The 62,638-nt window shown below is 51.6% G+C and overlaps 2 protein-coding genes, 1 long non-coding RNA gene and 1 other non-coding gene across 7 annotated transcripts in view; 2 read left to right on the top strand and 2 right to left on the bottom strand.

The window, feature by feature from the left end:
- The first annotated feature begins 8,112 nt into the window (after positions 1–8,112).
- Positions 8,113–8,215, top strand: LOC116472038 (U6 spliceosomal RNA). The gene has a single exon (XR_004248956.1). It is a non-coding gene; the product is annotated as a U6 spliceosomal RNA (small nuclear RNA).
- A 4,789-nt stretch (positions 8,216–13,004) lies between these two features.
- On the bottom strand, positions 13,005–25,390 carry FBRS (fibrosin). The gene is given in 19 exon segments (XM_032155717.2): positions 13,005–14,739; positions 14,830–15,037; positions 15,169–15,252; positions 16,193–16,273; positions 16,378–16,495; positions 16,825–16,896; positions 17,277–17,306; positions 18,110–18,178; positions 18,415–18,510; positions 18,738–18,782; positions 18,897–19,102; positions 19,301–19,418; positions 19,420–19,603; positions 20,960–21,260; positions 21,351–21,399; positions 22,489–22,518; positions 22,607–22,642; positions 23,380–23,559; positions 23,849–25,390. Coding segments are annotated over 19 exon segments (2,937 nt in total). The 5' UTR covers positions 24,299–25,390; the 3' UTR covers positions 13,005–14,159.
- A 2,123-nt stretch (positions 25,391–27,513) lies between these two features.
- Positions 27,514–33,301, bottom strand: PRR14 (proline rich 14). 4 transcript variants are annotated; one of them, XM_058440915.1, is made up of 13 exons: positions 33,128–33,301; positions 32,270–32,341; positions 31,981–32,149; positions 31,590–31,679; positions 31,084–31,205; positions 30,823–31,012; positions 30,511–30,554; positions 29,589–29,698; positions 28,711–29,299; positions 28,505–28,574; positions 28,332–28,423; positions 27,986–28,057; positions 27,524–27,895 (listed from the first exon to the last, which is right to left on the bottom strand). In XM_058440915.1, exons 2-13 carry the CDS (start codon positions 32,290–32,292, stop codon positions 27,616–27,618), a joined length of 1,851 nt encoding a protein of 616 aa, XP_058296898.1. In that variant the 5' UTR covers positions 32,293–32,341; positions 33,128–33,301; the 3' UTR covers positions 27,524–27,615. The 4 variants fall into 4 exon arrangements, with proteins under 4 accessions (XP_032011625.1, XP_032011626.1, XP_058296898.1 ...); XM_058440916.1 differs by lacking the exon at positions 33,128–33,301 and adding an exon at positions 32,807–32,941; XM_032155734.2 differs by lacking the exon at positions 31,590–31,679 and having other exon boundaries at positions 27,514–27,895.
- A 17,986-nt stretch (positions 33,302–51,287) lies between these two features.
- Positions 51,288–62,638, top strand: part of LOC131383825 (uncharacterized) — a 13,281-nt gene continuing 1,930 nt past the window's right edge. Inside the window, exon 1 of the long non-coding RNA XR_009214178.1 lies at positions 51,288–51,430. This is a non-coding gene — a long non-coding RNA (uncharacterized LOC131383825). The remainder of the gene's footprint in view (positions 51,431–62,638) is intronic.

Below are 62,638 nucleotides of genomic sequence, written 5' to 3'. Positions count from 1 at the left end.
TAAAAAAAAAAAAAAAAAAAAAAAAGAAATTCCCTTACTTTTCTCCTTAAAGTTTTAGTTTTGCTTTTGATAATTAAGTCCTTATATATTGAGTTGACTTTTGTATATAGTGTGGGTCACTGATTTTTTCACTGATTTTCTTTTTTTGAGACAGAGTCTTGCTCTGTTGCCCAGGCTAGAGTGCAGTGGCATGATCTCGGCTCACTGAAACCTCTGCCTCCCGGGTTCAAGCAATTCTCCTGCCTCAGCCTCCAAAGTAGCTGGGATTACAGGTGCCCATCACTGTGCCTTGCTAATTTTTGTATTTTTAGTAGAGACAGGGTTTCACCATCTTGGCCAGGCTGGTCTTGAACTCCTGACCTCGTGATCCAACTGTCTCGGCCTCCCAAAGTGCTGGGGGATTATAGGCATGAGCCACTGTGCCCGGCAGGTCACTGATTTGATTTCATCTTCTCCCATATGGATGACCTTTCTTTCCACCTCCATTTTTTTTTTAAACAGAATCTTGCTCTGTCACCCAGGCTGGAGTGCAGTGGCGTGATCTCTGCTCACTGCAGTGTCCGCCCCCCAGATTCAAGCAATTCTCCTGCCTCAGCCTCCCGAGTATCTGGGATTATAGGCATGTGCCACCACGCCGAGATAATTTTTGCATTTTTAGTAGAGATGGGATTTCACCATGTTGGCCAGGCTGGTCTCAAACTCCTAACCTAAGGTGATCTGCCTGACTCGGTCTCCCAAAGTGTTGGGATTACAGGCATGAGCCACCACGCCCAGCCCACCTCCATTTATTGATAAGCACCTCCTTTGATTGGCGTACCACCCTGTCATTATCAAAGTTTCATATATTCATGAGTTAATTTTGGTGACTTCCTACCCCTAGCAACACTATCTCATCTTTTTTGCCACAGCTCTATAACAATTCTGGTAGAGCAAATCTCCTCTCCCTTTTTCTTCAGGAGTATCTTTCTGTTCTGAGCCCTTCCTATACTTTTTTCTTTTTTTTTTTTTTTGAGACGGAGTCTCGCTCTGTCACCCAGGCTGGGGTGCAGTGGCGTGATTTCGGCTCACTGCAACCTCCGCCTCCTGGGTTCAAGCGATTCTCCTGCCTCAGCCTCCCGAGTAGGTGGGACTACAGGCACCTGTCACCATGCCTAGCTAATTTTTTGTATTTTTAGTAGAGATGGGGTTTCACCGTGTTAGCCAGGATGGTCTCGATCTCCTGATCTCGTGATCTGCCCGCCTAGGCCTCCCAAAGTGCTAGGATTACAGGCCTGAGCCACCGCGCCTGGCCTCCTATACGTATTTTTGTTGTTGTTGTTTTTGCTTTTGTTTTTGAGACAGAGTCTCACTCTATCCCCCAGGCTGGAGTGCAGTGGCGCAATCTCGGCTCACTGCAAGCTCTGCCTCCCGGGTTCCCGCCATTCTCCTGCCTCAGCCTCCCAATTAGCTGGGACTACGGGCACCTGCCACCATGCCCGGCTAATTTTTTGTATTTTTAGTAGAGACGGGGTTTCACTGTATTAGCCAGGATGGTCTCAATCTCCTGACCTCGTGATCCGCCCGCCTCGGCCTCCCAAAGTGCTGGGATTACAGGCGTGAGCCACCACGCCTGGCCCTATACATATTTTTTAATTGGCTTGGCAAGTTTCATGAAAATCCCTGTTGTGATTTTAGTTAGCATTGCATTGCCTTGTATGGAACAAATTGAAGAAAATTTACATCTTTACAATACTGAGTCTTCCTATCCATGAATACAAGATAATATCGATATTTACTAATTAATTATAAATATTGAAGATTATTTCAGATCTACACATTGGGATCAACCTCATAGGATTTATTTAATCAATCTCCTACTTTGAACACTTGAATTGTTTCCCTTCTCTACCTCTAGAAACAATATTTTATTTTATTTTTTCATTTTATTTTACACATATATTTTGAGCCGGAGTCTCACTCTGTTGCCCAGACAAAGCGTAGGTTGAGGTATGGGGGAAGGAGCCTGTTTAGCTATTCAGAAGCTCGCTGAACCTTGTCCTTTTGGGTCTTTTTGCTTTTTTTTTTTTTTTCTCTCCTGAGCTGCAGTCTCACTCAAACCTTGTCCTTTTGGATCTTTCCTCTTCTTCTTCTTTTTTTTTTTTTTTCTCCTGAGACGAAGTCTCATTCTGTGGCTGAGGCTGGAGTGCAGTGGCGTGATCTCAGCTCAATGCAACGTCCACCTACTGGGTTCAAATGATTTTCGTGCCTCAGCCTCCCCAGTAGCTGGGACTACAGGCACGCGCCACCACACGAGGCTATTTTTGTATTTTTAGTAGAGATGAGGTTTCGCCATGTTGGCCAGGCTTGTCTCGAACTCCTGACCTCACGTGATCCTCCCACCTTGGCCGCCCAAAGTGCTGGGATTACAGGTGTGAGCCACAGCTCCTGGCCTTTTTATCTTTCTGTTCTTTTTTTGAGGCAGGATCTCCCTCTGTCACCCAGGCTGGAGTGCAGTGGCATGATCATGGTTCACTGGAGCCTTGACCTCTTGGGACAAGCGATTCTCCCACCTCAGCCTCCTGAGTAGCTGGGACTAAAGGCGTGCGCCACCACACCTGCCTACTTTTTTGTAGAGATGGGGTCTCCCTATGTTGTCCAGGCTGGTCTGGAACTCCTGGGCTCAAACAATCCTCTCACCTAGGCCTCCCAGTGTGCTGGGATTACAGGTGTGAGCCATGAATTTCTTGAGTTTTTATGGAAGCTTCATGGCATCAGCATTCCTGCCCTCAGGGTGTAGGGTGTGACCCTTTTCTGGGAGAGTTTTAAAACCCATAATCGGAAAGACAGGAGTAGATTAGAGTCTTGCCTTGGAGCAGGTGAAGGTGAAAGGAGGGCAGGAGAGAGACTCTGTTTCCTGAGGCCTAACACACCCCACATTATAACAAAGGAGTATAATAAGGGATACAGGAGTCAGGAGCCAGGAACCATGGGTGAGAGCCAGTACATATCATAACAGCCCGTACTCTTGTAGTGAATATCTTCACGCATAAGGAAACACTGTAAGGTTTTTGTTTTTGTTTTTCTGTATCTCTCCAGGCGAGGCGAGGTAGCTCATGCCTGTAATCCCAGCATTTTGAGAGGCCAAGGTGCATGGATCACTCGGTCAGAGTTCCAGACCAGCCTGGCCAACATGGTTAAACCTCATCTCTACTAAAAATAAAAAATTAGCTGGGCGTTGTGGCCCACACCTGTAATCTCAGTTACTCCGGAGGCTGAGACAGGAGAACCGCTTGAACCCGGGAAGTGGAGGCTGAGGTAAGCCGCGATCACGCCACTGCACTCCAGCCTGGGTGACAGAGCAAGACAACGTCTCAAAAAATAAAAATTAAAATTAAATAAATAAATAAATATCTCTCCATGGCCAGGCTCAGTGGCTCAAGCCTGTAATCCCAGCACTTTGTGAGGCCAAGGCAGGCGAATTGGTTGAACCCGGGAAGTGGAGGCTGCAGTGAGCCCAGATCGCACCACTGCACTCCAGCCTGGGCAACAGAGCGAGACTCTGTCTCAAAAATAAAATTAATTGGCTGGGTGCGGTGGCTCACGCCTGTAATCCCAGCACTTTGGGAGGCCGAGGGGGGCAGATCACGAGGTCAGGAGATCGAGTCCATCCTGGCTAATACGGTGAAACCCCGTCTCTACTAAAAATAAAATTTTTAAAAATTAGCCGGGTGTGGTGTCAGGCACCTGTAGTCCCAGCTACTAGGGAGGCTGAGGCAGGAGAATGGCATGAACCTGGGAGGCGTAGGTTGCAGTGAGCCGAGATCACACCACTGCACTCCAGCCTGGGTGACAGCAAGACTCTGAGATTAAATAAATAAATAAATAAATAAAATATAAAAGTATCTCTCCACCAGGCATGGAGGCTGACTCCTGTAATCCCATCAGTTTGAGAGTCCAAGGTGGGAGAATTGCTTGAGGCCAGGAGTTCAAGACTAGCCTGGGCAACATAGGGAGACTCTGCCTCTATTTAAAAAATATTTATACATATATATTTAGGTATCTCTCTGTCACTTGCTTAACTAGCCTGTTCTGCACCTAACACAGTGGCTCTAGGCATCCTCAGTCTTTTTTAAATTTATTTTTTATTTTTTGAGATGGAGTCTTGCTCTGTTGCCCAGGCTGGAGTACAGTGGCGAGATCTCGGCTCACTGCAACCTCCTCCTCCTGGGTTCAAGCAATTCTCCTGCCTCAGCCTCCATAGTAGCTGGGATTACAGGCATGCGCCTACTGCATAGCCACGCCTGGCTAATTTTTGTATTTTTAGTAGAGACTGAGTTTCACTGGGTTTCACCATGTTGGCCAGGCTGGTCTCAAACTCCTGATTTCAGGTGATCTGCCCGCCTCGGCCTCAGAAAGTGATGGGATTACAGGCATGAACCACCACACCAGGCCAGCATCCTCAGTATTGATTCCACACATTATTCCTCTCTCCTGTCTTCCCCCAGGAAACTGAAAGTGGCTCTGTGATGTCAGAATTAAGGCTCAGAATCTAGGGGAGCCTCCTACACTTCTGAAGTAGGAGTGAGGTGGGGAGGGTTGGGGTAAAATGATTTCCTTAGATAAGAAAAATTGCTTCGTTTCTAGTAAGTGTCAAGCTCTTCATGCACATTTCACCAAAGACCCAACAGGTCAGCCTCATTACTTCCCTGTTTTCCTGCATTAACCTGAAACACAGTGACCTCAAGTAACACGCCCCAGTTCACACAGCCTTTAGGGCCCTCTCCTGGATTCCAATATGCAGGCTTTGGGAAATGTTTATTGACAAGTAGAGCTGGGTGTGAGTGTATCAGTAAGCACTTGTTAACTGATTTCTCTCTTTTCAACGTTCTAAACATTTCCATTGTATACTTCTAAGGGCTCATTGTTTTGTTAATTAAAAAAAAGTCAACACTCATTTGCATCACCGAGAGCCCCTGCTCCTCATTCCCAGTGGGGCTTGGCGAGCAGAAGCTGGTTTTAGGGAAAGAGTTAGGGACTAGAAGATCTCCCCTGATGTGGGTGCCTAACAGAGCTTGACACCTAGTTCTATAAATGTTAGTGGTATTATTATTCAGAGCATTTACATAAGAATCACCCTGATAGCTACTGTTTTGTGGACCTCGACCGTGCTCCCAGCGCTGTGGGAGGCCTTTTTCATTTGCAGCAGCTTTTACTCATCACCGCCCAGTGGAGTCCAAGGCTCTTTCCCTTTGTGATAGGTGTGCTTCACTCTCAGGCTCCGAGAGTTTAGGCAACTAGCCTGAACATCACAAAGCAAACAGTTAGCAAAGTGCGGGTTTGGGGGCCGGGTATGGTGGCTTACGCCATTCATAAGTCACTGAATGGCCATCACTGCCCACCACCTTGGGGCCTAACAAAGTGCCCAGCACGGGCTGGGCGTGGTGGCTCACACCTGTAATCCCAGCACTTTGGGAGACCGAGGCAGACGGATCACCTGAGGTCAGGAGTTAAAGACCGGCCTGGCCAACATGGCAAAACCCTGTCTCTGCTAAAAATACAAAAATTAGCCGGGCGTGGTGGTGCACACCTGTAATCCCAGCTACTTGGGAGGCTGAGTCAGAAGAATCTCTTGAGCCCAGGAAACGGAGGTTGCAGTGAGCCAAGATCGTGCCACTACACTCCAGCCTGGATGACAGAGCAGGGAAGTGAAGTGAGGCCGGAACTGTGCAGGAATCTGTTAGGCAGATGAAAGAGCACTGTGAAGTCCTCATGGTGGGCATGTGCTGGGTGAGCTGGACGCCCCACCAGGAGGCCAGAGGGGTTGGAACAGAGTCAGTGAGAGGGCGAGGGCTGGGAAAGGGGGGCTGGGAGGTAGGCAGGAACCAGATTGTGTCAGGCTTTGCAGGCCTTTGTATGGACTTGGCTTCTACTGTGAGTGAGATGCTAGCCATTGCAGAATTTGTTTATTTTGGCTGTACTTTTTCTTTCTTTCTCTTTCTTTCTTTCTCTCTCTCTCTCTTTCTTTCTTTCCTTCCTTCTCTTTCTTTCTTTTTCTTTCTTCCATTCTTTCTTTCTTCTCTCTCTCTCTCCTTTCTTTCTTTCTTTTTTTGTTGTTGTTGTTGAGACAGAGTCTCACTCTGTTGCCCAGGCTGGAGTTCAGTGGCGCCATCTCGACTCACTGCAAACCCCACCTCCTGGGTTCAAGTGGTTCTTCTGCCTCAGCCTCCAGAATAGCTGGGACTACAGGCGCCCGCCACAATACCTGGCTAATTTTTTTTTTTTTTTTTTTTTAGTAGACACGGGGTTTCACCATATTGGCCAGGCTGGTCTCGAACTTCTGACCTTGTAATCTGCCCTCCTCAGCCTCCCAAAGTGTTGGGATTATAGGCGTAAGCCACTGCGCCTGGCCACTTTTTTCTGTTTTTTGAGAGTTTTGAAAACAGAGGAATGACATCACCTGACTTAGGTTTTAAAAGGACCACACAACTGCAAGGTCTGTGAATTGAGATACTACAACTCCCATGTTACTGGGGCATTTCCCATCATTAGCCTGTTCTAACTGGAATATTTAAGGGCCTAGCCTGCTTGAAGGAAATCCAATGTGCAAAAATCCGGATAGAACTAACTTTTCCTGAGGGACTGGCAGTCATTGCGAATTGCTCAGTGCAGCAGGGGTAATGTGGTGATCCCAAGCCTCTGGGCCCTGCTTTCTTTCCGTTGGAAGGACTCATCGCCCAAAACCCATCAGCTGCATCTCCACAGGTGCCTTCTGCTCACACAGGCACACACAGCCATACAAAATAGGTGTTTCTGAATGTCTCCATGATTAGATAATGGCAATGGTTGTACAACCCATCAGCTGCACCTCCAAGAAGAGTGCCTTCTGCTGATACATGCACACATGGCCATAAAAAAATGGGTGTTTCTGAATGGCTCCAGAATTAGATAATGGCAATGGTTGTATGACTTTGTGAATATACGAAAACCACCAAATGGCACACTTTAAAAGGTACATTTTATGGTATGTGAATTTTATGTCAGCAATAATAATAAAATAATAAAAATACTTCCAGAAATCCTGTTTGTCATAACAGAAATGCTGGAAACAACTTAAATGTCTATCCACAGAGATCTGTGTTGTTTTTGTTTTTGTTTTTGTTTTTGAGAGGAAGTCTCACTCTGTCGCCCAGGCTAGAGTGCAGTGGCGCGATCTCGGCTCACTGCAACCTCCACCTCCCATTTTCAAGCGACTCATGCATCAGCCTCCCAAGAAGCTGGGATTACAGACGTGCACCACCATGCCCAGCTAATTTTTATATTTTTGTAGAGTCGGGGTTTCGTCATGTTGACCAGACTTGTCTTAAATTCCTGATCTCAGGTGATCCGCCTTCCTCGGCCTCCCAAAGTCCTGGGATTACAGGCATGAGCCACTGCACCTGGCCATGTGTTTGGTTTTGTTTTTACATAAAGACAGGTCTTGAACTCCTGAGCTCAAGTGATCGTCCTGCCTCAGTTACTGAAGCGCTGGGATTAGAGGCAAGAGCCATTGTGCTCAGCTCCCATCTCCACTTTTAAATAACAAACATGTATAACTTTCCTCTTCCTTTCTCTCTCTCTTTCCTCCTTTCCTTTTCTTTCTTTTTTCTTTTCTTTCTTTCTTTTTCTTTTTCTTTCTCTCTCTCTCTCTCCCTCCCTCCCTCTCTCTCTTTCTCTTTCTTTCTTTCCTTCCTTCTTTTCTTTTCTTTTCGTTTTTCTCTTCTCTTCTCCTCTCTTCTCTTTTTTCTTTTCTTTTCCTTCCAAGGTCTTGCTCTGTCTCCCAGGCTGGAGTGCAGTGGTGCCATCATTGCTTACTGTAGCCTCAACCTCCTGGGCTCAAGTGATCCTCTTGCCTCAGTCTCCCAAGTAGCTGGGACTACAGGCGCGCGGCCAACACATCCTAATTTTTGTATTTTTCGTAGAGATGGGGTTTTACCATGTTGCTCAGGCTGGTCTCAAACTCCTGGGCTCAAGGGCCTGCCTCTGCCTGAGTGAGGAAGGGACTGCGGGGTTTTACCGTGTTGCCCAGGCTGGTCTCAAGCTCCTGTCTCAGGCAATCCGCCCACCTCGGCCTCCCAAAGTGCTAGGATTATAGGCGTGGGCCACCACACCCAGCCACATATACTAAAACATTATACAGAGGTCAGCATGGCCCCTTAGCAAGGATGACATGCAAATTCGCGAAGCTTTCCATATTTTTGTGATTATTATACATTGCATGACTGTATCAAAATATCTTGTAACACATAAATATATACACTTACTATGTACCCAGAAAAATTAAAAATGAATTTTTTTTGAGATGGAGTCTGGCTCTGTCGCCCAGGCTGGAGTGCAATGGCGCAATCCTGGCTCACTGCAACCTCCACCTCCCAGGTTCAAGTGATTCTCCTGCCTCAGCCTCCTGAGTAGCTGGGATTACAGGTGTGTGCCACCACACCTGGCTAATTTTTTTTTTTTTTTTTTTTTGAGATGGAGTCTCTCACTCTTGCCCAGGCTAGAGTGCAGTGGCACCATCACGGCTCACTGCAAGCTCCGCCTCCCGGGTTCACGCCATTCTTCTGCCTCAGCCTCCCGAGTAGCTGGGACTACAGGCACCCGCCACCATGCCCGGCTAATTTTTTGTATTTTTAGTAGAGATGGGGTTTCACCGTGTTAGCCAGGATGGTCTTGATCTCCTGACCTTGTGATCTGCCTGCCTCAGCCTCCCAAAATGCTGGGATTACAGGCGTGAGCCACCGCACCTGGCAATTTTTGTATTTTTATAATAGAGACAGGGTTTCACCATGTTGGCCAGGCTGGTCTCGAACTCCTGACTTCAGGTGATCTGCCTACTTCAGCCTCCCAAAGTGCTGAGATTACAGGCAAGAGACACCACGCCCGGCCCTTGGAATTCTTCATTAGCTTCTGTAATTGTCCTCTTTCATAGTCCAATGTAAGCTCCAGGATGGCTGGGGTTTGTTTTGTGTACCTCTGTATCCCCAGCCACTAAGTGCAGTGCCTGGCACTGTGGATGAAGTCAACAGTGGTTGAAAGAATCAAAGGCAGCTCAGAAACTGCATCAAGTGAGGGAAGAGGGAGGTTTCCCACTTGAGTGCTGATGATACAGAGATGGAAACCTTGGGGGAAGTGGGGCATCAGATCTCGAAGATGACTTAATTTGGGATATCTGAGGTGCTTGGGGAGAGATCTAGGAGAGGTGGGATACTCATGTCTAGAAAATATTTAACTCTACTGGGCGCGGTGGCTCACGCCTGTAATCCTGGCATTTTGGGAGGCTGAGGCAGGCAGATCACCTGAGGTCAGGAGTTCGAGACGAGGCTGGCCAACATTTAGTGTGACCCCTGTCTCTACTAAAAATACAAAAAATTAGCCAGGCATGGTGGTGCATGCCTGTAATCCCAGCTACTTTCGAGGCTGAGACCGAATTGCTTGAATCCGGGAGGTGCAGGTTGCAGTGACCTGAGATTATGCCATTGCACTCCAGCCTGGGCAACAGAGTAAGACTCTGTCTAAAAAAAAGAGAGAGAGAGAGAAAGAAAGAAAATATTTTACTGAGAATCACTCTCAAATGCCTATAGGGGCCAGAGAGGTAGCATGAATAGTGACTGTGGTCTACTCCAAGACCACAGAGTGGAGGGGACAGTGGCAATCTGGTGAGATTATGCCCCATTTCAAAGGAAAGCCACGGGGGTAAGCAGGTCTAGTGACCACAGATTTTTGGATTTTTCAAGAGAAGCTGAAAACAAGGACTTCCATGTGAAATCTTGTCTGCAAGCCAACTTTCACCTTCTGGTCACCTGTTTCTGACTTCTGTTGGAGCAATCTAGGCTTGAGCCTTCTCTAGACATCCTGGATATGTGTGGTGGTGTCAGGGAATGTTGGCTGCATCTTTCCTAAGGCAACAGGTACATTTATGGGCCAGGCACAGTGGCTCACGCCTGTAATTCCAGTGCTTTCAGAAGTTGAGGCAGGAGGATTGCTTGGGGCCAGGAGTTTGAGACCAGCTTGGACAACAAGACAAGAACCCTGTCTCTACAAAAATTTAAAACTAGCCAAATGTAGTGGCACAGGCTTGTAGTTCCAGCTACTCAGGAGGCTGAGGCAGGAGGATCACTTGGGAATAGGAGTTCGAGGCTGAAGTGATCTGTGATTGCACCACTGTACTCCAGCCTGGGCAACAGACTGGCTGTTGTTTTGCTCCAAAGCCGCCTCAAAAGCAAAACAAGTCTGGATGTGGTGGCACACACCTATAATCCCAGGACTTTAGGAGGCTGAGGGGGTAGATGGCTTGAGTCTAGGAGTTTGAGACCAGCCTGGGCAACATGGCAAAATCCTGTTTCTACAAAAAAATACAAAAATTAGCTGGGCGTGGCCGGGCGTGGTGGCTCACGCTTGTAATCCCAGCACTTTGGGAGGCCGAGGCGGGCGAATCACGAGGTCAGGAGATCGAGACCACGGTGAAACCCCGTCTCTACTAAAAATACAAAAAATTAGCCGGGCGTGGTGGCGGGCGCCTGTAGTCCCAGCTACTCGGAGAGGCTGAGGCAGGAGAATGGCGTGAACCCAGGAGGCGGAGCTTGCAGTGAGCTGAGATTGCGCCACTGCACTCCAGCCTGGGCGACAGAGCGAGACTCTGTCTCAAAAAAAAAGAAAAAGAAAAAAAAAAATTAGCTGGGCGTGGTGGTGCATGCTTATAGTCGTAGCTACTCGGGAGGCTGAGGCGGGAGGACTGCTTGAGCCCAGGAGGTGGAGGTTGCAGTGAGGTGAAATCATACTACTACACTCTAGTGGGCGATAGAGTGAGACTCTGTCTCAAAAAAGAAAAAAAGCAGGCATACTTAGAATAAGGCCACTCAGTTAATTCTATAGGAGTTTGGGTAGGCACCAGCCCTGGCAGCCCAGTTTAGTAGTGACTTGCTTTTTTTTTTTTAGACAGAGTCTCGCCCTGTCACCCAGGCTGGAGTGCAGTGGCACGATCTCAGCTCACTGCAACCTCCGCCTCCCGGATTCAAGTGAGTCTCCCGCCTCAGCCTCCTGAGTAGCTGGAACTACAGGAGTCAGCCACCATGCCCAGCTTTTTGTATTCTGTAGTAGAGAGGGGGTTTCACCATGTTGACCAGGCTGATTTTGAACTCCTGACCTCAGGGATGTACCCACCTTGGCTTCCCAAAGTTCTGAGATTACAGGTGTGAACCACCACACCTGGCCTTCGTGTTTGTGTCATTTTGTTAATTCTCACATTATCTCAAACTTTCCCATTATTGTATCTGTTATAGTGATCTGTGATCTTTGATGTTACTACTGTGATTGCTTTGGGGTGCCACAAACAGTGCCCATGTAAGAGGGTGAACTCAATCAATAAACGTGTGTTAACTGTTCTCTCTCTCTGCTTGGGCCTCCCTCTTCCTAGAGACAATATTCAAACTAGGCCAATTAATAATACCCTACAATGGCCTCTAAGTGTTCAAGGAAGAGGCAATCAAGGAGGCAAAGTTCCTTGTTGTCAAGAAACTGCCATCATCCCAGCCTTCAGCCGACCACCACCTCAGTCAGTCAGCAGCCATCACCAATGCGGCAACACCTTCCACCAGCAAAAAGATTACGACTTGCAAAAGCTCAGATGATTGTTAGCATTTAAAAAATTAAGGGATGTACCTTGTTCTCGTAGACAGAACACTATTGCTCACTTAGACTGCAGTATTGTGGAACAGTAACTTTTTTATTTTTTATTTTTGGAAACGGAGTCTTGCTTTGTCGCCCAGGCTGGAGTGCAGTGGCATGATCTCAGCTCACGGCAACCTCCACCTCCTGGGTTCAAGCGATTCTCCTGCTTCAGCCTCCTGAGTAGCTGGGACTACAGGCGCACGCTATCATGCCTGGCTAATTTTTGTATTTTTAGTGGAGACGGAATTTCACCATGTTGGCCAGGATGGTCTACGATCTCCTGACCTCATGATCCATCCGCCTCAGCCTCCCAAAGTGCTGGGATTACAGGCGTGAGCCACCATGCCCAGCCAGAACCATAACGTTTATGTGCACCAGGAAATGAAAAAATTCATGTGCCTCGCTTTGTTGCAGTGACCTGTAGTAGCTAGAAAAATAACTGGAGGAATTTCCCTGACAATTAACAGTGGTTGCCAGGTGCGGTGGCTCATGCCTGTAATCCCAGCACTTTGTGAGGCCCAGGCGGGCATATCACCTGAGGTTGGGAGTTCGAGAACAGCCTGACCAACATAGAGAAACCCTGTCTCTATTAAAAAAAAAAAAAAAAGACAAAATTAGCCAGGCGTGGTGGCGCATGCCTGTAATCCCAGCTACTCGGGAGGTTGAGGCAGGAGAGTCACTTGAACCCGGGAGGCAGAGGTTGCGGTGAGCCGAGATGACGCCATTGCACTCCAGCCTGGGCAACAAGAGTGAAACTCTGTCTCAAAAAAGCAAAACAAAACAAAACAAAAAACGGTGGTTATCCTCAAGAGGTGGGATGATGGGGCACTTTCCCTCTGTGCTCTGTATTTGTGTTTGAATGGTTTTATAATGACTACGTATTACTCAACAAAAACCAGAAAAATTTTAAATTATAGATCTTTTTTAGCATACTCTGCCTGTGCAGACATGTGCGTGAACACATAGAAAGGACCTGAAGAATATACACCTAATGATTTACAGCGGTTACCTGGGGGAAGGGGATGGGGCTTGGGAAGGTTGGCAGGTGAAGGAGAAATTTAATGTTTTGCTCAGTGTCTTGCTGGGTTGCTTGAATCCTACATACTATGTATTCCTGGGTTACAGAAAAACAATGTGAAAAACTTCAGTGCCCAACCCTCGAACCCATCCCTCCAGAAGTGGCAGACCAACTCGCCCAGTGGATGGCAGGAAAACCTTGGCAGGATATGGACAGTACTGTCCTCATCCCTCCCTTACCCCAGGACCCACACACCCCACCCTGGTCCAACCCACCCCACACACACTCAAAGAGGAGCCAGGGGTCTCATTGTAACACTCATTTTTATATAAATATTCGCAAGTCATGTTACAGAATATGCCCCACCGGGGAAAAAAGTCAACGTTAGGGTTTTGTTAGATTGACCCCTGCCTTCTAGGTTGGGCCCCAGCCTGGAGGCGCCTGCTGCTTTGGGAAGGCTGGGGTTGCTGCCGTGAGGCTGCCGAAGAAGCTGCCTGTGTCGCCCACCCCTGGGCCGACCCCCTTCTTTGGTGTGTGGTACATGGTGACCTTCTCTGGCCACCCTTAGCCTGGGGCAGGGTTTTGGAGAACAGGGTTCAGGGAAGCAGGGCCCAGGAGTCCTGGGGGCACTTGGAAATGGGGTGAGGGGGACTGAGCCATTAAGAGGTGGTCTGAGATTTAGAGGCTGAGCCTTTGGGGGTGGGGGCAGAGTGAACGGGAACATGTTGGGGGAACCAGGGCTGTCAGCCAAGCAGGAAGCTTCTGCCCTTCCCTCCAGCCCAGGTCCCCAGGTCCCGCCCCCTGTTGGTCATCTCCTGCTGGCCCCACCTTCCCAGGGAGAAGCCTGACTGTCCCTTCCCGGCTCTTCCCCCTGCAGTCCCCCTCCCCCACAGAGGCCAGAGGCTAGGAACACAGCACCAGTCTGAGGGTTTAATTAACCAGGAAGGGGACTGTTGGGAGGGGCACCCCTGTAAAAATGTACAAAAGGTCTTGGGGCTATGTGAAAGGGGTGATAAATATGTACATGGAACCCCCCTTCCTTGAGCCCCTCCTCCCCCAGCCCTCGGAGGGCATGAGGACTTGGGTGGTAGGTGAAGGGGAGGGGGCACTTTGGCCTCTGGCTTAGTGAGCCCTTGGGGAGGCAGGCCCAGGGCCTAGAGGCCCTTAGAGGGGCAAAGGTGTACCTCAGGAGGCCCCACGGCCCCTGATATGAGCCACACTCCCATGCACATGCCTCTCTCCCTCTCTAGAGGCTGTGACCTCTGCTCTCCCAGTGACCCTACACTCCATGTGATGCTTGGTCTCATGGGGGTTGAGGCTTCTGTTCCCAGGTTCCATGACCTCAGAGGCGGCTGGTAAGGTTATGACCTTTGCCCTCCAGCCCTGGCTTAAAACCTCAGCCCTAGGACCTGGTTAAAGGAAGGGGAGATGGAGCTTTGCCCCGACCCCCCCCTTCCCCTCACCTGTCAGCCCGAGCTGGGCCAGGGCCCCTAGGTGGGGAACTGGGCCGGGGGGCGGGCACAAGCGGAGGTGGTGCCCCCAAAAGGGCTCCCGGCGGGGTCTTGCTGAGAAGGTGAGGGGTTCCCGGGGCCGCAGCAGGTGGTGGTGGAGGAGCCAAGCGGCTGTAGAGCAAGGGGTGAGCAGGTTCCAGACCATACAGGCGGGCAGCGGCCACGGCCCCGGGTCCAGTTAGCTCCTCACCCGCCTCATAGAAGCGGGGTGGCCTTGCCAGGCGTGGGGGTGCTGCCAACCAAGTTGGCTCCAGGAAGCTAGCACAGCGATCTGGTGGGCTAGGGCCCAGAAACGGGGGCGGCCGGGGCCTCTCAAACAGCACGTGAAGGCCCTGGGGCCCAGTGGCTGCTGCGGCAGCGGCGGCGGCGGCGGCGGCGGCAGCGGCGGCGGCGGCGGCGGCAGCCTCCTCCTTCCGCTCTTCCTTTACCCGCACGGATTCCTTGGTTGGCCGAGGCCCCTCCTCACCAGCCCGGGCCTTGGGAGTAGCAGGAGAAACTCGGAGCTGGGGCCGTGAGAAGGGGAGGTCCCTGGAGGGCAGGCATGGGGGAGAGAATGAAGTTCTCTAGGGGCAGCAGGAGCTGAGGGCGGGGCAGGGGCGGGGTGGGCGGGAGGCATACCTGTCCTTCTCCTCCTTGGTGATGGAGGGCTCCCTCCGCTCCACAGGCCGCTCCTTGTCTGAGCCTGGAGTCCGGGCGGCCTCAGGGGGCCGGACCCAGGCAGGAAAGGTCAGAGGACTGCGGTGCAGGCGGCCCCATGGGTCCGGTGGGGAGGCGAAGGCTGGTGGGGCCCCTGGGCTTTCTTTCTGGGCAAAGACGGCGCCGGAGTCTGGGCAGAGGGTGAAGCAGAGAGTGACAGGGGCCAGGAGTGGGAGGCCCCATTCAGGCCTCCTCCCAGACCCCCGCCTGAGCTCTCACCCCGTGGCCGCAGCCCCCCGACCCCACCGCACCCGCACTCACTGAATGTGGGGCTGCCCAGGCCTCCAAAGGCCCCGTTGGAGAGGGCAGCCAAGGAGGCGAAGCTTGTGGGACGCCCAAAGGGATCTGTGGGAGGAAAGGGGGGTGGTCAGAGCACTGGGCAGCCGGTGCTGAGCAGGCACCAGGCCTGGCTGGGCAGAGGCAGGAGCGGCACCTGGAGTCCTCAGCTGCCTGCTTTCAGCAGCCGTGTGCTGAGCACTTCCTTGGGCCAGGAAGGTGTTGAGCTTTGACAAGCACCCTGTTGGTTAACCTCACAAAAAGCCCAAGAGATGGTTAGGATCATGCCCACTTGAAGATGATGAAACAGGCTCAGAGAGGTGAAATGACTTGCCAGTGGTCATCTAACCAGGGAGCGGTACCAGCCCAGGGCTTCCTTGACATGAAGTCATGCTCTTCTCCCCCACTCCCCAACACCAGCCGCCTGGACCCATCACAGCAAATCTCCACTCCGCAGCAAGCCACTCGCCTGAAGACCTTGTTGGTTTCCCCCCACCTGACATGCAGGGCCCTTCCCGACCTGACCCTAACTTCATGCATGCGTCACACAGCCAGACAGAACAACTAACCTATCCCACCACTGGAATGTCACCATGTCCCCAGCCAGGAACACCTTTCTCCAAGCCACCAGGCTCAACTCCTCCTTGTCCACCCAAACCCAGGTGAAACCTCCCCAAGAAGCCTGCCAAGATCCTAGGAGTCAGTGGCCAAGCTCTCCCCTGAGCCAGCACGGCCTCCCCACCTTCCCCTTCCAGGTGGCGTATTGCCCCTGCCACTGGCTACTGGGAGACAGGGCTCCAGCTGGCAGAGACTGAAGTCGCCCTGCCCTTCCCTACTCATTTTACAGATGAGGAAATCAAGGCTCAGAGGGGGTAGAGTAACCTGCCCAAGGTCACTAAGCAAGTGGAACCAGGTCTATCCTGCATTCCAGCTGCCTGCTGGGTCTGATTTCCATCTCTTGGAAGTCAGGGACAAAGCCTGGGTTGCCCAATACGCCCTTGGCTCTTACCAATGTGGGTGCTGGGGCTCAGGAAGGGTCCGTGGGCCCCGGGAGCTGCCGTGAAAGGGTTGGCTGCAGCGTGGACGGCACCTGGGGCAGAGAGGTGGGAGATTCTGATAAGGCTGAGTGGGCACAAGCTGGGCCTCAGGCTATAGACAGGGAACCTCAGGTCCGAGGGGGCTGGCCAGACTCACCAGTCGCAGTGAAGAGGGAGGCCGGGTGGGAGAGCTCCTGCCCAGGGGGCAGGGCCCCATAGGGCCCCGGAAGGCAGGGCAGGAGGTCGTTCCGAAAGTCAAGCTTGTGGGAGTCACCCTGTGTGGGACACAGGGAGAGGGGCAGTACATGAGGAGCCGGTCTGGTCCCCCTCTTGCTCTCTCACCCGTGGTTCCCCTCCAAAGGCTGGCCGGCACCCAGATGGGGCCTGGATGCCTATCTTCTGCCTCTCTCAGAGCCTTCTCTGAGCAGTCCCCTAATGAGCCAGAGAACTAAGGTGCCAGCCATAGAACTGTTCAGCAGTGATGAAGGACAGGAGAGAATGTTTCTGGCCAAGATTCTGCTGAGCTTTGTTGAGGGCCAATGCCCAGAGCTCAGTCCTCCCCTAACTCTGAGACCCACTCTCCCCAGCCCTCCGACCCCAGTACCTTCATTTTCTCCTGGTGTCTCAGGATCATGTAAGCCACACGCACGTGCATGGCACACCACTTCCCTGGTTTCTGCCGCCCCAGAAGGATGACCAGAGGGAAAGGGAAGGAAAGAATGTTCACTCATCATCCACTCCAGGCCTGGCTCTGGGCCCAGCCTCGCCACAGAATATCCCTACTCATCATTCCTACAACCAAGGGATGACTAGGTTCATTTTACAGCCTAGGAAACTGAGGCTCAGAGAGATCAACTGCCTTGCCCAAGGTCCCATGGCCAGTTCCATCTGAGCCCAGGTCTGCAACTTGAAAGCCCTCACTCTCTGCTGTTCCACATCTGGCCGCCTCCACCATGTTCTGGGCTTCTCACTTATTCCCAAGCAAACCCCCCCTTAGCCAAACATGCTAACACCAGCCCCCAGACTCATGCAGCCTGAAGTCCTCACATAACTCACCCTCAAAGGTGGCCGGAAATGGTCGGGGATCTGGGGATGGCAAAGGAGAGATGGGAGGCGACTCAGACCTGAGTCCTGGGCCAGGCGCCTCCCATCTCCACAGCATCCACTCACCCCCAACATGCCTGAGACACTGGGACTCCCTCAAACCCTTCCTGCTCAGGCCCAAACTCCTTTCCCCATCTCTCCCAGTCTAGGCATCTCTCCTCCAGCACAAGGTTTCTGAACCAAGCCCCAGGGAGGTGCCCTGCTGGAAGGCTGCAGGTGGTGAGGGGGCAGGCAGGACAGGTTTCTCAGAGAAGCTATCCTATTGCCAACTTTAGAGTATAGCGGTCTGTTTAAGATTTCTTTAGGAAAAATGCCTTTGAAGGAAGTTGGAAAACCTCTGGCCTAGTCTTCCCTGTAGGAAACTGGTCCTGTGCGTTTCACAATGTTCCCGCAGCCCTGGGGTCTACGCTGCTGCAAGTGCTAAGGGGAGGGAGGCTCTGGCTCTCCTCACTTCACCAAGGGGCAGCTTATCTTTTGTTTTCCAAACAGGGCTTCCTGGTATGATGTCATTTGGAAAAAAAGTGTTTTGTGACTTTATTAAAAAGTTTGAAAACCACTACAAAAACCACTGTCCTAATCATCTTATGCCTGGGACAAGCTCATGAAACTCTCATTCCTCATGCCTGGGAATGCCAGCTATTTACAGAAATTCCCTCTATTAGACACCTAGGAACACCCGATTGTGAACCCGAGGGAGGAATCAGCAGTTCACTCTCCTCAAGTCAGTTCTGTTCTCCCCGCAACACACCTTCCAGCTCCCCCAGGACCTGCCCTGGCCCCCTCACCTGTGTCCCCTTCTGGGAGAGCCCGCTCGGCACCGGCCCCAGTCGTGGTGGCAGCTCAGGGTTCGTGCTCTGGGAAAGGGCAGTGGAGGGATCAGACAGGAGAGCTGGCACCAAGCACAAAGGGGTCCAGAACCAAGCTGGGACACCGGGCAGGGAGGGATCATGGCTTTGGAGAAAACTGGGTGCAGCAGGGCAGGGCAGGAGGATGGGCACGACTTTGGGGAACGGGAGGAGGGTGCTCGGACCCGGCGTGTCTGGGTTTGTCAAGATGGTAGGCGGTGGTGGTGTCTGGATTGGGAGCTCACCTTGGGCTGGAAGGCCCCCTGCAGGGAGCCAAAGGAGACGGCCGGTGGGAGGCCCGGAGGCAGCCCGGGCACTGCGGGAGGGAAGGCCGTGTACGGCTGTGGAGAGAAGGGGCACTAGTCCAGGTGGGGGTGGAGGCGCAGCCCAAGTCCAGCCTGCCCGTCAGTCCACGGGCCTCCACCCTAAAGCCCCCCGGAGGAGCTGTCCCAGGCTCAAGGCTCTTGCTTTTGTGCTGAAGACTGGACCCCAGCAGTCAGGGTCACACGCATGGACGCATCCACGCCCACACCACACACCCCACATGCACACGCACACACACACTCACATTATGTCGGAAAAGGCCTTCCATCTTTCCTGGATATTTCTCAAACTAGGGAAGAGAAGGGAAGAGTAAGCTGCCAGCCAGGGACCCGGGCCTTCCCCCAGAAGCCATGCCCTCCCCTGAGGCCTCCGAGCCTCATCGCCGGCCCAATAAGGAGCTCACCATGTGGGGGCCGTGGGGTGGCAGCAGGCCCGGGGGATAAGGGGTGAAGTGCTGGTGGGTGTGCTGGTGGGTGTGCTGGTGCTGGTGGTTGTGCTGGTGGAACTGGAAGGCCAGGGGCCGGGCCGAGCCCCCTGCCCCCACCACCTCAGGGCCACCCTGGGCATTCAGGTAGCGAGAGTTCAGGTCCTGGCCGATCAGGTCCTGCTCTGTGGGAGGGGACGGGAGAAGGCCTTAATGCTATCGCCACATCAGCCTCCTTGGGCCCAGGTGACTGCCTTCCCTCTGGCCTCGAGCCGCTCCCTCCTCAAGCCCTGCTGTCTGCTGAGGCCCAGGTGCCCCAAAGCCAACTGGGCCCGAGCCCGGGGCAATGGCCCCCCACCCCCCGGCCAGGACCCCAAACTCACCAGAAAGGGCGTTAGCGGCTGAGGCCCCAGGGTGCCCTGGCACCTGCAGCAGGGGTGGGGGTGGGGGCAGGGTGGGACCAGGGGAGAACAAGGAGGGGTGGTGGGGTGGTGGGGGGGGGCCGCAGCCCGGGAGGGGGAAAGCTGTGGGTGGACAAAGGCAGGGGCAGTGAGGGCGTTGGGGGCCGGTGGGTGAGCTGCGCGGACGAGGAGGAGGCAGATGAGGAGGAGGAGGACGAAGAGGATGATGAGGGGGGAGGCTGAGCCACGGGAGGGGCCGGGGCCTTGGGGGGCGGCCGTGAAGAGCTGGGGAGAGAAGTGGGGAGATGAGTGAGGGGTTGGGAGGTGCCAGCTCTGACGGGAGGGGGTCAGAAGCCTGGGTGATACAGTGACCCTGGTTCTCCAACACGGGAGGTGGCAGAACCCGGCCCCAGGACCGCCCCCTCCGAGGGAATCCGTTCTCAGACTGAGGTGCCTCCCACACCCAGCAACCCCCACTTCTCCCTGTCTAGGTCTCTGCATCCACACAGCTGCCTCTGCCATCTCTGGCCAGATGACTTTCCCTTTCTGACTCAACCACAGCACAGAACAGATCATTCATGTTGACGCTTAATTAAAACAAGCCACCTGGGGTCCCATCCTACAACAGTGGAAGCAGCACCACACTGGCCTGGCCTGGGAGTCAGGAGACCTGAATTCTAGGCCCATCTTGCCATGAATGCCCGGGGTGACCTTGAGCAAGTCACTGCCCCTCTCTGAGCCTTAGTTTTCTCAATAACAATGACAATGACAGTGACAAAATAGTGAGAGCATCAATAGTAAGTGTCAATAGTTCTTACCCTGTGGCGAGCACCTGCTGTAGGCCAAGTGCTGGCACCTGCTTTAAAAGCTAATCCAAGTTTCCAACGTTCCACGCCACCTTCCCCACTGCTGCCCAGCACAGTAACTGTCTGAACTGCATCAATGGCTTCTTTTAAGAACTCAAGTCAATTTCTTTTTTTTTTTTTTAACTTAGCCTCCCCCTAAGCAATCGCGTGTGAAATCAAGGGGCTGAGGCATGACACTCAGCTTTCTAAAGCTCACAAAAGCTAACTCAGGACTATTTTCTAAGTTTACTCACGTAAGACCTGAAATCATCCCATATATCACTGATGCTGAATGTACACACTTTGGGAAACACTGCATTCACTCGTAGTTAATCCTCACAACAGCTTTAAGATGAAAGTACTATGATTATTCTATTTGACATTAAGAGGAAATTGAGGCTCAGAGGGATTAAGTGACTTGTCAAAAATCACACAGCCAGGAAGCGTCAGAGCAAGAATTTGAATCTGGGTCTGACACCAAAGCCAGCGCTCTTAACCATCATGTCAGCATTTCCCAAAGTATGTTCGAAAGAACACTATTCCAAGCAGACTTGCCTGCCTGAAAAAACCTTCTCACCAGCAAATACAACTGGGAAACAGCACAGCCTGGATTCCCCTGCACGGGAATGTGTAACGGACTCAAATAAGTCTGCGGTCATCTCTTTCCATTTGTTTTTCTCAAACTTTTCAGCCTCAGAATCCTTTTTCAAGTCATACCCCACAGATACCATCCTGTGTCCCCGCCACCAAATTGACCAGGCCCTTCTGGACCGCATCAACCCCCCAGACCACTCACCTGCCAGTGCTGAGGTCCAGGCTGCTGCCATACGGAGAAGTGCGGAGGCCGAAGGGTGAGACCCGAAGCTGCAGCTGGGGCTGGGGTGGGGGTGGCAGACTGGGGGTGGCCGGCAGGGGTGCAGGGGGTGAGACAGGAGGCCGAGGGACCGGTGGAGGCGGTGGCTCCTTTGGGGGGAAAGGCACTAGCAGCGGGTCGGGCCCCGGGGGCTGTTCTTGGCTCCGCTCCAGGCCCGACACTTTAGGGACCACGGAGAGTTTTGCTTCACAGTTCCCATTGAAGGCGCCGTGGGGGCCCGAGGCTGTGGGGCAGGATGGCAGACATGTTGAGTTGAGGCTCATGCTCACCCCACTGCCCTCCCATGCCTCCAGCCCCAGACCTTGGGACAAACCTTTGCTGGTTGAGACAGTAAAGGATGGGTCAAGGTCATCATCGGAGACCTAGGGAAGAAGGGCAAGGGATAGAGTTAGGTTGTGGGTGGGCCAGGCCTCCACCCAGGAAGGCCAAATAGCCTCTGGAGGCTGCTAGGAACTGGTGGTAGTGGCAGGTCTGTTCCTTCAGTTTAGCTGAGATCCATCAAAGACTGGGCTCTAGGGGGTCGAGCTTGGAGAAAAAGCAGAGTGGAGTAGCTGACCCTAAGAATCCGATAGGCCAGGAGGGAGGACTAAATGGAGACAGCGTTGAAGCAGCAGAGAAGCAGGCAAACCAAACCAAAACGTCAGAGGTCACTAGCTGCTGGCCCACAGGCCTCCCTGGCTTACAGATTTATTTGGTCCACCAGCGCTGGTAAAAGTTTTAAACCAACTGCAGATATTTAAGAATCTGGAGATTCCTCATTAAAACTCAGGCTTGCAGATTCCCTCAAGAATGGGCCCCCTGTTCTGGTAGCAACAATCAGCCTAGACAGATAGAGATGGATGAAGGAAATGGACAAGAACCCTCTGGTTCACCACAGTCCTATCCAGCCAACTTTTGCAACGAAAACAAGACACACATCAGGGAGCGCAAATTGAGTTACTCACACGGGCCCAATGGGTAGAGCATTAACTTCTAGAACATACTATCTCACAACAAGCAAATCGCCCCTAAGGATAAACTCAAATACACCTTTATGGGCTGAGTCCCTACACTGACTACAATGATTTAGTGTCCTCACTACTCTATCTGTGGTCTCTGCTCAGACTTGAATCTAGATCTTCATTCTAAGATGGGCAGAAGGCCCATCTCAGTGCCACAGCCACTCTGGGTTTCTGTGGAGAACCAGAAGTAGCTCAAGGGCTTTGGAAAGAATAGTATGCCAAAGCATGGACCCTCCATTCCTTGGTCAGCTAACCCTAGTCACCAAAAGAAAAAATGACGCCATTTACCCTCCCAATCCACCCCCGTTCCTCCCAAAAACCTAATCCTGACTCAACCTAAGCCATGTTTCTCACTCAAGGGAAGGCTGTCTGCTGCACGTAGAAGGCCTTTATGCTGCAGTCCCTTTTACAAGCAGTGACACTGCCCACCCAAGCTCTAGCCCCACTCACCCTCTCGTCCAGATCACTTTCCGCGTCACACTGGGGAGAAGGAAAGACAGAGGTATCACGAGAGGGAAGAGGCCCAGGGTGGAGTGGGGAGGGGCCAGGACAGGTGGATAGCACTTACTATGTATCCAGCTTCCAGAGAGTGACGGGAGGACGCCTGAGGAAGACCAGAGTCCAGAGGTGAGGGAGGCGGCTGCTGAGGCGGCTGGGAAAGTCGCAGTTCCCAGCAGGGCGCTCACGGGCCTCCAGGATCTACTCTCAGCCTCTCCTTCCAGTTGCTTTTCCCACCACTGCCCACCCGGGTCCCAGTGCTCTCGCCATTCCCTAAATACGCCGGGTCCTCACGTCTTCGTGCTCTTGCCCAAAACAACTTTTCCCCGTGTCTTTTCTTAGCAAACTTCTGACCATACTTCAGGACCTGACTAAGACATCCTAGGGGGCTTTCCCCAACCACAATTCTCCTCCCATCCCCCAGGCAGCACAAGCGGCTTCCTCATGTGGGTTTCTGTAGCATCTCTCCCCATCTTTGTCTTCTGTAGCTTCTCAAATTAAGGTTTAGGTGTTTGCTTGCTGGCTATTTCTTTCCTGCTGGACTGCCACCACCTCGAGGAAGGGCAGGGACCACAGTTAATTTATGACCCAACTAAGTTCCTTTAACGCCTCTCTGAATTATCAAAACGTTTGAAGTAGACACAGAACCAGGCAAAAATAGGTGCATCTGACTGCAGACAGGCCTTTGTCAGACCCAGATGAGTGAGGGCTCAAATTTGTCCTGCTTGCCTCTTTGCCCTTAGAGACTGAGGTCTCTGTTTACAAGGGGCAGTGGCGTTGGTGATGAAAAACGGTGCTGTGGGAAACACATTCTGCCTAAAGAGTTTCAAGGGACAAGCTCACCTCTTTTCTTCTTCGCTTATTGGGCCATTTTCGGGCCCGATCCCCAGGGGGCCGGCCAGGCTCTCGATCAGAGCTGTCCCCTGGCTCCCCGGTGGCCCCACTGGAGCCCCCCCTCTTCCGCTTCCCAGAATGCTTCAGCCGATGTTCCAATCGCTCTGGGGGCTGAAGAGATGCATCCTTCTGTGGAGGAGGAGGTGGAGCTGAGGTGGATGGTAAAGGGCAAGCTCCCGACCCCTCTAGGGGTGACCAGGCTGCCGAAGTACCTACCCCTCGGGCCGGGAAACCGGGTCCCCAGAGACAAGCTCTACCTCCTCCCACCCCAGGGCGGGGCAGAGACCTGGCCAGAGGAGCCGGTTGCTCTGGTTTGGGGTGCCAGCATTCCCCCCTCAACTCCACCCACTATGGGCACTGAACCCTCCTTGCTGCCCCTCGGAAACCCTCAGAGCCCCCCAGCCCCATTAGGCCCCACCTGCAAGGCCTCGAGGGTGGCGAAGCTGGCGATGGCGAAGCCATCGATCAAGTCCTCCTCCTCTTCCTCCTCCTCAGGCTCCTCCTCGGCTTCCCCGTCGTCTGCGCCCCCCTCCTCCTCCTCCTCTTCCTCCCCGCGGCTGCCCGAGCCGGCAGGCCGCTTCCGAGCTCGGGGTCGCGGGGGTCGAGGTCTCGGACGGGGCCGCCGGCGTCTCGGGCCCCCAGGCCGCTCTCCAGACGAAGCTGACGACCAAGGCCTGGCGGGCGGCGGCGGCGACGACGAGGACGAGGAGCCACGCGGGGCGGCCAACAGGGCCCGGGGCGCGTCGCCGCCTGGACCTCGGCGGCGCCGCTGCTCCCGGTCTCGGTCTCGGCGCGAGCAGCGCCGCCGTCGGCGCTCCCCCTCCGCTGCCCAGCCCGGGCCCGGGGCCGCGGCCGCTGCCGTCTCCATGGCGACCACCCTCAGCGCCGCATCCGGAGGCGGCGGGGCCCGAAGCGGCCTGTCCGCAGGCCCGGGGTCGCAGGCGCGGCGCTGGCGGCTGCACAGGGACGAGAGGGCCACGGCTTCCCCTTTAAAGCCGGATCTGCTGGCCCCGAGCTTGCCCCAAGGCCACGGCCCGGGGAGCCGGCGCCGCCCCCGGGGCGACAAGCCCGAGGGCCCCCCCTGCGGGCTCGGCGGGGCCGCGACGGCGAAAACGGGGCGGCCGTCCCTTTAAGGCGAGGCCCCAAGTTGTCCAGCTCCCGGCCCCTTTAAGACGACCCGACAGTGTCCGGCGGCCTAGTGCGGTGGCCGCCCCCTGCCAGGGGTCGAGGCAAGTCTCCCCGAGGAAGAGGAAGGGCCACCCCTTTAAAAGGGGCCGAAATCTCGCCCCGAAACGCAGACCTCCCCTTTAAAAGTGTCTCAAGTCCTCCGGCTCAAAGAGGCCACCCCTTTAAGGAGTCCAGGGTCCTTCAAACAGCAGGCCGTCCCTTTAAGGGCTCGGAGTTAGTTTCTAGTCCTCCACAAGCGGCCACTTCTCCTTTAAGTTGAATTTAAAAGACTTCTTGCGTGTGGGGGAGGAGGAGGTAAAGAAAAACCCCACTCGCCCCAGTTCTCCCAACGGCACAGTTCTCAATTTGTCAGCGTCTGTTCGGCGGCTTCCCCTTTAAGGCTGGCGTTGGAGTCCGCCGAGTTCAGTGGCCACCCCTTTAAGGAGATTTAAAGGGGCCTCCTCCGGGCCCAGCTCCTCCAGCCTCCGCCTCCGGGCGCCATGAAAGGCGCGAGGCGGGGCGGGGCCGCGAGGCCAGCCCTCCAAAGCCCCGGATGTGAGGCAACGGTGACGGGTACGGCTCCTATGTCCGCCGACAGAAAAGTCTCTTCCTCCTTTCCTCCGTCTCTGTCCGACTTGGGCCTTAGGTGATCCGGAACGGCCGATGGGCAGCGTGGGAGATCCAGCGCAAACTCCTGTTGTCTCCTTTGGAGTCTTAGGGCGCTTCTCCGCCAGGACTTCCCTGCCCCTCCTCCCTCTTCCTCCTCAGCCTACGCCTCCTTCCTCTCTCGGCCTCCTCCCACTCTCCGCCCCCTTCCCCTCACCCCCCACGGGTGCAGTCGCTGATAGGCTGGGAGGGCTACGTCAAGACGAGGGGCGGAGCCAAACCCGAGGGAGTGGGTGCATGTAACCGCCCTCAAATCTTGGATTGGGTTACGTCAGATTGGCTCCGCCCTTCTCCCGGTCTTGTGACTCGACTGGTTAGAAGTAGGTGTTTGGGGCGGTTCCCCCAGGGCCCCGCCTCTTCCTGCTGTTTGTTTATTGGCCAGTCTCCTGATGGCGTCAGGCGAGGGGCGGAGACGCGGGGCCTGAGGCGTTGGGGGCGGTTGGCCGCCGGGGGGCGCGCGGCTGCGAGAGGTTCCGTTCCACAGCCAGTTAAGTTATCGCCGCCTTTCCGCCGCTCGGCGCGGCCCACAGACAGCCCGGCGTCTCGCGCACGCGCGTGGCAGCGCCGCTGTCAGGCTGGCTGGTCGCGGGTTGTTCCGCGGCCCGGGGTGGCCCGAGCGGCCGCGTGCTGTGCCCGCGCCGGGCGCACGAACAGGCAGCCGCGTCCCTTCCAGGCGTGGCTGCTGGCAGCGGTCCCGAGTGCTAGCAATTCGAAAACGCCTTGCACTCGCATGAGCGCTTCTCCGCGTTTGTGACCGCGTTTGGTAATAATTCCACGAGGGAGATGCTGTCAGCCCCATTTTACTGGGACGGAAAGGAATGCGCGCACAGACGGGCTGGTAGTCTCCTAGCCACGTCTATGTTCAGCCACTGCCCTGTGATGCCTCTCAGTTATGAAAGATGCACCCCACTGCTCAATGTGACTGGCTTAAAAAAAAGAGAAAGCCATTTCTGGCCTCCGGTTGCCCGGGTTACTGTTTTAAAAGTGGACAGCGCGCTGACATGCCTGCCTTGCTTTCTCGTCCATAAAATGACTAATTCCCTGTCGCAGGGACATGTACAGGTCAAGCACCTATGACAGTCGTCGTGAGTGCTTCATTATGGCCCATTACTCTTAGCTCTTTTTTTGTTTTGTTTTTTGGGGGGACAGAGTCTGGCTGTGTCCCCTAAGCTGGAGTGCAGTGGTGCGATCTCAGCTCATTACAACCTCTGCCTCTCGGGTTCGAGTGATTCTCCTGGCTCAGCCTCCTGAGTAGCTGGGATTACAGGTACGCACCAAGATGCCCAGCTAATTTTTGTATTTTTAGTGGAGATGGGGTTTCACCATGTTGGCCAAGCTGCTCTCGAACTCCTAGCCTCCTGTGATCCACCTGCCTCGGCCTCCCAAAGTGCTGGAATTACAGGCGTAAGCCACTGCACCTGGCCTAGCCGTAGCTCTTGAATCCAGCAGCAGGTCCTCGCCTGCATGTTAGCAGGAATTCAGGGCCATCTTTATCTTCAAGGCCTTGACCCACTATAGGCCTTTCAGTCTCCTTGATATAAATGAATTGGGAGAACCCAGACCAGGGTCTAAGGTCACAGAATCATCTGGCACTGATTCAGAAGTGTCCCTCCACACAGGAGAATCCTCTAATCAAGAGAGTATCTCTAGGCCGGGCATGGTGGCTCATGCCTGTAATCCCAGCACTTAGGGAGGCCAAAGCAGGTGGATCACCTGAGGTCAGAAGTTCGAGACCAGCCTGGCCAACACGGTGAAGCCCAGTTTCTACTAAAAATACAAAAATTAGCGGGTGTGGTGGCACACACCTGTAGTCCCAGATACTTGGGAGGCTGAGGCAGGAGAATCACTTGAATGCGGGAGACAGGTTGCAGTGAGCCAAGATCGTGCCATTGTACTCCAGCCTGAGTGACATGAGTGAAACTCCATCTATATCTATCTGTCTGTCTGTCTATCTATCTATCTACCTATCAGTCAAGTGACCACTTCACCCCCTCCCTGTACACTGTACCCAACCCCTGTCACCATCTCTGGCACCAGCCCCAGTTCCCAGACTATCTATCATCTATCTGTCTGTCTGTCTATCTATCTACCTATCTACCTATCAGTCAAATGACCACTTCACCCCCTCCCTGTACTCTGTACCCAACCCCTGTCACCATCTCTGGCACCAGCCCCAGTTCCCAGACCTTTGGGGGCCAACGTAGAAACATCAGCCAAATCAATCTTAAACTTAGGTAGAGATACAAAAGAATCAGAAACATATCGAAAACTTTACTAGAAATATAGAGAAAAAAAATAACTGCCTGGGAGGTTTCCCGTCCCTTCAGGATGGATGACCAACAGATGGGGCACTTAGGTCCAGTGGGGCTGCTCCCGATCTACTGTTTCTTCCTCCAGGAGCAAGGCATCTAGCTCCTGCAGCCGCTGCTGGAGCAGGGGGCCCACATCAGGGCTGGGGGCCACACTGGGAGGAACAGTCCTGCCCCCTGCAGCCCGGACCCCACGGGATGGCCTTCGTGATCGAGGAAGGCTGCTGTCCCGAAATTCCACAGCCCGCCGGAGCTTCCTTGAGCTGGTGAAAATCAGAGTCCCATTGCGCTCCCGGGGTTCCTCGAAGATGGTCTCAAAGGTCCTGGACAAGGCAGGGAGAGGAGTTGGTTATCAGGGTGCCCCACAGCTCCAGATTTCCCTCTGTCACCCTCAAGCCTTCCAAGTGTCTCACCTCCTGGTTGTGGGTGATTGGTAATTCTTGTTGGTGTAAATTTCTTCCAAGCTGAACTCCTTCTTGTTCAACCTGTGAGCAAAGAGCAGAGGCCACTGAGAAACGTTGGGCCAGTGGGGCCTGAAGGGACAGGTAAGGCCTGGTCTGTATTTCAGTTTCTGGGACATGTCAGGGCCAGGAGTGCTACATAAGGCAGACAGGCAATTTTGAGCACAAACCATCCCCACACCGAATTGAATCCTCCAGGCTGGACTGTGCTCCCTGAAGGGAGACAAAGCTGTACTTCAGGGGACATAAGCCTGCATCTGTTTGGCCAAGACTGCTCAATGCCCAGTGAGCCCCTCACCTGATTGGTCGAGGCAGTCCCATTGGTGTAAGGTTTAGCTGAGGACGGGCTGGTGTTCTGCGTATTCTGAATCGAGAAACCTTTCCCATGGTCTGCAAAAATGGGGCAGAGGGTGAAAGAGTGACATGGGCTCAGGCCCCCACTAGTCTCTTCTACCCGATCTGAATGCCTACCTTGGTCTCAGGGTCTGAAAGCACCTGGTCCTTTGAGGCTCTTGGCTCCTTCCCTTTGGTTGAACCCAACCTGCCAAGAAGGTCAAGGCTCAGGGACAAACAGGATTCACTGCATTATCCCCCGTCTCCTGCCCACTGGATACTCAGGGAAGGAGGCTGGGACCAGGCTGCGGCCAGACTTCAAGGGGGTTTTTTGAGAGCACTACCTGGGTTCTGCTGGTTCGGAGAAGGAGGAAGTGGATGCCGTGGACGAGCAAGATGTGGCGAGAGAAGGGGAGGCTCCCACTCCTCCGAGAGGGAAGACCTCTTTCCGGAGACAGGGCCGAGGGGGTGGCGGGGCTCGGGCCATTTCCCCACCACCCACAGTGTGCCGCCGCGGCCGTGGCCGGCTTGGTTGGGGTGGAGCAGGTGGCCAGGTGCAGGTACCTGGGCCAGGGGGCCCCAGATCAGGGCAGGAGTAGCTTCGGCCCAGAGAGGGCTTAGGGAGAAGTGCTGGGGTATTGTGGTCCTGAGTCCGCCACTGGTGGATTGGGGGCCGGGGGCTGATGGACGCAGTGCCCTCAGCAGCCCCAGACTGCTCGGCCTCTGAGATGGCGATCTTCAACTCCAGCTTCATTGGGGGGGACGGGGGTGGGGGCTGTGGGGTTTTGTTGGGCGTGAGGAAGATGTCAGCAAAGCTCTCCAGCTTGGAGCGGACGGAACGGAAGAGCGGGGCCAAGCCCCAGGGACTGAGGCGGGGGCGTAAAAGGCTGGACGGTGGTGGGGTGGATGGGAGCTCCAGAGCAGGATCTGGGGCTGAGGAAAGGAGAGGGTCACAGGTGGATATTCCTTGGCTGCAGTGTCTCAGCCCCTCCCCACATGTTCAACTTTGTGCACAGGGGAATTAGCCCACCCTTAAAACACTAAGTTCTGCATTTAAGAATTGAACTTCAAGCCTCTGACATCGACATCCCATCTTCATATACCAAGCCCTGCCCTGGGAGGCAGTTTAAGCCCTATCCCCACCTCTGTACCTGACACTTCCAAGCTCAACTAGGATGTTCCAGACCCCGAAGTCTCATCCGATCTCTACCCAAGTCCTTACCTGGTGGTGGGTTCTCCGGAGGGTCTACAGGCAGAGCAGATGGCTGGAATGGGGGTTCTAGGTCCCCGGGTGGAGGTGTTGGCTGGCGAACTATCCTCATGGGCTCAGCTCTGGGGTGAAGGGGAAGGTAAAGGCTAGGGGAACTTCCAGGTATCCCACCTGAGCCAGCAACTCCCCTATCCCTTAAAGCTTCCTCTTTTTTTTTTGAGACAGAGCCTTGCTCTGTGGCCCAGGCTGGAGTGCAGGGGCACAATCTCAGCTCACTGCAGCCTCGAACTCCTGGGCTCAGGCAATCCTCCCACCTCAGCCTCCCAAGTGACTAGAACTACATGCATGGACCACCACATCCAACTAATTTAAAACAATATTTTTTCTGAGCGTGGTGGTTCTCGCCTGTAATCCCAGCACTTTGGGAGGCCGAGGTGGGTGGATCACCTGAGGTCAGGAGTTCAAGAGCCTGGCCAACATGGTGAAACCTCGTCTGTACTAAAAATACAAAAATTAGCTGGGCATGGTGGCAGATGCCTGTAATCCCAGCTACTCGGGAGGCTGAGGCAGGAGAATCACTTGAACCCAGAAGGCAGAGGTTGCAGTGAGCTGAGATCGCACCATTGCACTCCAGCCTGGGCAACAGAGCAAAAACTCCGTCTCAAAAACAAACAAATAAATAAAACGTTTTGTAGAGATATGGCCACAGTGATGTGGTTGCCCAGGCTGGCCTCAAACTCCCTGGCTCAAGCGATTCTCCTGCCTTGGCCTCCTAAAGTGCTGGCATTAGGCATGAGCGTGCCCGGCCCCTTAAGGCTTTTTAAGGTGCCACAAGGAAGGATTGGATCAATCAGTCCCGATGCCCCTAGCTCTGGCTACCTGGATGATGGCTGTTGCCTGGATCCTTTGATAATCCCTACTCCAGCCCTCTCACCTTTGTGCTGGGATGATGAAGTTGGGGGTCTCATCAATGAAGCCCTGGATAAAAATAGGGGATGTTTGTGGGGAGGCAGGGAAGCCTCCTTAGTGCCCCACATCCTGACTCTTTCAGTTCCCGGATACCTGCTTGGTTTCACGCCAAGGACATTTTTATATATATAGTCTTTGCTCAGGCAGTGTCTGCCATCTAAAATGCCATCCTCCTTACCCCAAGAAAAACCCACCTAAGACTCAGGCCTCCTACCCTTCTTCTATCCCTGCTGGAACCCAGCAGAACCCTTGACATCCGTACTCGCAGTTCCCATACCTCCGCTGGGGGTCTAGGACTGGCAATGTCTTCCAGCATCACCACCAGGGTGGGCTGGGGGGCCCGGTCCACCTTTTGTGAAGGGCCCTCCTCTGGGCCAGGGGTTGTCCTTGATTGCCGCCTCAGGGTGGAAGAGGTCTGGTGGATGCGGCTCAAGGGCTCGCGACACAAACACAGAGGGTCGGGAGGCCTAGCGAGGGAACAGGAAGATTAAAATGGCTCAGCTGGGCCCTCGGCGTACCCCCATCCTGCCATGCTCACCTGGCCTGCGAGGACCACCTGGCCTGCCGGGGTGGTGAGGCGGGCGGCTGCCTGTGGACACGATCCTGACGGTAGCTGTGGTGCCGTGGGATGGAGGTCTCCTTTGAGGGCACCACGGGGACCTGGAAGAGAAAGAGGTGTCAAGAGCAAGGTGATAGAATGAGGCTGGACGGGACAAGGTCTCCCTGTGCCTAACAGAGCCCTGAGCCACAAACATAACAGAGATTGGGGCTAGAATTCACTCGGATCCCAAGAGAAGAGCTGAACTGGACTGAATTAGGGGCCAGATATTAAGAGTCCTAAACTGCAGGTGTGGGACCTGGGTAATCTCATCCACGCTGTTTAGAGAAATGAAAAAGACAGGGTGAGCTAGGGTGGGTCACTGCCTTTTTTGGGCCACAGTTTTTCTTATCTGTGCAGTGGAGTCAAAGACCTCAGCCTGCTTCCTAAGGAGGCTGGGCTGGGAAGAAAGGAGAAGAGTTTCAGACCGGCACCGTGGCTCATGCCTGTAATCGCAATACTTTGGGAGGCAGAGATGGGAAGATCGCTTGATGACAGTTTGAGACCAGCTTGTGCAACATAGCAAGACCCTGTCTCTAAAAAAAAAAAAAAAAAAAAAAAAAAAAAAAGATAGAAAAAAAAAAAGCAGAAGAGTTTCTCAGAGTTAGAGGGATGTGGTTCCAGCCCAAAATCGTTGGTGGGGGGAACAGGCACTGCCCAATTCTAGGTTGGAGTAAGTGGGAGCCAAGCAGGACTCTAGCATAAGGGAGGCTGCCTGAGGGCTAGGTACAACAATGATGGATTTGGACTTCAGTTATCCTCAGCAGGGATCTGGCCCGAGTCTGGTAGTGAGGAAAATCATGGGGGAATAAAGGGTCTCTCGGTTCAGGGGCTCACCATGTGAACAGCCATGACATCTTCCAGCACCACGGCCAGGACCCGCCGAGAGGCCTTTTCCAAGGGAGAAGGGGCCCCCGGGAGCTGCAGCCTCGGCCGTTTCGGGCTCCTGGCTCTCCATAATGCTCGAGTCAGAGGCTGGCGGCACAGACGCGGCTGGCCAGGCGGGCTGGAGGGTGAAAGCAGAGGACGGTCGCCCGAACCTGTCGCTGGCTCTGTAGTTTCCCGGCACGGTCGCCAGGATCCCCATCTCCCGGGGTCAAGACAGGCGGGCCGGGTGCGCTCTCACCTGGAGTCCCCGGGCAAGTCCATGGGAGACGCGGCGGCTCCGGGGGGTCCCTGGGGAATCCCAGGCTGCGGCCTGGGGTAAGGGGGGAGCGGGGGAGCGAGGAGTGAGGGCCGGCCCCTTCCCTGGGGCTCCGCCCTTCATGGTCCTCCCGCGGCTCCCCGTAGCCCAGCGGCCGCAGCCCTGGGGCGCGAAAGGGCGCCCCCGGCCGGTCGCCCGGAGCGGGTGTCCTCCCGCTGCCACCGCCTCGATCAGCGGATCACTCGCGCCCTGCCTGGCACCTGCCGCCAGAACCCAGAATGCAGCGGCCCCAGTTCTCCCTCGGCCTGAGCCTCCCGAGGCCTTTGTCCCTGCAGATTATGCCCCGAGATCCCCCGGGATCCACGGGGATCCCGGTCCTGGGAGGCTATTTCCGCTGGATCCCTCTGCGATCCTCCTCTCCCAGCGGGTGGCCGAGAACTCCAAAGCAATACTCCACACATCGACGACCCTCCATCCCACCAGATCCCCTAGACTGGATCCCTGAGGAAAGAATCCTACAGCGCGGTTCCGCCAATCAGACGCCGGGCGAGGCTTCTCCTTCCCCTGTAAGCTTCAGCGCCGCAAAGCTCCGCTCAGACAGGGGCGGCCCGAGCTGGAGCATCTCCGAACTCAGCGTAGATCCCCAGGGATCCACTGTCAAGCAGATACCCCCTTCACTCCAATCCCGGGAGGTCCCGCCCACAGAAGCCCCCTCCCTCCTCGCGTCCCCGCCCAGCGGTCTCCCCCGGCCCGGGACCAGATGGTTCAGAAGTTTCCTTCCCCGCCCCCACTCCCGCCCTCTCTCCTGCCACTCCTTGCCCTCCCCCAAGCGCTGCTCACCGCCGCCTCCCGTGGATCCCGGGTCTTCCGCAGCTCCCACCTCTGGCTCCTTTAAAACCAGGCTTACCCAACGCTGCCCAACCGCCGATGGCCTTCTTCTCGGAGCCTCTGGACACCGCCCAATCGCCGGTCCCCGTCTTCCAGAGTGGTGAGAAACTAAGTGAAGCCACCTGGCGGCCATCATCCCTAGGGGCACGAAGCCAAACTGAGTGGCGCCGCCATGATGGTTGAGGGCAGATGTCTTAGTCCTCGTTGAACCGTAGTGGACCGGGTGGCGTCATCTTTTGAGGGCCATATACAATGCCAGGTTTTTTGAGATGTTGAGGCAACCGATTGAAGCTAGAGTGCTGCCACGTTTTTTAAGGGCATCTTCCGGTTCTTTCGTTCTTAGGCCAATAAACGTCGACTGAGTGCTAACGATATGTGGAATTCCCAATTTCCTAGAGTGGCCTCGTTTGAGGAAGGTTCCGGCACCTTCTTGGGTTCCTAAATTGGGTTCCCACGGCCCAGGGTCCGAGTTTAGGAGGGGGTGGCGGAGGCCCTGAGTCCGAACCCCCAGGATCAAAGACGGGCTGGTGCGGCCTGTGGCTCCGTTGCTGGCGCCTTGTCCTGGAGAGATGGGGCCGAGCCGAAGTGGGGAGGAGACTGGGGGCGCTGAGCTTGACTTCCCCTGAGTGTTGCCTACCTACTTCTTCCTAGAAGAGTGGGGGTGCCAGCGGTCCGCGCAGAGGTCTATAGGACGGGGGCGTCTTTGCAGGAGGCCAAGAATATACCTTGGCTTGCTCGTGGGGCCCGGCTCTCAGGAACCACTCTCTCAAGAGGGGCCTGCATGATGGGGGAGGTGTAAATAGTCCTGAGGAGTAAGGGATCAGGGTGGGACGCTGCTGCTTGGAGGAGCTGCGTCATGGACCTTTTACCGGGAGCTGGGCTATTGGTGGGGAGGAAGTGGGCATGTAGTGGCTTCTTGCAGCACTATGAAGTTGCCTTGACTGCTTAACCAAAGCCCATGTCTGCACTCTTTCTCCTTCCCCAGATTCCCTGGTCCAAACCAGTCCTTCTTTTCTTTTTTAATTTTTTTTTTTTTAATTTGAGGCAGGATCTCGCTATGTTGCCCAGGCTGATCTTGAACACCTGGGCTCAAGTAGTCCTCCCGCCTCAGCGTCCCAAAGTGCTGGGATTACAGGCGTGAGCGCCCAGCACCAGTCCTTATTTTGTTTTCTTAACAGAACGAGAGACCATGAAGCCTAGAATCCTGGGTCCGAGATAAGGTGCAGAGGTGCTTCCTGGTTTAGGTGTCATAATTCTTTCTCAGGGGATTGAGTGATGAAAGTGATAAAATGGCCGGGTGTGGTGGCTTACACCTGTTATCCCAGCACTTTGGGAGGCAGAAGATAGCAGATCACTTGAGGCCAGGAGTTCAAGACCAGCCTGGCCAACATGGCAAGACCCCATCTCTACAAAAAAAAAAAAATACAAAAAATGAGCCAAGCATGGTGGCGCACTCCTGTAGTCCCAGCTACTCAGGAGGCTGAGGTGGGAGGCTCTCTTGAGCCTGGGAGGTCGCAGCTGCAGTGAGCTATGATTGTGCCACTGCACTCTAGCCTGGGCGACAGAGACCCTGTCTCAAAACAGACAAACAAACAAGGGATGATATGGAAAGAGCATAATCGGGAAGAGCTTATGTGGGAAATGGAGGCTCCCCAGCTCTGTCCCTAAGGACTCATGCAGGGAGACGTTCTTCCAGGACTACAGCATCTCTGTAACAGGAGGTCCGCTGGGTCCTCTGGAAACCCATTCAGACTTCTGGTGGGAGCGGGCCGTCGTGGTTCTTCCACGTAGAGGTGTTCTGTCTCCCTCTGGATCAGGGCTGGCAGTATGGGTGCCTGAGGAGGTACAGTGATGTTTCATCCAGCTGTGAGTGCTTGGATATTCTTCCAACCTTGCCAAATTAAGAGCTAAATCCCACAGGTGCTTTTCAGGCCCCAGGGCAGGAAAAACCTTCAAAAGCAGAGCAGGCCTAACCTGAGTTTTTAGGTATTTTTTGTTTGTTTGTTTTTTGTTTTTGAGATGCTCTGTCGCCCAGGCTGGAGTGCAGTGGCGCGATCTCAGCTCACTGCAACCTCCGCCTCCTGGGTTCAAGTGATTCTCGTGCCTCAGCCTCCCAAGTATTTGGGACAACAAGTGCTCACCACCACGGCCGGCTAGTTTTTTGTATTTTTAGTAGAGACGGGGTTTCGCCATGTTGGCCAAGCTGGTCTCGAACTCCTGGCCTCAAGTGATCCACCCGCCTCGGCCTCCCAAAGTGCTGGGATTACAGGCATGAGCCATCACGCCCGGCCCTAATCTGAGTTTTGATTCTCTAGGTCTCTTGAAGTCAATGACACCAAGGGTAAAAGATGTAGTCCAAAGAAAAGTCCTGGACCTGAGTATTTGGTAGGAAGAGCCCACCTGTGTGACCCTAACTTGGGGTGCTAGAGTTCATCAAATGGAAGTCTAAGGTAGACTGTGGTAGTCTTGGCCCTTAGCCCAGGCCAGCAAATGTGAGCCCTCATGATCTTGTGGTCTCACCTCTGCTCTTTTTGTGACTTCCCATTTCAACAACTTTACTTTGCCCACTGCCTACACAGGTGGTGGACACACTGTGGGGTGTACCCCAGTGTATGCTGATGCATTAGCAAGAGGGCCCCACACAGCCTCCAGTAGGGCTGCTGGTGTGGCCGTGGGTGCACTTCAGTGTGTCATTATTCAGAAACTCGGTCCGTTTAGACTCTGGGCGGCCCATCTTTCTTTTTTCTTTTCTTAGACAAAGTCTTGGTCTGTCACCCAGGCTGGAGTGCAGTGGTGTGATCATGGCTCACTGCAGCCTTGACCTCCTGGGCTCGAGTGATCCTCCCACCTCAGCCTTCCGAGTAGCTGGGATCACAGGTGTGCACTGCCACACTCAGCTAATTTTTTTATTTTTATTTTTTTTGAGATGGAGTCTTGCTGTGTCACCCAGGCTAGAGTGCAGTGGCACGATCTCAACTCGCTGCAACCTCTGCCTCCCAGGTACAAGCGATTCTCCTGCCTCAGCCTCCTGAGTAGCTGGGATTACAGGCGTGCACCACCATGCCCAGCTAATTTTTGTATTTTTAGTAGAGACAGGGTTTTGCCATGTTGGCCAGCCTGGTATCAAACCCCTGACCTCAGGGGATCTGCCCGCCTTGGCCTCCCAAAGTTCTGGGATTACAGGCGTAAGCCACCATGCTCCGCCAGTGATATATATATATTTTTTAATTTTTAGTATAGACAAGGTCTTGTTATGTTGCCCAGGCTGGGCTCAAACTCCCGGACTCAAGAGATCCTCCTGCCTCAACATCCCAAAGTGCTGGGATCACAGGCATGAGCCACCATGCCTGCTTCCCTGAGAGTTTAGAGTTAATATCACTGCATTTATATCCCTATGTGCAAGATTATCACTGGGCACTGGGTCTGCTGCTTTCCTCAACTTCAGTCCCTCTCCACCCCGAAGTACTTGGTTCAGCCAAGTTTCAGCACATTCCTGCCAGTTTAACTCTCCTGTTGAGGAGCTTTCTAGACTTCCCCCAGGGGCTCCTCTACTTTAGCTAGCTACCTCAGGTTGCTTTTTTTTTTTTTTTTTTTTTTTGAGACAGAATCTTGTTCTGTCATCCAGGCTGGAGTGCAGTGGCTCAATCTCGGATCACTGCAACCTCTGCCTCCAGAATTCAAGCAATTCTCATGCATCAGCCTCCCAAGTAGCTGGGACTATAGGCACATGCCTCCACACCCGGCTAATTTTTTTTTTTTTTTTTTTGAGAGAGTCTTGCTCTGTCGCCCAGGCTGGAGTGCAGTGGCGTGATCTCGGCTCACTGCAAGCTCCACCTCCCGGGTTCATGCCATTCTCCTGCCTCAGCCTCCCGAGTAGCTGGGACTACAGGTGCCCGCCACCATGCCCGGCTAATTTTTTGTATTTTTAGTAGAGACGGGGTTTCACTGTGTTAGCCAGGATGCTCTCCGTCTCCTGACCTTGTGATCCGCCCACCTCAGCCTCCCCAAGTGCTGGGATTACAGGCGTGAGCCACTGCGCCCGGCATTTTTTTTGTTTTTTTTTAGATGGAGTCTTGCTCTGTCACCCAGGCTGGAATGCAGTGGTGCAATCTCAGCTCACTGCAACCTCCGCCTCCCGAGTTCAAGCAATTCCCCTGCCTCAGCCTCCCAAGTAGCTAGGACTACAGGTGCCCGCCACCACGCCCAGCTAATTTTTGTATTTTTAGTAGAGATGGGGTTTCACCCTATTGGCCAAAATGGTCTCCATCTCTTGACCTCATGATCCGCCCCTCTTGGCCTCCCAAAGTGCTGGGATTACAGGCGTGAGCCACCGTGCCCAGCCTATTTTTTGTATTTTTAGTAGAGACAGGGTTTTACCATGTTGGCTAGGCTAGTCTCAAACTCCTGGCCTCAACTGATCTGCCCGCCTCGGCTTCCCAAAGTGCTAGGATTACACGTGTGAGCCACTGCTCCGACCTACATTTTTTTTGTAAGTGTTTATTTTTAGAGATGGGGTCTTGCTTTGTTACCCGGGCTGGAGTGCAGTGGTGTGATCATAGCTTACTGCAGCCTCAAACTCCTGGCCTCAAGCCATCCTTCCATCTCAGCCTCCCAAAGTGCTGGAATTTCAGGCATGAACCACAGTGCCCGGCCAGTTTTTAAATTTTGTTTTGTTTTGGTTTTTTGATCTGAGAAAGCTGATCCTGTCCATGGTCTACCTCCTCTTTCCTAGTGTCGAGAGCCACCTGCCACCAGTTCTGTCATTGCCCCCTTTATTTGGTGGAGCAATGGTCGGCAGGGGTCAGGTTTGGAGGAGCTGAATGGTAAAATGGTAGGGCTGAGGTGAGGAGTTCCAGAGGGGAGAAGGGAGGATTGGAGGGCAAAGATGAGGTGAGCGGCCTATTAAAATCTGAAACAGTGTGTCACTGTGCCACTTATCAGTTTATTTATTTATTTATTTATTTTTGAGACGGAGTTTTGCTCTTGTTGCCTCAGCCTCCCAAGTAGCTGGGATTGCAGGCATGCGCCACTATGCCCGGCTAATTTTTTTTTTATTTTTAGTAGAGACCGGGTTTCTCCATATTGGTCAGGCTGGTCCCAAACTCCTTACCTTAGGTGATCCACCCACCTCGGCCTCCCAAAGTGCTGGGATTACAGGCGTGAGCCACTGTGCCCGGCCGCCACTTATCAATTTATTATCTTCAGCTCCAAATTCATTTTTTTCCTGCTCTGTGAAAATGGGTCTGGACCCCTTTTTTTTTCTGTCGCCCAGGCTGGAGTGCAGTGGCACGATCTTGGCTCACTGCAAGCTCTGCCTCCCCGGTTCACGCCATTCTCCTGCCTCAGCTTCCCGAGTAGCTGTAATTTTTTTGTATTTTTAGTAGAGATGGGGTTTCACTCTGTTAGCCAGGATGGTCTCGATCTCCTGACCTCGTGATCCACCCGCCTCAGCCTCCCAAAGTACTGGGATTACAGGCTTGAGCCACCGCGCCCAGCCTGGACCCTTTAAATATATATATATATTTTTAAATTTTTTTGCCAGCCAGCATCATGCTAAGTTTTGTCAATAGATGGCTGGAGAGACATTGCAGGAAGAAAGAGTTTTGCTTCCCAGTTCAGCAAACCCTCCTGGGAGGCTCCTGCAGCACAAGTGGGTTCTCGGCTCCCCGCTTCTGCAGGGCAGGGTGGCCAGCAGAACCCCAGGGTCAGCAGCTCCCCCAGGTGCCCTCTGGACGGTTTTGCAGTGGAGTCCCTCTGCAGAGACACCTGCCTATGAACAGCTTTCCCTGGCACCCAAGAGGGTGGATTTCCAGCAAGTTCCATCAGACTGGCACTCCAGCGACTACTGTACTTCAGCGACTTCTGTACTTCTGTGCCCTCTCCAAAAACTTGGGGATCTCAGGAAGGAAGGAGGTCTCTCTTTCTTTCTTTCTCTCTCTTTCTTTTTCTTTCTTTCTTTCTTTCTTTCTTTCTTTTTTTTTTTTTTTTCTTGAGACGGCGTCTCGCTCTGTCGCCCAGGCTGGAGTGCAGTGGCGCAATCTCGGCTCACTGCAAGCTCCGCCTCCCGGGTTCATGCCATTCTCCTGCCTCAGCCTCCCGAGTAGCTGGGACTACAGGCATGAGCCACCGCGCCCAGCCTAATTTTTTTGTATTTTTTAGTAGAGACGAGGTTTCACTGCGGTCTCGATCTCCTGACCTTGTGATCTGCCCGCCTCGGCCTCCCAAAGTGCTGGGATTACAAGCGTGAGCCACCGCGCCCGGCCTCTTTCCTTCCTTTCTCTCTTTCTTTCTTTCTTTCTTTCTTTCTTTCTTTCTTTCTTTCTTTCTCTCTCTCTCTCTCTCTCTTTCTTTCTTTCTTTCTTTCTTTCTTTCTCTCTCTCTCTCGACAGGGTCTCACTCTGTCACCCAGACTGGAGTGTGGTGGCTCACCACAACCTCTGCCTCCCAGGCTCAAGCGATTCTGCCTCAGCCTACCAAGTAGGTGGGATTACAGGCACGTGCCACCACGCCTGGCTAATTTTTGTATTTTTAGTAGAGATGGGGTTTCCCCATCTTGACCAGGCTGGTCTCGAACTCCTGACCTCAAATGATCCACCCACTATGGCCTCCCAAAGTGCTGGGGTTACAGGCATGAGCCACCGCGCCTGGCTAGAAGGAGGCTTTTTCTTGTATGCTCTGTCTACGCCTGAGAGGAGTTGTGGCTGCTCCTTGTATTAGGTTGGTGCAAAAATAATTGTGGTTTTTGTCATTAAAAGTAATGGCAAAACCGCGATTACTTTTGCACCGACCTAATATCTGCTCTCCTTGCATTTTTTTTTTTTTTTTAGAATTCTGTTTACTTCTTATTATCTGTAGTGGGCAGAATTTTGTCTCCCCACCTCCCCCCACCCCACCAAAGATATTTTCAAATCTTGAACCTTTCACTTCCTCTGAATGTGACATTTTGTTGTTGTTGTTGTTGTTGTTGTTGCTGTTGTTGTTTGACACAGGATCTTGCTCTGTTACCCAGGCTGCAGTGCGGTGGCTGGATCTTGGCTTACTGCAGCCCCGACCCCCTGGGTTCAAGCAGTCCTCCTGCCTCAGCCTCCCGAGTAGCTGGGACCACAGTCACATACCTCCACACCCTGCTAATTTTTATATTTATTTATTTATGTTTTTTTGAGATGGAATCTCGCTCTGTCGCCAGGCTGGAGTGCAATGGCATGATCTTGCCTCACTGCAACCTCCACCTGCGGGGTTCAAGTGATTCTCCTGCCTCAGCCTCCCAAGTAGCTGGGACTACAGGCATGTGCCACCATGCCCAGCTAATTTTTGTATTTTTAGTACAGATGGGGTTTCACCATGTTGGCCAGGATGGTCTCAATCTCTTGACCTCATGATTCACCTGCCTTGGCCTCCCAAAGTAATTTTTAATTTTTTTTAGTATAGACGAGGTCTCACTATGTGGCCCAGGCTGGTCTTGAACTCCTGAGCTCAAGCAATGCTCCCGCCTTGGCCTCCCAAAGTTCTGGGATTACAGGAATGATCCACCACGCCCAGCCATGACCTTATTAGGAAATAGAGTCTGCAGATGTAATCAAGATCATACGAGATTAGGATGGGCCGTAATATAATGACTGGTGTCCTTGCAAGAAGAGGGAAATTTGGACACAGACACATAGAAAGGAGAATGTTATGTGAAGACAGGCACAGAGGTTCAGAGGGAGAATGCCATGCAGCAACGGAGGCAGGAATTGGAGTGTGGATCTGCAAGCCAAGGAATGCCAAAGATTGTCAGCAGCCACCAAAAGCTTGGAAGAGGCAAGGAAGGATTCTTGCCAGGCGGGGTGGCTCACGCCTGTCATCCCAGCACTTTGGGAGGCTGAGGCGGGAGGATCACTTGAAGCAAATAGTTTGAGACCAGCCTGGGCTCAAAGTGAGACCCCATCTCTACAAAAAAATAAGTTAGTGGGGCATGGTGGTGCATGCCTGTAGTTCCAGCACTTTTGGAGGCAGAGGTGGGAGAATCGCTTGAGCTCAGAAGTTTGAGGCTGCAGTGAGCTATGACTGTACCATTGCATTCCGGTCTGGGAGATGGGGTGAAACTGAGCCCTCTTGAATGAATCTGTGGTAATTTGTTATGTCAGTTTTAGAAAAATAATACACAATCTAATCATCTCTCTAATCCTCTGTTATTGTTATTATTATTATTATTATTATTTTGAGATGGAGTCTCACTCTGTCACCCAGGCTGGAGTGCAGTGGCACGATCTCAGCTCACTGCAACCTCTGCCTCCCGGGTTCAAGAGATTCTCCTGCCTCAGGCTCCCGAGTAGCTGGGACTACAGGTGCCTGCCGCCACGCCTGGCTTATTTTTTGTATTTTTAGTAGAGATGGGTTTTCACCATGTTAGCCAGGATGGTCTCCATCTCCTGAACTTGTGATCTGCCCGCCTCGGCCTCCCAAAGTGCTGGGATTACAGGCGTGAGCCACTGCACTTGGCTATTGTTGATTTTTTAAAAATATTAAACCTTTCCTTGTTCAAATTACCATGTGGTTTCTCTGTCTTGATTTGACCCAGACTTAATCATCACCAACAAATGTAGGTACTAGTGTTTCAGCATTAAATAAAATGGAATATCTGAATTTTGAAAGTCCCCACTTGCAATTACTGTGCAGATATTTTAGAGGATGGGCCATTTGCAGGAGAGGTGTAAAGTCTGCATTACAGACATAATCCTTAAAGTCGTTTTGAATGCTGCTGTCACACCTGAAAAAAAAAATAGAAAATGAGCACAGATGGTGCCTGTGAGGACAGATGGCTCAGAAGAAGTGGAGGAAGCTGGGCTGGGCAGCTGCCAGCTTGTCTAAAGGTGACTCCTGGCATCCTATACTTTCATGTGGAGGCCAGATCTAGGCAACATTCAGAAAGCGAGTCCAGCTGGGGATGGTGGCCTGCACCTGGAGTCCCAGCTACTCCAGAGGCTGAAGGAGGAGGATCACTTGAGCCCGGTAGGTCAAGGTTGCAATGAGCTGTTTATGGAGCCACTGAACTCCATCCTGGGCAACAGAGCGAGACCCTGTCTCTAAAAAAAAAAATAAAAAAATTCCAGATAGAGGTGTCCGGAAATCATTAGTCACGGCTAGGGTGACAATGCTGGGGCATTGAGGTCTAAGAGACAGAAAACAGATTCACACCATTGTGACCTTTCCTCTAGAGAAAGAGGAAGGCCTAAACATGGGACAGTCAGGGTTTTGGGGGGGCAGGAGGGCTCTAAATATGGGCTGAGGTGTCTATTTATTTGTTCAGTACATTTGTTGAACTCTAGCCGTGAGCCAGACACAAAAACACTATGGTGGACAAGACAGTGAGAGTCCTTGTCTTCAGAGACAATGAAATAGACCAACACAATGAGATAAATGCTCAACTCAACTTATATACAGGTTCCCAAAAAGGCACATTGCAGAGCTACAGGAGAATGCTTCCCAGAGAAGGTGATGAACAATGTGACTTTAAGGAAAGGGAGTCGGGAAGGAAGACTGTGCATCAGTCATCACTGCACATGCAGAGATCCAGGGGCAGAAATTGAGGAGAATGTAGACAATTTGGTTGTCAGCCCATCAGAGCTAACATATGCCTTTTTTTTCTTGAGACAGAGTCTGGCTCGGTCACCCAGGCTGGGTGCATTGGCGTGATCATAGCTCACTGCAGCCTTGACCTCCCAGGCTCAAGCGATCCTGCCACCTCAGCCTCCCAAGTAGCTACCACCACAGGCACATGCCACCACACCCAGGTAATTAAGAAACAATTTTTGGGCTGGGTTCGGAGGCTTATACCTGTAATGCCAACACTTTGGGAGGCTGAGGTGGGCAGATCATTTGAGGTCAGGAGTTCGAGACCAGCTTGGCCAACACGGCAAAACCCTGTCTCTAACAAAAATACAAAAAATTAGCCCAGTGTGGTGGCTCGAGCCTGTAATCCTAGCTACTTGGGAGGCTGAGGCAGGAGAATGCCTGAACCCAGGAGGCAGAGGTTGCAGTGAGCTGAGATCATGCCACTGCACTCCAGCCTGCCTCAAAGAGCAAGACTCTTGTCTTAAAAAAAAAAAGAAAAAAAAGAAAAAAAAGAAAAATTTTTATAGAGATGAGGGTAGTCTCGCTATGTTTCCCAGGCTGGTCTTGAACTCCTGGGCTCAAGTGATCCTCCTGCCTCAGCCTCCCAAAGCTCCGGGATTATAGGTGTGAGCCACTGGGCCTGGCCACACATGTCTTTAAAAAAAAAGTTTTTTTTGTTTGTTTGTTTTGTTTTTTCTTTTTTGAGACAGAGTCTCGCTCTGTCACCAGGCTGGAGTGCAGTGGCACAATCTTGGCTCACTGCAACCTCCGCCTCCCGGATTCAAGCGATTCCCCTGCCTCAGCCTCCCGAGTAGCTGGGACTACAGGCACGTGCCACCATGCCCAGCTAATTTTTTGTATTTTAGTAGAGACAGGGTTTCACCATGTTGGCCAGGCTGGTTTCAATCTCCTGACCTCGTGATCCGCCCACCTCGGCCTCCCAAACTGCTGGGATTACAGGAGTGAGCCACTGTGCCTGGCCGAAAAAAAAAAAAGTTTTGAACACTCCTTTTACTCTGATGAAATAAATGAATAGATAAATAAAACATCTATAATACTACTTTTAAAAGTCAATAAAGGCTGGACACATTGGCTCATGCCTGTAATCCCAGCACTTTGGAAGGCCAAGGCAAGCAGATCACCTGAAGTTGGGAGTTTGAGACCAGCCTGGCCAACGTGGCAAAACTGCGTCTCTACTAAAAATACAAAAAATTAGCTGGGCATGGTGGTGTGCATCCGTAGTCCCAGCTACTTAGGAGGCTAAGGTGTGAGAATTGCTTGAACCGGGGAGGCAGAGGTTGCAGTGGGCCGAGATCATGCTGCTGCACTCCAGCCTAGACTCTGTCTCAAAAATAAATAAATAAATAAATAAATAAATAAATAAATAAATAAATATTACAGGCCGGGTGTGGTGGCTCATGCCTGTAATCCCAGCACTTTGGGAGGCTGAGATGGGTGGATCATCTGAGGTTGGGAGTTTGAGACCAGCCTGACCAACATGGAGAAACCGCGTCTCTACTAAAAGTACAAAATTAGCCGGGTGTGTTGGCACATGCTTGTAAACCCAGCTACTGGGGAGGCTGAGGCAGGAGAATCACTTGAACCCGGAAGGCGGAAGCTGCAGTGAGCCGAGATCACACCATTGCACTCCAGCCTGAGCAATAAGACCGGAACGCTATCTCCAAAATAAATAAATAAATAAATAAATAAATAAATAAAATAAAATAAAAATAAATGTTACAACTACATGATGGGCATGGTGGCTCACAACTGTAATCCCAGCTACTTGGGAGGCAGTGGTGGGAAGATTGTTTGAAGCTAGGAGTTCAAGACTCTCATCTCTACCAGAAAATAAAGAAAGAAAAATAAATTGAACTAGTGGTTACTCTTGTGGTAGGGTAGTAACTAGGAGGGACATGAGGAGCCTTTAGGATGCTACAGATGTTTTGTTTTGCTTTGTAGAGACAGGGTCTCTGCTGGAGAGAAGTAGAGTAAAGAAAAAAAAAAAAAGAGGGAGGGTCTTGCTGGTTGCCCAGGCTTGAATGCGGTGTTGTGATCATGGCTCACTGCAACCTTGAACTCCTGAGCTCAAGCAGTCCTCCCACCTCAGCCTCCTAAGTAGCTGGGACTACAGGTGTGAACCCCCGTGCCCAGCTAAATATATATATATATATATTTTTTTTTTTTTTTTTGTAGAGAGGGGGTCTCACTCTGTTGTCCAGGTTCCTCTTGAACTCCTGGCCTCACCCAATCCTCCCCAGCCTCAGCTTCCAAAGCGCTGGGATTGTAGTCATGAGCCACCACGCCCAGCCAATGTTTTGGTTTCTTGATATGGGTACTGGTTTCTTGATATGGGTGTGTTTACTCTGTGACAATGCATTGAGCCTACACTTAGGATTTGTGCACTTTTCTGTATTACATTATTCTTTAAAAAAATTTTTAAATACAGCTGGGAGCAGTGGCTCACGCCTGTAATCCCAGCATTTTGGGAGGCTGAGGCAGGCAGACTGCTTGAGTTCAGGAGTTTGAGACCAGCCTGGGCAATGTGGCATAACCCTGTCTCTAAAAAAAAAAAAAAAAAAAAAAAAAAAAAATAGCCAGGAATGGTGGTGTGAGCCTGTAGTCCCAGCTACTCTGGAAGCTGAGGTGGGAGGATGGCTTAAGCCCAGGAGGCAGAGGTTGCAGTGAGTTGAGATGCCATGCCACAACTGCAATCCAGCCTGGGCAACAGAGCCAGAACCTGCCGCAAAAAAATAATAATTTAAGTAATGTATATGTCAGTATGTAATGCTTGGGTAGGGCTTTGCTAGGAGATTTGGTGAAGTTGTCATATTGAAGTTGTCATATGCTTGTACCTCCTCATAGGATTTCTATGAATATGACAGCCACAAATTCAGAGTGTCACAGGTGAGTGGTGTTGGCGATTCAGATTCCAAAAGTGTGGCCACCTGTGTCATGATTTTGCAAAATGACAATTCTTGGTAATATTACAGACAAAACAAAATACAATCTTTGCTCAATTTATACATGTGTCTGCCTTTCCAGAAAAGTCAGGATTAAAACCATGCGTGTATGTTCGTGTTTATATAAAAAATGAATTTAGATTCTCTACTCAGTTATTAACCTGTTCTCATGTACTTGGATGGCCATGGGGCATTCTGAAAATGATGGCGGACAAGGGACAGTTTTTCATTGAGTGAGACTGTCTGGCACTGTGTAGGACACAACTGATCCCTATGGGTTAACCCATTAATGCCAGAGGTCCACCATCACTCACTGCGACCAAAACACCCCCTCCTAAAAATTCACAAAACAACCCCTAAGGGGTGGCACTGCCCCCGAGGAGAGCCACTGCTTTCAGGCCACGGAATTAGAGCACAAGGTTCAGCAACTGAGGAGGGATCTGCACGGATTGGGAGGTGAAAGGATTATTCAGGGCTCAGGGAAGCTCAGCTTAATTGGAAGAAAAAGGTATTGGGGAAAAAATGGGGACTGCTTAGCTTTGCAGTGCTAGACTCCATAAAGATTTGATATAAATGAACAAGTGAGCGAATGAGTGAATGAGTGCCACAGGAAATAAGAAACTATTCAAATTTCAAATTAAATTAAAAATGTTTTTTTGAGACAGAGTCTCGCTCTGTTGCCCAGGCTGGAATGAAATGTCATGATCTTGGCTCACCACAACCTCCACCTCCTGGGTTCAAGCGATTCTCCTGCCTCAGCCTCCCAAGTAGCTAGGATTACAGGTGCACACCACCATGCCCAGCTAATTTTTGTATTTTTAGTAGAGACAGGTTTCATCACGTTAGCCAGGCTGGTCTTGAACTCCTGACCTCAAGTGATCAACCCGCCTCGCCTCCCAAAGTGCTGGGATTATAGGCATGACCACCGCGTCCAGCCCTAATTTTTATTTTAAGAGACAAGGTCTTGCTCTTTTGCTCAGGCTGGAGTGCAATGGTGCAGGCATGGCTCACTGCAGCCTCCAGCTACTGGGCTCAAGCGATCCTCCTGCCTCAGCCTCCTGAGGAGCTGGGACTACAGGCATGCACTGCCACGCTCAGTTAAGTTTTTATGTTTTAATTTTTTGTAGAGACAGGGTCTTATTTTGTTGCCCAGGTTATCTTGATCTCTTGGACCCCAGCAGTCCTACCACTTCAGCCTCCCAAAGTGCTGGTATTACAGGCATGAGCACCTGACTCTGTTTTCTTGTTTTATTTATTTGAGACAGGGTGTCACTCTGTTGCCTAGGCTGGAGTGCAGGGGCACAATCTCACCTCATTGCAACCTCTGCCTCCCAGGTTCAAGGGATCCTCCCACCTCCACCTCCCAAGTAACTGGCCATGTTGGCCAGGCTGCTCTCAAACTCTTGTCCTCAGGTGATCCTCCCGCCTCAGCCTCCCAAAGTGCTGGGATTACCAGCGTGAGCCACTGCGCCAGGCCATTGTTGCTGTTGTTGTTGAGACAGAGTTTTGCTCTTGTCATCCAGGCTGGAGTGCAATAGTGCCATCTCAACTCACTACAACCTCCGCCTCCCAGGTTCAAGTGATTCTCCTGCCTCAGCCTCCCCAGTAGCTGGGATTACAGGTGCCCACCACCATGCCTGGCTAACTTTTGTATTTTTAGTAGAGATGGGGTTTCACCATGTTGGCCAGGCTGGTCTCGAACTCCTGACCTCAGGTGATCTGCCGTCCTTGGCCTCTCAAAGTGCTGGGATTAGAGGCGTGAGCCACCGTGCCTGGCCTCAGAATGAACATTTTTAAATAAAATAACTGATTTATCCTAATCTACCAGTACATAATGGACTCTCAGGACTGGCAGGGAAAAGCCATGAAAAGGAAGGACTCAGATAACGCCCATGTTTTGGGACATTAGGTCTAATATTGCTAGTAAGAGGAGGGAAGTCTAATTGAACAGTCAATGGAAGTTTCTAGGAAAAATAAACTCGTAACACAACAATCATGTGAAAATATTTAGCAGCCATTTAGATGTGTCGGCCTAGAAGGGAGTTACTCAACCTCAGAGCAATTAATATTTTGGACCAGATAATTCCTGTGAAGAGCTGTCCTGTGCATTGTAGGATGTAGTATTAATAGCAGCATCCCTAGCCTCTACCCACTAGATGTCAGTAGCACCTACGTCTCCTCCCTGTCTTTCTGCCCATTTGTGACACCAAAAATGTCTCCAGACATTGCCAAATGCCCCCTAGGGGCAATCACCCCTAGTTGGGAATCACTGGCCTACAGAATATTGAAACCAAGGCGAAGAGGGTGGAGGCTTGAACCTTGGGGAAATATATTTTATTTATTTATTATTATTATTTTTTGAGATGGAGTTTCACTCTTGTTGCCCAGGCTGGAATGCAATGCTGCGATCTTGGCTCACTGCAACCTCCACCTCCCGGGTTCAAGTGATTCTCCTGCCTCAGCCTCCTGAGTAGCTGGGATTAGAGGCGGGTGCCACCATGCCTGGCTAAATTTTTTTTTTTTTTAGAGTTTTGCTCTTGTCCAGGCTGGAGTGCAATGACACGATCTCAGCTCACTGCAACCTCCGCCTCCCCAGTTTAAGCGATTCTCCTGCCTCAGCCTCCTGAGTAGCTGGGATTACAGGCACCTGCCACCACGCCCAGCTAATTTTTTGTATTTAGTAGAGAAGGGGTTTCACCATTTTGGCTAGGCTGGTCTCCAACCCCTGACCTCAGGTGATCCACCCACCTTAGCCTCCCAAAGTGCTGGATTACAGACATGAGCCATGGCATCTGGCCAGAAATGTACTTCTTTTTTTTTTTTTTGAGACTGAGTCTCACTCTATCACCCGGGCTGGAGTGCAGTGGTGCGATCTCAGCTTGCTGCAACCTCTGTCTCCTGGGTTCAAGCTATTCTCGTGCCTCAGCCGCCTGAGTAGCTGGAATTACAGGTGCACACAACCACACCCAGCTAATTTTTGTATTTTTAGTAGAGATGGGTTTCATCATGTTGGCCAAGCTGGTCTTGAAGTCCTGACCTCAAGTGATCGGCCCGCCTCAGACTCCCAAAGTGCTGGGATTACAGGCATGAGCCACCGCACCTGGCCAGAAATGTACTTTTAAAATGAAGGGTGGCCGCGTGCAGTGGCTCAGGCCTGTAATCCCAGCACTTTAGGAGGCTGAGGCATGAAAATTGCTTGAAACAGGAGTTCGAGACCAGACTGGGCAACACAGTGAAGCCCCGTTTCTGGGATTTCAGGCACGAGTCACCACGTAGGGCCTTCATCTAATTATTACCTCTGTATATTTTCCATGGTTTCCCATCTTTTACCTCTTTCATTACTACTGCATTTGTTTAGATTCTATCATCCTTGAAGGTCCAGCTGCAACAGCAGGCCCACCCACGCGTCAAAGCCTTCTGAGGTCTTTCCTTCTTCTGTGCTTCTAGGGCATCTTTTACTGACCCTTCTTCCCTCCAATTGTGCCACCTCCAGCCTGGCCAACATGGTGAAACGCCGTCTCTGCTATAAATATAAGAATTAGCTGGGTGTGGTGGCACAGGCCTGTAATCCCAGCTACTCAGGAGGCTGAGGCAGGAAAATTGCTTTAGCTCTGGGAGGCGGAGGCTGTAGTAAGCTGAAATAGTGCCACTGCACTCTAGCCTGGACGACAGAGACTCTGTCTCTAAATAAATAAATAAATAAGCAGGGCGCGGTGGCTCACACCTGTACTCCCAGCACTTTGGGAGGCTGAGGTGGGTGGATCACCTGAAGTCAGGAATTCAAGACTAGCCCGGCCAACATGGTGAAACCCCCTTTCTACTAAAAATACAAAAATTAGCCAAGCATGGTAGTGCACGCCTGTAATCCCAGCTACACGGGAAGCTGAAGCAGGAGAATCGCTTGAACCCGGGAGGCAGAGGTTGCAGTGAGCTGAGATGGCACCATTGCACTCCAGCCTAGGCAACAAGAGCGAGACTCCATCTCAAAACAAACAAAAACAGACAAACAAACAAAATGCTGCTCACCTCAAAGGACTGGATGGAGAAATTTTTTTTTTTTTGAGTCGGAGTTTTGCTCTTGTTGCCCAGGCTGGAGTGTAATGGTGCGATCTCAGCTCACTGCAACCTCTGCCTCCCGGGTTCAAGCGATTCTTCTGCCTCAGCCTCCCGACTAAGTGGGATTACAGGCATGCGCCACCACGCCCAGCTAATTTTGTATTTTTAGTAGAGACGGGGTTTCACAATGTTGGTCGGGCTAGTCTTGAACTCCTCACCTCAGGTGATCTGCCCGCCTCAGCCTCCCACAGTGCTGGGATTACAGGTGTGAGCCACCGTGCCCTGCCTGGATGGGGATAGTTTTGTAAACTATAGAGTGCCCCCAATTTTTAGTAAAGTTACAAAGAATTTTCACACATTTTGAAAGTTTTATGGAGCTAGAATGCACATATCACAAATACACTTATTTGAAGTGTACAATTCAATTTTTGTGCTAGGATCAAAATTTTAGTGCACTTTCATGACCACAAAAAGAAACTGCATATTCATTAGCATTCACTCCCCATTCCCCCTAGTCCTTCTTTTCCCTGGGCCATAGCGTCTGGTTAATTAAAAGGATTTTTGTGCTAGCATGGCCACGATCAGTACTAGTACATTTTCATCACCCCAGAAAGAAACTCTGTATTTATTAGCATTCATTCCCTTTTCCCCGAGTCCTTCTATAGATTTGTGTATTCTGGATATTTCATATTTTATAAAAACACCTTCGCACATTTTTACTTGACTTCCAGGAGGATTTTTCTTTTCTCCTTTTTTTTTTTCCTTTTTTTTGAGACAGAATTTTGCTCTTGATGCCCAGGCTGGAGTGCAATGGCGCGATCTCGGCTCACCACAACCTCTGCCTCCCGGGTTCAAGCGATTCTCCTGCCTCAGCCTCCAGAGTAGCTGGGATTACAGGCATACGCCACTACACCCGGCTAATTTTCTGTTTTAGTAGAGACGGGTTTTCTCCATGTTGGTCAGGTTGGTCTCGAACTCCCGACATCAGGTGATCCGCTCAAAGTGCTAGGATTACAGGCGTGAGTCACCGTGCCCGGCCCAGCAGGATTTTTCTTTGTAAGAATCTTTTACAATGATCTGTGGGGGTCCATCCCTCCTATTTTACAGGAGAAAATAGACGGTTATCTAGGCTTTGTGAGTGCCAAGTTCGCACGCGGCTTTCGGACTCCGTGGCTACACTGTCGGGCCGGGATTTCGCGATTTCGAGGGGGGATGCTCGGCTTCCTCCCACTAACGTGGGGCCTCGGCCAGGGCCGAGTTCCGCGGGGGAGAGCCCCAGGGTTCTGCCACCGCACCGTTGACCTAGAATGCACGTGGGGACAGCCAAAGGTCCAGTCTCCAGTCTCGGAACCTGCGGGCCCCTGAACACGTCTGCCTGCTTGGTCTTCTTTGAACCCGAGTCCCACCGCCCACCAGGATCCTAACGGCGCCGGCCTCGGGAACTCCCACGCACGCGCCGTTCAAACGTCCCTGCCCTCCGCGGCCCAATCACCGCGCACCTTGTTTGGACGTTGGACAGGAAGCGTCCTATCAGCTAGCGCGATCCTAGAGACTGACCAGGAACCGCGACGCCCGTTCGAGTGGGCAGTGCCAGTGCGCTGAAGGGCAAGCTGCAGGGGAAGCCTGTGCCTTATTTAGTAAGGTTAGCTTGACTAAGGGAACGAAGGGCGTCACACTGCTTTTGGAAACAGGTGGTGAGGCTGGCGTCGCCATGTTTTCTAAGGGACTTTCTCAGGGTCAGATCCAAAAATGAGTGGTCCTTTAGGGGCTTTTTTTTTTTTTTTTGATACGTTGTCTCACTCTGTCACCCAGGCTGGAGTGCAGTGGCGCGATCTCGGCTCACTGCAACCTCCGCCTCCCGGGTTCAAGCAATTCTCTTGCCTCAGCCTCCAGAGTAACTGCGATTACAGGCGCCCGCCACCAAGCCAGGCTAATTTTTGTATTTTAAGTAGAGACGGGGTTTCACCATGTTGGCCAGGCTGGTCTTGAACCCTTGACTTCAAGTGATCCGCCAACCTCAGCCTCCCAAAGGGGCTTTTAAATGTAAGGGCCGAGCAGGGGCTCCGAGTGGGCATGAAAGGTTGGGAGGGGCCCTAGCCATTGCCTTTTTTGTTATTGTTAAGGCTGACTTTTTTTTTTTTTTTTTTTTTTTGAGGCTGTCGCCCATTCTAGAATGCAGTGGCGTGATCTTGACTCACTGCAGCCTCGACTTCCCTGGCTCAAGTGATCCTCCCACCTCAGCCTCCCGAGTTGCTGGGACCACAGGTGCCACCACCACACCCGACTAATTTTTTTCTTTATATATTTTTTTTTGTAGCGACGGGGTTTCGAACTCCGGGACTCAACGGAGCTTCCCATCTCAGCCTCTGGGTGAGATTATAGGCGTTAACCGTGACTCCCTGCCCAGTAAAAAAAACCTCAAACACGCCAGGCGCAGCGGCTCACGCCTGTAATCCCAGCACTTTGGGAGGCCAAGGCAGGTGGATCACCTGAAGTCAGGAGTTCGAGACCAGCCTGGCCAACATGGCGAAATCCCGTCTCTACTAAAAATAACAAAAATTAGCTGGGCGTGGTGGCGGGCGCCTGTAATACCAGTGATTCGGGAGGCTGAGGCAGGAGAATTGCTTGAACCCAGGAGGCAGAGGTTGCAGCCAGCCAAGATCGCGCCATTGCACTCCAGCTGGGGCAACAAAAGTGAAACTGTCTCAAAAAAACAAACAAAACGACAACAACAACAAAAAAAACATTGCTGGGCTCAGTGGCTCATGCCTGTAATCCCAGCACTTTGGGAGGCCAAGGCAGGCGGATCACTTGAGGTCAGGAGTTTGAAACCAGCCTGGCCAACATGGTGAAACCTTTTCTCTACTAAAAATACAAAAAAATTAGCCCAGCGTGGCGGTGGATGCCTGTAATCCCAGCTACTTGGGAGGCTGAGACAGGAGAATCCTTTGAACTCGGGAGGTGGAGGTTGCAGTGAGCGGAGATCATGCCATTGCACTCCAGCCTGGGCGACAGAGCGAGGCTTTGTCTCAAAAAAAAAAAAAAAAAAAAACCCAAACATTTAAAAAAAAAAAAAACAAAAAACAAACAAGGCCAGGCACGGTGGCTCATGCCTGTAATCTAGTACTTTGGGAGGCTCAGGCAGGCCGATCACTTGAGGCCAGGAGTTGGAGACCAGCCTGGCCAACATGGTGAAACCCTATTTCTACTAAAAATACAAAAATTAGCCGGGCGCGGTGGCTCACGCTTGTAATCCCAGCACTTTGGGAGGCCGAGGCGGGCGGATCACGAGGTCAGGAGATCGAGACCATGGTGAAACCCAGTCTCTACTAAAAATACAAAAAAATTAGCCGGGCATGGTGGTGGGCGCCTGTAGTCCCAGCTACTTGGAGAGGCTGAGGCAGGAGAATGGCGTGAACCCGGAAGGCGGAGCTTGCAGTGAGCTGAGATCGCGCCACTGCACTCCAGCCTGGGTGATAGAGTGAGACTCTGTGTCAAAAAAAAAAAAATTAGCCAGGCATGGTGGTGGGAGCCTGTAATCCCACAGGCTGAGGCAGAAGAATTGCTTGAACCTGGGAGGTGGAAGTTGCAGTGAACCGAGATTGCGCCACTGCACTCCAGCCTAGGCGACAGAGCAAGACTCCATCTCAAAAAAGAAAACAAAACAAAACAAAAATGAAAAAAAAAATTAGCTGGGCGTGGTGGCGGGCGCCTGTGGTCCCAGCTCAGCAGGAGGCTGAGGTGGGAGGATCTCTGGAGCCTGGGAGTTTGAGGCTGTAGTGAGCTGTGATTGCACCACTGCACCCCAGCCTGAGTGACACAGTGAGACCCCATCTCCATACACAACAAAAGCAAAAGAGGAATACAAAAATAACTATATATTTTTAGTGTTTGCATTTAAGAAACTGATACTTTTAACACAGTAATACATTACAATATAATTATTATACTCACAACATTGTTATAAGAGAAAAATAATACATAAGGCAAGGTAATGAGGCCTAGTTCCTTTTTTTTTTTTTTTTGAGACGGAGTCTCGCTCTGCCACCCAGGCTGGAGTGCAGTGGTGCGATCTCGGCTCACTGCAAGCTCCGCCTCCCGGGTTCATGCCATTCTCCTGCCTCAGCCTCTCTGAGTGGCTGGGACTACAGGCACCCGCCACCACACCCGGCTAATTTTTTTTGTATTTTTAGTAGAGACGAGGTTTCACCGTGGTCTCGATCTCCTGACCTCGTGATCTGCCCGCCTCGGCCTCCCAAAGTGCTGGGATTACAAGCGTGAGCCACCATGCCCGGCCGGCCTAGTTCCTAATGAGGGTTTTCTTTCAATTCAATGTCTCTGGGTCCAGAATACTTGCTTGAGGCTAAAATAAAGGTTTAAATTTTAGAGTTTTGGCTGGGTGTGTTGGCTTGGGCCTGTAATCCTTGCACTTTGGGGAGCCAAGATAGGAGAATGGCTGGAGCCCAGGAATTTGAGGTTACAGAAAGCTATGATCATGCCATTGCACTTCAGCCTGGGCAACAGAATGAAACCCTGGCTCTTAAGAAGGTAAGAAAAGTTCCAATAAGTATCCCCAATTTCCTAGTTGAGGACCTGTCGGAGTTGTTCCCCTTCTCCACCAGGGACTTCCTCTGGGTCTCCTACACCTGCTCTGCCTAATTTCTTCTCCCTCAGGATCTAAGAGGGAAAAAATTAAAATTAAAAATTAAAACAATTAAAAACTACCTTTTTAATTAAAAAAAATTTTTTTTTGAGACAGAGTCTTGCTCTGTTGCCCAGGCTGGAATGCAATGGGGTGATCTCCGCTCACTGCAACCTCCGCCTCCCAGGTTCAAGCGATTCTCCTGCCTCAGCCTCCCGAGTAGCTGAGACTATAGGCTCCCGCCACCACACCTGGCTAATTTTTGTATTTTTAGCAGAGACAGGGTTTCACCATATTGGCCAGGTTGGTCTCGAACTCCTGACCTTGTGATCTGCCTGCCTCAGTTTCTCAAAGTGCTGGGATTACAGGCGTGAGCTACCATGCCTGGCCAACCACCTTGTCTCCTAGATGGGACAAAAAAAGCTGAGATCTGTGGTATCCGAAGTTGGGGATCCCAAGGAGAAGGGAGGTTCCAAAAGATCCTGCTGAGACAAGAGAACCTTTGTATGCCTCAAGTCAGACTTCTCAGGGCCTATCATTTGCAAAGATCTCCCACTACAGAAACTGTCTGGGGCAATTTCAATACCTTTTCTAGGCATTTCCATTCTCTTAGATTCCAGGTGGCACCAGGCTGCTTCCAGGCTTGTGGAATATAACAATGGATTTCTTTTTCCTTGTTCTTTTTTGTTTATTTATTTGTATATCAATGGGTTTCTAAAAGTAACACAACTGGCCAGGCACGGTGGCTCACGCCTGTAATCTCAGCACTTTGGGAGAACGAGATGGGCAGATCACCTGATGTCAGGAGTTCGAGACCAGCCTGACCAACATGGCGAAACCCCATCTCTACTAAAAATACAAAAATTAGCTGGGCGTGTTGGCATGCACCTGTAGTCCCAGCTACTCAGGAGGCTGAGACAGGAGAATCACTTGAAGCTGGGAAGCGGAGGTTGCAGTGAGCCGAGATCCTGCCACTGCACTCCAGCCTGGGTGACAGATTGAGATTCTGTCTCTAAATAAATAAATAAATAAATGTAACACAACTAAAATCTTTTCTTCACTCTCCCCTTTCCCTGTGAATGATACAGAGAGAGAGGGCTGCAACGTGCAGGTAGGGAGGAAAGCTACATTTTGTTTAACATATAACTGAATTCAGGTCTTGTACCACATTCTTTTTAAAGAGGGTCCCTTTAATTATCACGCTTAATCTTCGTGACAGCCCTAAGAGGGAGAAGTTATTATCCTTGGAAATTAAAGCAGAAAGGCTAAGTCTCTTGCCAGTGAGGAGCAGAGGTTAAGTTTGCTTTGTAAATGGGAATTCTCAAGGAAACATAAGCTCTTTGGAAAGGGGCCCAAAGATGACTTAAGTGTTTGAAGCTTTAGGTACGTTGCTTTTGGTTGGAGTGGGAGAGTTGTGAAGGTCAGTCCATGCCTGGAATCCTTCCAAGGTGAAGATCAGTGTTTCCTGTGCCAGTCATTTAAAAAGATTAGAATGGGCCGGGCACGGTGGCTCATGCCTGTAATCCCAGGGACTGGGAGGCCGAGGCAGGAGGATCACTTGAGCCCCGAAGTTCGAGACCAGCCTGGGCAACATGATGAAACCAGGTCCCTACAAAAAATGCAAAAATTAGCGAGGCATGGTGGTGCACGCCTGTAGTCCTAGCTCCTTGGTAGGCTGAGGTGGGAGGATCACTTGAGCCTAGGAAGTCGAGGCTGCAGTGAACTGTGATTGCACCACTACACTGCAGCCTAGCGATGGAGTGAGACCCTTTGTCTGTCTCTGTCTCTCTCTCACACACACACATGCATGCATGCACACACACACACACACAGTAGCACGAGTTGGGATCTCAGTTCTTTTATCCAGATTGAGGGTGATACCTTCCAGAAGTCTAAATGAATCAGCCTGAGAGAGTGATGGAAATGGGAGATACCCTAGTAGCCAAGGAATGGAACACTGAAGCCGACTGTACTTCTGTTGATGGCTGTTGTGATATCTCGGTTCTTCTTGGTTTAAAAGAATTTAGACAAGAGACACAACAAAAAAAGTGTAGCATATAGTAATTTATTGCAAAAGAAAAAATATTTTGTAAGTTAGATGCCACAGCCTGGGAAACCTGTTTCTACTAAGAATAGAAAAATTAGCTGTGCGTGGTGGCACACACCTGTAGTCCCAGCTACTCGGGAGGCTGAGGTGGGAGGATTGCTTGAGCCCGGGATGTGGAGGTTGTAGTGAGGTGAGATCGCATCTCTGCACTCCAGCCTGGGTGCCAGAGCGAGACTCTGTTTCAAAGAAAAAAAAAATTTAGGTGCAGAATAGACAGGACATCCTGACAGTGTGAGGATTCAGGGCGGGCTGCTGGTAAGGATGAGACAGCAAAGACTGACACTAGGAAGAGTCCCTTTATGGGAGTCTTACACGATTATTCATAAAGGGATGGGAAGAGGTGTCACTAGTAAGCTTGTTCAGGGTGGTCCTCTGGGTGCACATGCGCAGTAGCTGTACATACTTGTTCATACCTTGTCATTCAGCATCTTAAATCTCCACCCAGGGGTGTGTTTTTACTGTTATAATGAGGAAAGGATCAGTTTGAGGACCGGTAAAATGAAAATGTGCATGCTCTCTAGAAGGGACAGTCCCTACTGAAGATAGCTTTGCTTGAATGAGCTCAATTACAATGCGAATGCTGAGGCTTATTATGTTGGTCACCACAGCCGCTGCATCCCGAGAACATGATCATCAACCTTCAAGGCTTCTCCAAGAATGTATACTGTAGTGTGTCTCACTGCTTAGAGATAGCACAACATACTAGGAAGCAGCCTTCCTGTTGGCCAAGCTCTATCTCCCTCAGATAACCCTTTGGAAATAACTGCCTACCACAGACCCCGTACTTTACACAGGTAATGCATTTAAATCTCACATGACATTTCTGTGAAATAGGTAGCATGATCCCAGCTTCACAGATGAACCCCCAACTTGCTTACTTCCAACACCTGCTGCCAGGTGGAGCCAGGGTTCAAAGGAGGGTCTCCTGATTCCAAGGCCTGACCTCTTCTCTCTGAACTATGAATGAACCTATTTGCATTTCCTGTGCCTCATAGCCTGTAAAGGGGGTGAATTATGGAATGAGGGTCTGCTGTACGCCTCTAGGAGTAAAAAGGCAATCTATTCCTTTGGGTGGAGGAGAAGCACCGAGGAAAGAGGAAAGCAAAGACAATCGTTTTCTTTTTTTCTTTCTTTTTTTTTTATTGAGACGGAGTTTCCCTCTGTCGCCCAGGCTGGAGTGCAGTGGCCCGATTTCGGCTCACTGCAACCTCCACCTCCCAGGTTCAAGCGATTCTCCTGCCTCAGTCTCCCGAGTAGCTGGGACTACAGGTGCGCACCACCACGCCTAGCTAATTTTTTTATTTTTATTTTTTTTTGAGACAGAGTCTCGCTCTGTCGCCCAGGCTGGAGTGCAGTGGCACCATCTCGGCTCACTACAAGCTCCGCCTCCCGGGTTCACGGCATTCTCCCGCCTCAGCTTCCCGAGTAGCTGGGACTATAGGCGTCCGCCACCATGCCCGGCTAATTTTTTGTATTTTTAGTAGAGACGGAGTTTCACCATGTTAGCCAGGATGGTCTCGATCTCCTGACCTCATGCTCCTCCCGTCTTGGCCTCCCAAAGTGCTGAGATTACAGGCATGAGCTACCGCGCCGGGTCTTTTTTTTTTTTTTTTGTCGCCTAGGCTGGAGTGCAGTGGGGCCATCTCAGCTCACTGCAACCTCTGCCTCCTGGGTTCTGTGGGTGGCAAGCCACCCAGGCGCCGAGGCAAGAGACCGAGGACACGAGCTGTTCCAGTATAATAAAAAATAAAACAAGAATAGTTATACCAGATATAGATCTTAGATATGATTCTATATGAATATCATTAATCATTAGTTTGTAGCAATTACTCTTTATTCCAATATTATAATAATCCTCGCTCTATAATCATAACCTAGGAAAAACCAGGCCATACAGAGATAGGAGCTGAGGGGACATAGTGAGGTGTGACCAGAAGACAAGAGTGCGAGCCTTCTGTTATGCCCGGACAGGGCCACCAGAGGGCTCCTTGGTCTAGTGGTGATGCCAGCGTCTGGGAAGACGCCCAGTGCCAGGTGGACTATGGTCTAGCGGTAGCAAAAACTGTCAAGGAACAACACCCGCTACTTAGCAGACCGGGAAAGGGAGTCTCCTTTTCCCCGGGGGAGTTTAGAGAAGACTGCTCCTCCACCTCTTTTGGAGGGCCTGACATCAGTCAGGCTCACCTGCAGTTATCTGGAGGCCTAACGGTCTCCCTGTGATGCTGTGCTTCAGTGGTCACACTCCTAGTCCGCCTTCATGTTCCATCCTGTACACCTGGCTCTGCCTTCTAGATAGCAGTAGTAAATTAGTGAAAATACTAAAAGTCTCTGATATGCAAAAATAATGGCGTAAGCTGTCTTTCTCTTTGTCTCCTCTCTCTCTCTGCCTCAGCTGCCAGGCAGGGAAGGGCCCCCTGTCCAGTGGACACGTGACCCACGTTACCCATCATTGGAGATGACTTACACTCTTTACCCTGCCCCTTTTGCTTTGTATGCAATAAATAACAACGCAGCCAGACATTCGGGGCCACTACCGGTCTCCACGCATTGGTGGTAGTGGTCCCCCGGGCCCAGCTGTCTTTTCTTTTCTCTCTTTGTCTTGTGTCTTTATTTCTACACTCGCTTGTTGCCACACACAGGGAGAAGCCCACTGACCCTGTGGGGCTGGACCCTACAGGTTCAAGTGATTCTCCTGCCTCAGTTTCCTGAGCAGCTGGGATTACAGGCGCGTACCACCATGCCAGGCTACTTTTTGTATTTTAGTAGAGACAGGGTTTCACCATGTTGGTTAGGCTGGTCTCAAACTCCTGACCTCGTGATCCGCCTGCCTCAGCCTCTCAAAGTAATGGGATTACAGGCATGAGCCACCGTGCCTGGCTGAGACTCTACTTTCAGTTCTTTTGCCTAGTACCTGGAATTGCCGGATCATATCGTAATTCTGTGTTTCTGCTTTTACTTTTTTGAGAAACTACCATATTGTTTTCCACAATGGCTGCACCATTTTTGCATTCCCATCGACAGTGCACGAGAGTTTTAATTTCTCCACATTATCATCAGCACTTATTTTCTGAGTGTTAATATTTCTTTTCTTTCTTTCTTTTTTTTTTTTTTTAAGACGGAGTCTTGCTCTGTCACCCATGCTGGAGTGCAATGATGTGATCTCGGCTCACTGCAACCTCCACCTCCGGGGCAATTCTCCTAACTCAGCCTCCTGAGTAGCTGGGATTACAGGTGCCGGCCACCACGCCTGGCTAATTTTTGTATTTTTAGTAGAGACAGGGTTTCACCATGTTGGCCAGACCAGTCTCAAACTCCTGTCCTTGTGATCCACCTGCCTCGGGCTCCCAAAGTGTTGGGATTACAGGCATGAGCCATGGTGCCTGGCCTGATGTTTCTAATAGTTGCCATTATAATGAGGATGAGGAAAGTATATATTTTTGAATATTGACCACAGCCTCACCCTAATTGTCCCTGCTGAAAACAATTGCTTTCTTAATTTGTTTGTTTGTTTTATTTGAGAGAGAGGGTCTCCCTTAATTGCCCAGGCTGGAGTGCAGTGGCACAATCATAGCCCATTGTAGCCTCAAACCTCTAGGCTCAAGTGATCCCTCTCAGCCTCCTGAGTAGCTGGGGAATGCAGGCGCATGCCACCATGCCCTGTTGCTTTATTTTTTAGTTTTTGAGATGGAGTCTTGCTCTGTCGCTCAGGCTGGAGTGCAGCGGTGCGATCTCGGCTCACTGCAACCTCTGCTTCCTTGGTTCAAGTGATTCTCCTGCCTCAGCCTCCTGAGTAGCTGGGATTACAGGCACACGCCACCATGCCTGGCTAATTTTTATATTTTTAGTGGAAACGGGGTCTCACCATGTTAGTCAGGCTGGTCGCAAACTCCTGACCTCGTGATCCGCCCACCTTGGCCTCCCAAAGTGTTGGGATTACAGGCGTGAGCTACCACGCCCGGCCTATCATATTCCCTTCTACACAGGCATAAGCAATCTGACAAATGATATCTCCGTTTGTTGCACACACGATCATCCTGTATTTGGATGTGTTGTATTTATTTTTATCCTTTATCATCAAGCATTTCCGAGCATAGTAATGTGGTTTTACCCTCTTGTTGTCTTCTTAATTTCACTTGGTATCTCTTAAAGTAGGCCTTATTCTTTTCTTCCTTCTTTCTTTTTTTTTTTTTTTTCCTGAGACACGCAAGCTGGAGTGGGCATGGAAGTGCAGTGATGCCATCTCGGCTCACTGCAACCTTTGTGTCCCAGGCTCATGCAATTCTCCTGCCTCAGGCTCCTGAGTAGCTGGAATTACAGACATGTGCCACCACACCTGGCTAATTTTTATATTTTTAGTAGACATGGGATTTCGCCATGTTGGCTGGGCTGGTCTTGAACCCCTGGCCTCAAGCAATCCACTGCCTCAGCCTCCCAAAGTGCTGGGATTAAGGTGTGAGCCACTGCACCTAGCCTGAATTTTGGCTTTGAATACCCTAAGCTTAGAAGATCTGTGTGCTCCTCCTGGCTGGCCTCAGAGGGGCCACAGTTCACCAAGCCAGGTTTGTGGGCCTGCCCTTGTTTCTCATGGTGTAGCTTGACATTAGAAGCTTCCCAGAACTCTGTATGTAAGTAATTTGGTGACTTGGCATTTAGGATGGAAACAGCTGTTTCTGGTGTTCTGTTGAGATGTCAGTTTTTTGAGAAATCTGTTTCCATGGAAATGCCGACATTTACGTTCTTGTTTGTTTGTTTGTTTGTTTGTTTTGAGACCAGAGTCTCTGTCACCTAGGCTGGAGTGCAGTGGCACAATCTCGGCTCACTGCAACCTCTGCCTCCTGGGTTCAAGCGATTCTCCTGCCTCAGCCTCCTGAGTAGATGGGATTACAGGCGCACACCACGCCAGGCTAATTTTTCTGTATTTTTATTAGAGGCAGGGTTTTACCATGTTGGTCAGGCTGGTCTCGAACTCCTGACCTCGTGATCCGCCCACCTCGGCCTCCCAAAGTGCTAGGATTACAGGCGTGAGCCACCGCGCCCGGCCTTTTTTTTTTTTTTGAGATGGAGTCTCACTCCCATTGCACAGGCAGGAGTACATTGGTGCCATCTCAGCTCACTGCAACCTCCACCTTCTGGGTTCAAGCAACTGTCCTTCCTCAGCCTCCCGAGTACTTGGGATTACAGGCGTGTGCCACCACGCCCTGCTAATTTTTTAGTATTTTTAGTAGACATGGGGTTTCACCATGTTGGCCAAGCTGGTCTCGAACTCCTGACCTCAGGTGATTCACCCGCCTCAGCCTCCCAAAGGCATGAGCCACCGCGCCTGGTCTTTTTTTTTTTTTTTTGAGACAGATTTTCTGTCACCAGGCTGAGTGCAGTGGCTGACTCAGTCATGCAATTCCATTCTGCCTCAGCCTCCCAAGTAGCTGGGATTACAGGTGCCCGCCACTATGCTGGGCTGATTTTTTTTTTGAGACGGAGTCTCACTCTGTAGCCCAGGCTGGAGTGCACTGGCGTGATCTCCGCTCATTACAAGCTCCGCTTCCCGGGTTCACGCCATTCTGCCTCAGCCTCCCGAGTAGCTGGGACTACAGGCACCTGCCACCATGCCTGGCTATTTTTTTTATATTTTTAGTAGAGACAGGGTTTCACCATGTTAGCCAGGATGGTCTTGATCTCCTGAACTCGTGATCCGCCCGCCTCGGCCTCCCAAAGTGCTGGGATTACAGGTGTGAGCCACCGAGCCAGGCCGCCGGGCTGATTTTTATATTTTTAGTAGAGACGGGGTTTCACCATGTTGGCCAGGATGGTCTTCAATTCCAGGGCTCCAGTAAGTTGAGCTGCCATGCCCAGACCACCTTATAATTCTTAGTTCCAATTATCTTGTCTCTGCAAAACAAGAATAAGAAAGAACAGAAGGAAGAAATGGTCAAAAGCGAAACAAGAAAAAAGAAGAGAATTAAAAAATAAACTTAAAATAATGCAAAGGAAAAAATAGAAATAACAACCAAACAAACAAATAATAAATAAATGGCGGTCAATGGCCAGGCACAGTGGCTCATGCCTGTAATCTCAGCACTTTGGGAGGCCGAGATGGGCAGATC

Source organism: Hylobates moloch, unplaced genomic scaffold (assembly GCF_009828535.3).
Source record: "Hylobates moloch isolate HMO894 unplaced genomic scaffold, HMol_V3 SCAFFOLD_6, whole genome shotgun sequence".
In the NCBI taxonomy this organism is placed as follows: domain Eukaryota; kingdom Metazoa; phylum Chordata; class Mammalia; order Primates; family Hylobatidae; genus Hylobates; species Hylobates moloch.
This window is presented reverse-complemented; position numbering and strand designations above follow the sequence as displayed.

Excerpts from the sequence above, each read along its gene's own strand:
- PRR14 (XM_058440915.1), bottom strand. The coding sequence starts at position 32,292 with ATGGACTTGCCCGGGGACTCCAG. Across the intron at positions 31,206-31,589 it reads CCAAAGTATTGCGATTACAG|GTCCCCGTGGTGCCCTCAAA; the intron begins GCATGAGCCACG and ends TTTCTCTTCCAG. Across the intron at positions 27,896-27,985 it reads CAATCACCCACAACCAGGAG|GACCTTTGAGACCATCTTCG; the intron begins GTGAGACACTTG and ends TGCCTTGTCCAG.